At 38.5% G+C, this 71,160-nt stretch overlaps 6 protein-coding genes across 8 annotated transcripts in view; 1 reads left to right on the top strand and 5 right to left on the bottom strand.

The window, feature by feature from the left end:
- The window catches only part of foxf2a (forkhead box F2a), a 2,950-nt gene extending 189 nt beyond the window's left edge, over window positions 1-2,761 (bottom strand). Inside the window, exons 1-2 of the mRNA XM_031737790.2 lie at window positions 1,540-2,761; window positions 1-364 (exon numbers count right to left, since the gene is read on the bottom strand). The exon at window positions 1-364 is cut by the window's left edge and continues 189 nt beyond it. Coding sequence (XP_031593650.1) covers window positions 210-364; window positions 1,540-2,530 — 1,146 coding nt within the window. The 5' untranslated portion in view covers window positions 2,531-2,761 and the 3' untranslated portion in view covers window positions 1-209. The remainder of the gene's footprint in view (window positions 365-1,539) is intronic.
- Window positions 2,762-3,959: 1,198 nt separating this feature from the next.
- Window positions 3,960-5,293, bottom strand: foxq1a (forkhead box Q1a). The gene has a single exon (XM_031737780.2). It carries the CDS (start codon window positions 5,137-5,139, stop codon window positions 4,318-4,320), a length of 822 nt encoding a protein of 273 aa, XP_031593640.1. The 5' UTR covers window positions 5,140-5,293; the 3' UTR covers window positions 3,960-4,317.
- A 31,843-nt stretch (window positions 5,294-37,136) lies between these two features.
- On the bottom strand, window positions 37,137-45,557 carry irf4a (interferon regulatory factor 4a). 2 transcript variants are annotated; one of them, XM_031737791.2, is made up of 9 exons: window positions 45,440-45,557; window positions 44,559-44,765; window positions 44,170-44,356; window positions 43,294-43,379; window positions 43,024-43,195; window positions 42,392-42,472; window positions 41,641-42,033; window positions 40,201-40,313; window positions 37,137-39,269 (listed from the first exon to the last, which is right to left on the bottom strand). In XM_031737791.2, the coding sequence occupies exons 2-9, from the start codon at window positions 44,754-44,756 to the stop codon at window positions 39,117-39,119; spliced, it is 1,383 nt and encodes a 460-aa protein (XP_031593651.1). In that variant the 5' UTR covers window positions 44,757-44,765; window positions 45,440-45,557; the 3' UTR covers window positions 37,137-39,116. The 2 variants fall into 2 exon arrangements, with proteins under 2 accessions (XP_031593651.1, XP_031593653.1); XM_031737793.2 differs by having other exon boundaries at window positions 42,392-42,439.
- Window positions 45,558-46,210: 653 nt separating this feature from the next.
- Window positions 46,211-51,216, bottom strand: dusp22b (dual specificity phosphatase 22b). The gene is made up of 7 exons (XM_031737847.2): window positions 51,016-51,216; window positions 50,564-50,597; window positions 50,345-50,427; window positions 49,409-49,458; window positions 47,889-47,963; window positions 46,767-46,938; window positions 46,211-46,618 (listed from the first exon to the last, which is right to left on the bottom strand). Exons 1-7 carry the CDS (start codon window positions 51,034-51,036, stop codon window positions 46,478-46,480), a joined length of 576 nt encoding a protein of 191 aa, XP_031593707.1. The 5' UTR covers window positions 51,037-51,216; the 3' UTR covers window positions 46,211-46,477.
- Window positions 51,217-53,694: 2,478 nt separating this feature from the next.
- On the top strand, window positions 53,695-60,524 carry ripk1l (receptor (TNFRSF)-interacting serine-threonine kinase 1, like). 2 transcript variants are annotated; one of them, XM_031737783.2, is made up of 11 exons: window positions 53,695-53,813; window positions 54,093-54,255; window positions 55,228-55,384; window positions 55,529-55,666; window positions 55,748-55,979; window positions 56,092-56,241; window positions 57,012-57,088; window positions 57,252-57,327; window positions 57,482-58,078; window positions 58,210-58,275; window positions 59,902-60,524. In XM_031737783.2, the coding sequence occupies exons 2-11, from the start codon at window positions 54,095-54,097 to the stop codon at window positions 60,198-60,200; spliced, it is 1,953 nt and encodes a 650-aa protein (XP_031593643.1). In that variant the 5' UTR covers window positions 53,695-53,813; window positions 54,093-54,094; the 3' UTR covers window positions 60,201-60,524. The 2 variants fall into 2 exon arrangements, with proteins under 2 accessions (XP_031593643.1, XP_031593641.1); XM_031737781.2 differs by having other exon boundaries at window positions 58,210-58,359.
- Window positions 60,525-65,597: 5,073 nt separating this feature from the next.
- opn7a (opsin 7, group member a) lies at window positions 65,598-70,944 on the bottom strand. The gene is made up of 4 exons (XM_031737734.2): window positions 70,784-70,944; window positions 70,555-70,682; window positions 68,970-69,304; window positions 65,598-66,469 (listed from the first exon to the last, which is right to left on the bottom strand). Exons 1-4 carry the CDS (start codon window positions 70,942-70,944, stop codon window positions 65,828-65,830), a joined length of 1,266 nt encoding a protein of 421 aa, XP_031593594.2. The 3' UTR covers window positions 65,598-65,827.
- Between the last annotated feature and the right edge of the window lie 216 nt (window positions 70,945-71,160).

Below are 71,160 nucleotides of genomic sequence, written 5' to 3'. Positions count from 1 at the left end.
GAAAACGTGAAGTGCTAAAACAAGTCCCCACAACAAAATGATTACTAAAGAAATTGAAAGGTCAAAGTTCACTGGAAAGAAAGATGTGCTTCATAAGCTGCCGTATAAGGAAATGTTATGTTAGAATCACTCCGCCGAGGATTTAACTTAAATGAAGTGGATTTGGGGGTTTTATTTTAGGAACCTTTAGGAAACTTTGCCTCTTCTTGTCACATTACACATGGCTTTACGTCCTGATAGACGCTTTGATGATGATGATGGAGCTGATGATAATAAGATCCACTGGTGTTGGGATGAAGGTTTAAAACGAATTCCTTCCTGTCACACACGGGAGCTGAGTGGCTGGAATATCGAGACAATCCCACTGTAAACAAACAGGATACAAGAGGTCAAGTAGTCATTTCTTTGGTCAAGCTGTAGATTTATACAAGCACGTAACCGAAAAAGAAAGAAAAAAGAAGAAAAGAAAAAGTGCCACAACTTCAGAGCGTTTCCTTTTAGACAATTTTAGACCTAAAAATGGTTGGCGCTACTTTTGAACAACATTTCTTTCTTTCTGTCTTTTTTTCTTTTAAATTAAAGTGGTCATAAGTTCCATAGCTGCCTTTATCCTTTGACAAAGGATATAAGCGCAGTTTATGTTTACACTGTTAGGCAGTTGATGATGCAAATTCTAGTGGATTCCTCACTCTAACATCCTGAAACAACAGATTTTTCCCACTGCTAAAAATAAGGGAATCAGTGCATTTTGAGACAGATTCGTACAAGCAAGTCTGCTGATTTTCCTAATTTTATATTTCTAAAAAGAACTACTTGAAAATATATATATATTTTTAATGATTTTTTTTCATTGTATACAAATGTGCCTTTTAGCGTTTGTTAACAAAAACATGTTTACAGACTAATCGATAATACAATAAAAGCAGGTTTGACATTTTTAGTGAAAGTTATGAATCAGCCTTAAAATAAAAAAAAAGTTTTGTTTTCATAATTAACAGTTTTAATGATCTGCTGTTATTGTGTATTTCGACCTACATTTGTATTGCACGGGGACCTCTGAAAAGGCTTCTATGCAGACGCCATGACATGAAAATAAAATGTGAAATAACAATAATAGTAGTAAATAAATCAAATTAAACACAAGCCACAATTGAACACCAATATTTTTAAGCGTGATGGAAAAAAAATCAAAAAATATTTTATAGCCTTAAAAACTACTTTTCTGTTCATCTTGCTGCTTTTAAATTTTAATTTTAAATATATTACAAATTGATATGTTTTATGTATAGATTTTTAAATAAACCTGTTCACATAAAAATACATTGTTAAATCCTGATTTCTCTCTCTATTTTTTTATGTATGTGAAACATGGAAATCTATTAAATATGTAGCCTGTTTTTTTTTAAGAAAAAAAAAAAAAAAAAGCCTTGACTTTTTCTGTGTTTGATAAATTATCAGTTACTCAAGGCCTCAAGTGACTCTAGTGACTCACTGTGGTAAGTAGAGAATATAAAACAGTGTAAGTAATAAAATGCTTACCTGAAATGTCAGAATCTCGTGCATTATGGTGCAAATAGCCCTGATCCAGAGCGTAAGACGTCATTCCCGCGTGTACCGCTGAGGAGTTTGGACTGCTTGATCTCACCGACTGCTGTTTGATGTACGATGACACACCAGGTGTACTCCAATGTGAAGCTGCATTTGCATATGGAGACTGACAGTCCAAAGTGCCTATCATCGCTGGGGAAGACTGCAGGGGGCTGCTGCTGCTGTCGGGGCAATAGTCTGAGTTAGAGGCTACCTGACATGCGGCCATATATGACGACCCGGAGCTTGACGACATGTGCGGGATGTGATGTCCTCCTCCGAGTCCATCGAAGCCACCTGGAACTGCATTACCCATTAAATCTAAGTTGTAGCTGTTATGACATGCTAATGAGCCTGCGGGTGATTGGAAATCAAAGTTCTGGGACAGCATGGATGCACCAAACCCGATACCATTCATCATCCTGTACATTGGTTTTAAAGCTTGGCATTTCCTCCGGAACCCCCGGGGTCTGCGACGAAACGAGCCCTCCTCAAACATAAACTCACTGCCAGGGTCGATGGTCCAGTAGTGCCCTTTGCCAGGTCTGCCTAGACCTTTGGGTAGTTTTATAAAGCACTCGTTTAGAGACAGGTTATGTCTGACGGAATTTTTCCATCCCTGGTATGATCCCCTGAAGAAAGGGAATCTGGCCTGGAGAAACTGATATATTTCGCTTAAAGTAAGCCTTTTAGTTGGCGAGCTTTGAATAGCCATCACAATTAAGGCAATGTATGAGTAGGGAGGCTTTTCGGGGCGCCTCAAGCCGGAGTTTCCCTTTTTCCCTTTAGCTGATTCATTATGCGGGCTCTCCATCACTGGCTGTGCGCTCAGCAGAGATGCACTTAGAGCACCAGCCGCTGGACTTGCGCGCAGAGGATTGGATAAATCCAGATGTTGCTGGGAATTCTCAGTCGTCATAGCCGTGCCTCTTTCTGGTTTCATACAACATGCAACTCTTTTCTTGTATTTTAAGAACCGTTAAAGGCTTTCTAAAGCAGAATTCACGGAGGTCAGTGTCCCGTTGCGATGCTCGGTAAGATTATAACCGTGAAAATCAAGAAACGCAGGCGCTGACCCTCCTTCCTCTCTCTGCCCATCGCTGGCAATAATCCCATCAGAGAGGGGAAATAAAGCTCCTAGACTTTGCTTGCGCATATCCACCCGGCCAAACACAACTCGACCACCTATCAGTACTTAAATCTCTCTCTGCCCCTCTATTCCCCCAAATCCCTCCAAGAAATCGCCAGGAACTACTCCCTCCCCATCTGGCAAGTATCCAGCCTAGAAGCCGGACACAGCACACTGGAGTAAGACAAATCTCCTCCCACGACTCACTTTCCAAAACACTTCTGTCCACATTTGACAAACCGGTATTTGTCACGACATCATGATGAATGAAGTCTCAGAGTTCGATTAAGATCAAATTATTTCCTTTTACCTCCCTTCACCGCAAACACTGAAGGTGCCCAATTGCAGCTTTAGACTGTAAAGCTGTGCGGGAGAAGCACCGACTCCTGATTTGGTTGGGATCTGTTCAGGGTTAAGGGCTCTGACATGAGAGGCCAGAGCATGTTTTTTCCATCAGAGCGTGCCAACATACCACACACAGCGCCCAAGTGTCAGTTTACCTCTCGGAGCCTGGATTACATCCCCGGAGAAATGAAAGTAGCCAATCTAACAAAAGTCTTTGGAAGGATTCAGATGATAAAATATGAACATGTCGCTATGCAAAGTTCATTTCTTCTGTGCAATGTTTAGAGCAAGTCGAGTGGCTTAAGACATGAAATAATGTCACCATCAGTGAAGTTAAAAGCACAATCTGCTCAGGCTGTTACCAACACGAAACTCGTGCGTCCAGGATGCACAGCTGCTTTTGAGGAAATTTACTTTCTAGTGTCAGATGAATAGCATGAACTGGAATACCCTTCTTTCTGCACTGAATTTGAGTTGAGCTCGCAATTGTATAAACCCTTTCCTGAGTATGTGTGGTGACTGAGGCGACAGCTATTTGCAGCGCCAGACAGAAAACATAAATATTGGATGCCCCTATCCGGCAGCAGCGAGCTTCATGAACATGAAAAAGTAAATACTACTATATGATATTTCTTTTGGCAGCATGAAGCAGAAAGAAAGAGAAAAAAAAGAACAATTCCAAGTTTATTATCATTATTATTATTATTATTATTATTATTATTATTATTATTATAAAAATATTGCTCAATGCAAGATTCCGAAAATAGTTTCGAGGAGGCGTCAGATGAATACGCCCTCGTGAATAGTGCAATCTATAATTGCACTGGCAGTTAACTATGCTTTTATGAGGGATCTATAATTCCATTTATAGGTAGGCCATAACAACAGGAAACAGATATCAGCACAACTTTTTTATTATTAATTTCATATTTCTCAAAATAAAAAGACATAAAAACAGTCAAAGTGCATATTTTAACAGGTTTGTTAAAGAAATAAAGTTAAAGCTCTGCTCGGTAACATTTCAGAGTGTGAAATTTCAAGTTTGAAAACGCTTTAAGGATAAACAACTACAAAAATAAAAGGGAACCACCATCCCGCCACAGTTATGTCAGATTAAATCAAGTACACAGATGAAAGTGGTTTCTGTCTGTCTTTGGTGTTTGGCCGTCTTCATCCTCAGTCTTCACGATTAGCTCAAGCTGATTTGGAGTCACCGAACAGCAAGTCCACATTTCTTTGTGATATTGCAAGACTGTCTATGAAAGAAACCCACCACCATAGGGGGCTGATACATGCTGGACACTGGAGTCCATATGACAGGGTGACTTTACGTATAGATATGAGGCAGGTGTGTTTGAATGATAAGTCATTAGTTCAGAGTAGTAAGGCCAGGGGAAGGCAGGAAAGGGAGGCAAATGTTCGTTTTTTAAGTCTCTCTTGAACGGCTTACTGAGGATGCTGTCAATAGCGAATGAACTGGTAAACTTGGGACAGGAATCAGTCTTGGTGCTCGGGGCAGACTGGTGAATGCGCTGCGGCTCCTCTGTGTGCTCGGGCTCCTCTTGTTCCCTGCTGAATTTTTTGTTAATGCGCTTTCTTCTACGCCGGAACACCCCGTCAGCAAATGTGTATTCGCTGTGAGGATTGAGCATCCAGTAATTGTCCTTTCCCCAGGGCCTGGAAGGGTCCCGGAGCACTTTGAGAAAACAATCATTAAGAGACAGATTATGACGAACCGAGTTCCTCCAGCCGGTGTAAGTGCCTCTGAAGAACGGAAACTTTTTCATCAGATAGTCGTTTATCTCCGCCAAAGTCAGACGTCCACTGGGTGAGTCCCGGATGGCCATAGCGATTAGAGCGATGTATGAAAACGGGGGTTTGGGTCTCCGTGTGTACGGCTTGGACTTGCCGCTGCCGCCGCACGGGGTAACAGGTGGAGGACTGTGGGCCACGCAGTCCCCATCCGACCCCAGCTCCTCTTCAGGAGGGAAAGGAGATCGCTCATGACCCTCAGCATCACTGGACATCTCGAAATGCTTCATGTCATAGTGACTACCACACAGCACCTCCAGCTTCATGGTTAGTGTGCTGCTCTGTAGAATCTGTCCAGCAATAAACCTCGGAGAGCTCTTTGCGTAAAGTCCGAAGCCTTGTGTGAGTCAAGATGCGGAGAGTCTTGGGCTGTATCCAAAGGAGTGTGTCTTCTCAATCATACCTGCCAGAGCGCTGAAGCCCGTCTCACCTTGGGTCCGCGTTAGCGGCATTTTATAGGCGGCTTACCTCAGACCCACCCCAAGGGGGCGGGGCATGTGAGTTTAAAATATTGAGAACATCACAAAATACCTTCACGCTGCGTTCCAGTGTCTTTATTAGAAGTTTCACAGTGACCATTTAATATAATATTTCGAACATTCCAACCTACACATCATTCAAAGCCGGTTTAAAAGTCTCACCTGTGAAATGTTAAGGCACACACCTTGAGACTATTTTACCTGAGACAACCAGGGGGCGTATATTTCCTTTGCATTTAAGGTGCGGTGCCTCCAGGTAGTTTTATTTGTCCCATTCAGGAAGCACCGTAATCACAGCAAGGGCTATCCATATTTGTGTGTGTGTGTGTGTGTGTGTGTGTGTGTGTGTGTGTGTGTGTGTGTGTGTGTGTGTGTGTGTGTGTGTGTGTGTGTGTGTGTGTTTGTGGAATGATTTACTTCATCTTATTTTTTTTAAACAACCCTTTTATGATGAAAACAATCAACTGCACAATCTTTCCATGCTGGTGTGTAATATTTAAACAACACTCGGGTCTCTTTGCCAGCACTCGTCACACATTCACCTGCTTTCGAGATGTCTCATATCAAAGCTCAGTGCTTAGGTGTGAACTTTTAATGTCATGCCAATTTACCAGCCCACATGGAAACTTGTGTTATTGTGTTTCTGTCACTTAAACAGTGCATCCTGTCCTTCCTGTTGCTCAGAATTCCCCTAACAAATGATCATTAATTTTCTCTTTTTGGTAATTGCGTTGAGGTTTCGGAAGGCTTTAGAAATGTCTAAGAGTCTTGCAATGTCAGCCCGAGGAAATTGTAGTACAATTACACCAGGTGTATCAATTCGTGGAGACAAATTGTTGATTTCTATGTGATCTGTATATTGTACTCTTATTGGATGATGCCAGTCATCTTCTCTCAGCTACTCCCCCAGGTCCAACTCTGACTATTGCTGAACAACCCATCTTTGTGTAACATACCTCCGGGAAATAGATGCAACCAATTGCCACGACAGGCTGTGCATCCACAGTGTCATCAGATAAACGGAAAAAAATATATATCCTTGTAAAACCACCTGGAACTCAGTGTTGACATTACCCTCATGCTGTCACTGTGCCAAGTGCAAAATTATTCAACTGCTGTTTATGCAAACTGTGCGTTCAGTAAGTGTTTGTAGAAGGTAGGCCGAGCATGTTTGTGCTGGTGTGAATGTTTTGATTTTCAGGTAATAATCTGTTTGTGTTGAGTGTGACACAGAACCTGTAGTGAAGTCACTACTTTGAATGGTGGCATGTCAAGGATGGAATTCTGTAAGCTAACCACACAATGACAGCAGCTCACATACCATGTATTCACTCTGCTCAGTGCATGTAGTAGCTTGTGACGCCATGTCTCTATTTGTATATACATGGTGATATGTGTATAAAGCTTTAAATCATTTATTATGGCTTTATAATAAGATATTTGAAAAAAATATGCAATATCACAAGTGGAGTAATTAAAAGTTACATACAAAATCATAGATACATATGTATGTGTGTAACTGTTTCTTATGAAGGAAAGACTGTAAATATTCATTTGATAGTATGGTGTACTTAAAGCCAGTATACTAATGAGCAGTTATAGTAATTCTATGCTACTCCAATATTTCTAAAGGCATGTGTGTGCAGTGTGCATACTTAAACAACATATAATTTTGTAATAATACACAATAATGTAATATTTTAAAATGGTCTATTTTAAGATGGTTAGATAATACAGATGTTTTATAAGCTTCTTGTTTGTGTGTTTGTGAGTTTAGAATATAAAATTAAATGCATATAATGTGAAATATAAATCAATTGCATGAAATATTATTTATGTTTTAAAGCCCTTAAACCTGCAAAGCTATAAAATTGAAAAACCTCCAAAGAATTAGGAATGCTTTCCTCTGAACAGCACAGTAATGATAACATTGTTCGCAAGCATGTTCGTTGAGCAACGGAGACACATTGGCCGCGAAAGCACCATCTTCCTTTGTCAGAACGTCAACATTTACTGCCAGCGTGGCCCTGATGTTGTTGTTGAAACATAACCTGTTGATATGCTGGAATGAGGAACACGGTAAAGTACATAGCCAGACACTTAGTGACTAATGCCCTGATGGTTGTGAATACTGTGCAGTGATTCACTGGCACCATTTTCAGTTCCAAAACATTCAAGAATCCCAAACTTATGCCAAAATAATAAAAATGCATGCCAAGATTTTTCAATTCAGTACAATAAAGTCACACCTGTTCACAAGCGTCTAGTAGTTTCATGAGAACCCATTTAAGGTAGAGCATACCTGTGTAGCACATTCTGCGGTCACTCACAGACTTCATGTGGCCAAATTTTGTAAAGTTTAACTTTCATTCAATCAAAGTGTTGGCTTTGACTCACAAAACAGTCACAACCCAGTGATTTTCCAAAGAATCGTTTGTTTAATCGTTTGTCAAGGAAAATAGTTTCCCACTCATTTGTCAGAGAGCACACGGAAGAAGTTAAATAGCTTTAGTTGACTGCACGATTAAAAGACAAAACAGCACATGAAGGGCAACAAATGTGTTGTGACAGTAGATTTAACAGCCATGTCGAGCGCTGCTCATTTCTCAGCGATACACCTGCTTCATTTTGCTAAAGTTGCAGAGTCACTAAGAGCTTTTGATGTTAAACTAAAAAATAATGCACCCTAGTATAAACAAAACACGAGACAATGAAATAACATTATACATACTGCTGAAATGTGCTTACCTTTGTATGTGCATCAAGCAAATATGGCTTCCAATCAAAAATATGATTGCTTACAGACAGAGTTTTCATGGTTTTCTTTAACTAATATTTATCAGTAGATTATTGTCTCATATGTCCAGGACAGATAATGACTCATCGTTAAAACATATAAGAGAAAAACATTTAAACCCTTCTTAGAATTTCAGTAATGTAAACTGTTGTGCCAGATTCCAGTCTAAACATAGTTGAAGATTTCAAACTGATGGCAATTTTGTTTGCCACTAAAGGTGTGTGTCTTTTTGTGTGTGTTTTTTTTTTTATCCAAACACATGTTAGCGTTTCAGTGGGAAGCTGCAGATCATTTGTGATGCGTTTGGTAAACGATTAAAAATGTAAGAGTAAAGATCTAAAGGTAAAGGCATCTTCAGAGGCGGAATTAAATTTAAGTGGTTCAAACAGAAATATAATTTCATATCTATTCCGGGCATGTTTTCATTTTTTTTAGTGCTATTTATGGAAACTATGTTTTAATTATCATTGTAGAAAAGTCTGACCTCAAAATATTTCACAGTTACTAATTGCTTTATTTTGACAGCTCAGTTTTGAAACCAGCTTGCCAGTGTCTCAGCACTTAACTGGAGCATTATGGTTTTGCACAAACATTCTTAGTCAGACTCAGACAGCTTATAGGCATTGCTTCTTCATGTACATTTTGCTCCACATGTTGGGTCATGTATATCTCGCCCCGGCCTCTGAATCCACACATTCTGTCTCTCGTGTAAGAAGTTTAGCCATTTTCTTTGCCTTTCAATAAGTAATTTGTGTGACACATATTTAAATATGTCAGGAAACAAATTTCAAGTTCTTTCATGTCTCTCAACAGTCAAAGCATGGGAGAAGGAATGAAAGCAGGCCATTGCCTGTTGCTGGTTTGGGAAGTTTCTATTTCTGAGCTGTGCCTTGGAAGGCAAAGGGTAATGAGGTGCTGCAAAAATGAAAATAAAAAGTATTGGAGACACAATGAAAATGTAAGAGACGCTTTCTGCAGGGAAATAAAGATATGTATTTATGTATAATATTACTATTAAACAAGGCAATTCAAGCATAGTGAATTATATTACTGACTAAATTAATACTATTTAAAGGAGAATTGCAATACTGCTAACAGAAGACATGTGCAGAATGTATTTAAAAGTTTGCATCAGATTTAAGTTAAGATTATTACATCCAGCCTGGAACAAGGTTTGGCAGCTATATATTAGGTGCAGGGTCTTGGTGTAAATCAAAGGATATGGATCTTCAAATAATCAGCGTGAGTATATCATGTTTAAAAAAAGGGGATGAATGGGGTAAACATTGCCAAAACAGCAGCAAGATGGAGTCAAGCTTGCAAATAAGGAATAAATTTCCACACTAAATGTGGTTATTATGTCAACAGTTTGAGCGATGATTGTAAAAACCGTTGAGAAAAGGGGTCAGTCCTTTATTTATTCTCTCTAGGGTTCTGTGTGGTGAGATCTGCATTGAGGCCTCGTGCATCAGCACACAGAGTGTTGTAAGCTGTTACTGACAAGCAGCACGGCTACAAAACTGTTACCACCATTATTCTAGAGTAGAGAGAAATGCCACGTCAACACTGAATGGCACTGAATGGTGGCTCGTCATCACTTCTACAGCATACAATGAATTTGTCACGCATATGTTGCAAGTAAATATAGTTATGTGTGTGTGTGTGTGTGTGTGTGTGTGTGTGTGTGTGTGTGTGTGTGTGTGTGTGTGTGTGTGTGTGTGTGTGTGTGTGTACAATAAACTCTTTTGCACCTTTGTCGACGTTATAGTTTACAGTTTACCACAAAAGTAAAATGTTCAGTAAACACTTTCCACACATAAATCCAGCAAATGTTGAACATTTATCAGCTCTCTTTATCTCACAGTTTATAAACTCAGCATCCAAGAGAGAAACTTAAAATGAAATATGCGCAACGATATGATTAAAGGCCAGGGTTAATCATTCGCGATTCACAGAGTTTTACAGTTTACCATTTATTCTACCTGGTGCTTTAGTACCCAGGACATGTTGTAAATCTATATGACAAGATAGCGTTTATTTATGCTTTGTTCTGTGTGTTTTTTTGTCACTCGAAACAGCTACCAGTCTGATTAGTGTTAAACCTGTAGCATATAGAAATTTTTTTTTAAAGTAAGGGTAAATTAAAATCAAAGGCAGATTTGTAAAAAACACAAAAGTCCTGACTATAATGTTAGATTTTCAGTGTTTCTGGATATATATTGTGCTGTTTCTATTCAGGAAATCATCATCTTACTCTCTCTCTGTCTACAGTGCAACCCTCAAATGTCTTTAGTTTTTAGTTACCATCTGTTTTTGTGCCTAAGGCTTTGAAACATGGCTTCACTAAAAAGAAATCATTTAAACATGTAAACAAGCGCTCATTTTCTTCCTGTGCCTGTACTTATGATGCCATAGCAACCGGTAAATTCAGTCAGATTCAATCACATGAAATACAAAGACCCAACAAGGAAGCTGTGCCATCGGCAACCACAAAGATCAAAGGCAGACGGCAAGAAAATTTAATTAAATCATTAAATTAATGTATCAAGGCAACCAGCTGATCCTACATTTATAAATATGTTTTGTCAAATTAAACATAATTGTATTGATATTAGGCTGCTCCCTGTATTATTTAAGACAGGAACTTTCTGGCTCATCTGGTTGTTTCCTCTCTGTTTGCATGTTTCTGCTGCATGTAACACATGCCATGTTTGCAGTTATTTGAAAGCTAGCACGAAGCTGTGCCAAACTTTACGTTGCAATAAACAATTATTGTAACTTGTATAAAACATGCTACATTCATACCACTATTATGATAAATCTCCCCGTCTTTCATTTCTTTACTTCACTTTCACATACTTTCATCTTGATTAGTGTCAAAATCTTTGCAAGAATCGCTAATGTTTGTAAATATTTGAAGGTTATGCTTGGATTTTTTTGTACGTTGTGTTAATTTTTGGTTAATTTTGCATTTGGAAAAATCATCTCTGACCACCTTTCTTGTGCACACAGCAAACATTAAATATGAAAAATGTTATTTGAATTAATATACTAATTATCCAAAAGTAATTTGCTAAACAAAATAATTTGGGTAAAACAAAAAACTGGAACAGTCTCCGGTCATTACCAGAGTGCCTTATCTCTGCAAAGAAGGAATGTCAGGTTAAATAGAAACTGTATGTATTTCCATGCTGGTTAGTTTGTTTTTTTCTTTCTTTTTCTTTTAACAAACAAGTGAATATACCAGTATGACTACTGACCAGAAATCTAGGGCCTTTATCTACAGGGACAACAGTTGCGTGAGGCCACGGTCTGCTGCCCTGTGCCTAAACATTTAAGGCATCTTTTGTAAATCTACATGTGGGATCTTTATGGGAGTCAACATACTATCAATGGTTTAAACATGCCTCATTTGAAGTCTTAGTTTTTCAAGTGTTACACATAGAAGTACATACATACATAAAGGCAGACATGGATATTTGTGTCTTTAGATATATATAGATTTTCTCCTGGGCTCCAGGAAAGGAGAGGTGTTTGTATACATATATACATATATATCTATATCATTGCAGGACATACGTGTTCATAAAGCCCCCATAACATTTATCATGTTAACTGCCATTTATCTGATCTGCACTAAACAAAAGTTTTGGACACTTTGCGTCTATAAATCAAGTGAACTTTGTATTTACAGCAACCTGTTAAAAATATTCTAAAAGCTGTTAGGAGCGCTTCGCCTGCCCCAACTCCACTCAACTTGTTTTGGCTGCCTTCAGGCCTCCCCAGTCTCATTCATGCAAGCAGGAAACCAACAAAAAAAAAATCTCAGTGTTGGGATCCCCTTCAAAAAAAGTATGCTTAGATAATATCAGAGTTACTACGCCAACAGGACTTGTTTGGGTTATGTACAAATGAGAGAAAAGAAGACAGGAGAAAAAAAAGCGCTGGCAGCACAGACAACAAAGAGCCCTGCGTGCCAATAGGAGGAGGAACTCCCTTTAGGTGAGTGTCTTTAAAATGTTAGCTTTGCACGAAACCAACACAGATCTACGAGCACACACCTTATTTACACCCACTCAGATAGGAGTCAGTCAGAGGGCAAATGCCATCCTGTCAAGAAGATTTAATGCAATATGAATCTAGGGTGATCATGATCTTTATTACAGTGTTTATTTTTAGTGTTTGGTTGCTATATCATATATTTGTTGGTTTTGTTACCAGGGTTTTCTTTTTTAATTCAATTGCCTGGTCTCATAAGAGATGCAAACATTATATGCTATATACCTAAAGCTCTGCCTCATACCCATGTTTGTAAGCTTCTTAATATCAGCAAAACCTTGTCAGTGATCACAGCATAACTTACCCATTATCCCTAAAGATAAAACTATTTTGGATGTAAATAAATGAGGCTATTTGGAACTTTAGTGGATAAAGTGAAATAAAAGTGACATCTGTTTCTCGTGCGGCCTTTGCCGGGATACATAAACAGATCTCCCAGGTGGTCTGTGTGTGCGTGTCTGTGTGTGGATTTCTCTGTGCATGTGCTCACATCCATTTCTTTGTGAGCAGCGCTTGTAGCATGTCAGAATGCATGTGTGTGTTTCTGAGAAGAATCTGAGTAAAACCTTAAGTGGAAGGCAGCCAAGTCCCTATGAATGGTGACACATTAAGCAGAGTCAAATGCAGTCTGACAGTTAAGTTTAATGATATTTGTATCCAAGCAACACGTTTCCAGACCTGCACTGGATCTGTTCTCTCGACAGGACCTGAGCTCAATACAATGCCTCAAGCCTGGTGTGAGTTTGCTCACAACTTGTGTGAGAGAGGGAATGTTTATAACATATTTGATGAGACTGTGCATGAACTGCATGTGTGTGGGGGCGCACCGCCAACACTGCATTTACCGACTCTTCGTACTGTCTCAAAGAGTGTTATTGCACACATGCTGACACCAGTTGTGAATCTTTTATGACATTTTACATACAGATACAAACCTGGATGTGTATTTACCTCCCATCCCCAGAAGAAGATTTAACATCTCTTCTGCAGTCCACACACCTCCTTTGGGCCCACCACAGAGCTGCATCAAGCCTGCGCTCTCCTTTCTGTAGCTCAAAATCTGCAATCGCAGGCAAAAAATACAGCACCACCCCCCAGGATGGCAGTGTTGGTCAGCTGCACCACAACATAAACGATTTATGGGATTGTGAACCAATAAAATGTGAACCAGTGTTTGAGATACTCTTTAGTTGGTAACATCAATGACATTTTCTGTGAAGTGATTAGTAAAATAACTTTATTTTATATCTAAATATGACTATTGGAATAACTGGCCCACTGAAAAAAAATTCCCAATGTGAGATATGTGCTACCATGTACACATGGGCAATTACCTACTGGTCTTAAAAGATTTTATGATTTTGACTTCTAGTCACTGGTTAAATAACCGTTAACCGTCACTGAAACAATCACACTAAAAGTTGGTGCATATAAAACAAGAATCTGTGGGTGTGTAGGTGTTTTCAACCAATCCGATGTTGCTGTAAAAGAAAAATTTTTAGGGTTAGGGTTAGCCGGGCGTATTTGATTTTTACAAGGACACACTGTTAGCTGTTTCATAGCTTGTAGGTCAAGTAAGTGATCCGTTATGTCATTGACCCATTATGTAATTTTGTGGCTAACAGCCATTCAAAAAAATCCTAATTTTTCTTTCATTTTGTTGTTTTGTATTCCTTAAACATGTTTTCCTTATTTCAACAGAGAGAGAGAGAGAGAGAAATACACAGATAAGAAATAAAGTTTTTTTGGTGATCAACCAATAGGAAAAAAGACAATAATTTAAATGTTTGTGGTGGTGGAGAGCGTAGCACATGGAGATTTGACAGTCTTCGACAGTCCAGGATGAGGTGGAGATGAAAATGCTGCTGCATGAATGGCTATCTGGAAAGTATTTTATCTGGAGGTTTCTTGGAAAAGGCAGGCATTTGTGGCATCTTCTTTGATTTTTGGATCAAAGAAATGACAATAGTCTTAAAATGAGGAAATCCGGACAGTTTGGGGAAAGCAGAATTGACAAAAATAATAGAACAGCAGGAAAAACATAAGCACCCAAGAATGCAGGAAGATGGGAAAACAAAGTTGTTTTTTTATAGCACTTATGCAAAGGCTTCAGTTAGCACGTAAAGATGACTCATTTACATGAAGAGATTGGAGTCTGTTAGATAGATATGACTTAAGCCACTGCAGCACAGTACCTCTAATACCTACAGCATGCTCTAATCTCTGTAATAAAGTATTATGGTCAATAGTATCGACCGCTGCACTAGGGTCTAATAGGACAAGCACAGAGATGAGTCCAATGTCAGAGTCCATAAGGAGATCATTTGTAACCTTCACTTAAGCTGTTTCTGTGCTGTCATGAGCTCTGAAACCTGACTGAAGCTCTTCAAATAAACAATTCCTCTGCAGACAGTCAGTTAGCTGTTTTGAAGAATTTTTTAGATAAAAGGACAGTTAAAGATTAGCCTATAATTACTTACTTCGGTCAAGTGATGGCTTTTTAAGTAACGGTTTAATTACTGCCAGCATGAAGGCCGGTAGTACATACCCCATATCCCTAAAGACAACTCACAATAAGCTAAACAACAACTGGTTATAAGCTAACGTCATGCAAGCTAATGTTAGGTTTGAGTGTCCTTAAAATCACACTTTCCCTCTGACAACCAGTTTAATTAGTGTTTACTAAGTTTATTCACTAAGTGTCCAAGTGCAGCAGTGCTAAATCGACTTTAAAAAAAGTTTCATTGATGTGGGCTAAAAGCAGGAAAAACAGCAACTGTTAGCTGTTAGCTGTTAGCGACTAAGGATAGTCTCAGTATTGCTGTCACTGGATAGAGGCAAGCTTTACTGGATCATTGGCTTGAATCTGACTTTTTTTCAAGCTTTACAGCCTCCTCCAGAATAAAGAGACATGGACATCCAGCATATTGATAGCTGAGGTAAACAGCAGACTGACGACCTACCCTGACCAGAGTTGCTTTTCCTTTCTCGACTACCATGGCCAGAATTATACACTTTAATTGGGAGGGGTAAAAAACCAGAATTCAGCCAACTGCAATCTGCAATCTACTGACATCTACTGTAACCTTTACCTTTAAACATCGCACACTTAATGATAAAAGTTACACAAGTAGCAATATTGTCAGCAAATCTCTTGGTTGTCATGTGTGCAGTAATAATATGAACGTGGCACCAATAAAGCAATCTTTACTTATCCCAGCAAGCCAAAAGAGTCTGACAGTGATGCAACATGTATGTATATATGATCGTGACAGGAAGAATAAAACGAGAGAAGATTTGGTTCTAAATTTACCTTTTGTACCACAGTTTTTAGGTAAATGACAAATGGTTGAGACATGTCTTGCTCTCTCTGTATCTCTATAGAGATTTACTAGTTTGCAAAACAAGTGTATATTTTTGGAGGGTGGAAACGCCTTGGAGGAGCTTCTTTAGCGTCCGTGTAGCCTTTTGAAAGTCATGTTCGATTGTCAGGCACCTGATGTCATTGTAAATGACATTTAAAAGAATGCCACTGGTCTAGATGTCTCACCCATTTTAACTATGGATTTGCGTAATAACATCTGACAGATAAAAATAAGTTAGAAACATATTTCGAGAGTTTTAAGTGGAAGTTTCCATTCTCACTAAGCAGTAGCTTGATCTAAATAAAAATAACATGTGCCCAGTGCTGATTTGAAGCAGTCTGCTTATTTCACCAAGTTTTATGTCTCATTCTCTTTTTTTAAGAGTGTCTACTACATTCAATCAAAATATGCAGAAAAACGTTATGCCAGAAAGTGTGGTCACAGCTCAATAGAGGGCTTTGGTCTTTAAAACCCAAATGCGATGAACTCAGAACCCAATGTTGACGAAGGATAAAATATCTTTTATAACTAAAACTGGGTGAAAATTGCAATGTGTTTTTGTTTAATGCTGGTGTGTCAATTTATAACGTCTATCTAACTGATAAAAGGCCATATAACAATAAAAAGAAGAAAACGAAGAAGAAAAAGAAGAGGCAGAAAAAGAAGAAGAAGAAAAGAATAAAAAGACATTCATTCTTTTAGAATGACTTACTTTTACTTACTTCTCACTCACGAAGTAAGTAAAGTATGTGTCTTGGTGTGTGGTATGTCTACAATGAGGAGAATGTAAACTGTGGTGAAATGTGATCTTTGGCCTCTCATAGCTTTCCCAGGTTTGGAGATCAGAGCGATTAATGCCCCCACACAGTTTTTCAAGTTTCTTAGTGATCATGCAAAAGCTGGCTTCACTGCAATTATAATTTCTAATTAATGAGTCCTAGGAGGTGTGTGAATCTCTGTTTGTTTGTGTTTTTCTGTTTGTTTGTTTGCTTGCTTGCTTGCTTGCTTTTTGTTTGTTTGTTTCTTGGTTGGCTGACTGTTGAGCTGACAAGGTCAAACCATCTGGCCAGCATGGGTTTCATAAAATTTTCAAGGACAAAATTTCACAACCACCTCATCACCCATCAACGAGCGTCAGTCAAGGTGCGTGAGAGACTCTACTCCACCCCTTTTATGAATCATTTCTCAACTAAATGATCAGTAACATCAGATAAAGCAACACAAATCAGTTGTCTATATAAACATTCCTGATTGTGACGGGTGTATATGAGTGTTTGAAAATGAGCCAAGTTTGTGCATGATTCATGCAGGCAAGGCTCAAACTAGAGTCATATGAATTCATCTGCTAAACTGGAATCCAACAGTTATAAATGGAAAAATCAAGTCTCATGTGATCTTGTTAGAGCCACTATTGCTGTGACAGATTAAGAGAATCCAGATGTGTACTGTTGAATTTGAATTACAAAGTAGTCTTAAAAGCACTAGAACAGTTCATTGTTATCTATCTAAACACTAACATATATTTTAGGTTAAGGCTAATTAGGGAAGTGGATGGAGACCAAAGAAAGATCTGGGCTGCATGACAAAAGCACAAGATCTAATGCTGAAGTGCGAACTGCCCAAATATGTTATATGTCAGATGTATGTTCGATAAGAACTATGTGTTGTTTTTAATATGTTTATATGTAAACATGCATTATAATGATGGGATACAAAACATACCACAAGTCCTCTGTGCAAAGTTTAACACCAAGAATATCCAGAATATTTCTTCCGCTAATTTCTTATAAGTCTGAAATTGCATTCTTTCTTATGACCACCAGGGGGCAACTTCTCTGGTTCAAAGAAGGAATCTGGTTGCATTGCAATCTATGGGAAAATGACCCTGTGGCTTACGTGAACTATGATCTCTAGAAACACTTTCTCAGTGAGTTAATTGTCCCAGTCATTAGTTTTAATTCTTATTTAGTTTGACAACTTGTTTATACAGTAAATTATGGTCCCCATTATGGTGAAAAGGGAGGAAAGCAAGGTGTGCTTTAGTGAGCCTTACCTTGGACAGTGAGTACAATGCCATGTGCTGGCACGCTAGGGTGTTTGGTATTATCTCACCAGCTACCAGGAAGTTACCAACTACTATAGCAAATATACTTCATCAAGTTTTTATCACCACCTATTTCACAAGGAAGCATTTTTTTTTGTTTACTTTTTGGGCTGCACCAGTTTGTGATGTGATCAGGCAACCAGAAGACATTATGTAAATAATAAGTGCTGCGTAAACATTTGCGGTTCAAACTAACTCAGTCAGTGGTTAATTTCCAGTGAGGATCACATGCAATGACTCACCAGCTGTTGCTGCTAAACTGGGAAGTTCAAGTTCTGAGACACTCTGCATAAGACTGTGTACGTCTTTCCCAGGAAACTGGAAGTGGAACAGCTCGTGAAAGGATGTTTTCTTTGCTACACCCAGTGTTTGTTAGGTTTGAGGAGGGAAGGTGGGTTGTGATGAGGTCAAAGGAGAATTTGGGTGAATTGTCATTTCTATTTTGGTTTCACTGACAGACAGCAACTCCTGTCCTTTGAGGGTTTAGAGTCTGTTGCTTACCTTTGACCCAGACTTATGGGTCAAAAGAAGAGTGAGAGACCCGTGAGGCTTGGAACATCCAAACAGGACAGGCGGAGGAAGACAAACAGCACATCTTTGTGATGTCGATGTTGTTCTTTACCTTAAATCTGGTAATATATTTACAAAGAAGTAGTAAAATGTGCCTGTTCAACCTTAAAACAGGTAATCAGCGTTTTATAGTATTTATCAAAACAAGACATTAATATCATACCTTAAATTTGTAATAAATATTCAATGATACTGTGCTTTGTACCTTATGATGATCTGGGAACTCCATCAGAAAGTGTGAAGCCCATAAACACAATGGAGGCCTAAAGTCAAAGAGGCACACACACGATGAAAGCATTTCCTGTCCATTGACCTCTTCTCATTCCCAGACTGCCGTGTTATGTAGGGAGATCAAAACAAACTTTGAAATCTGATCCTCATTTAGCATCAAAAAGCCACTACCAACAAAGAAACAAATGATGAAGTAAAAGGGTTCAAAAAATAGCTGGAGAAAGGGCCATAGCACAATGCTATTGTAAGTAGTTTAAAAAAAGAGCGAGAGAGGGAGAGAGAGAGAGACTGGCATTTTGTTTGCTTTGCAGTCAGACACACCTTTGTTTTTTCACAAACACTGTTTTGATCATTTGGCAAACACTGAAGTAGAAATTGAAATAACGCAGTCAAATATTCCCAACAGTGCAAAAATTTTAATCTGTAAAATAACCCAGAGATCGAGTTACAAAGAAGCTAAGAAGCAATACTTGGAATAGCCGAAATTCCTTAAACCACAGATGTAACGTTAGTGTGAAAAAAATCTACTCCTTCCTTAAATCATCCTTTGACATATTCAAAATGCAATTTAAAAAGTATCATAAGTCTGTGAAGTATGTCTGGAGATTTATAACCCATGTGATCCATGACTCTTATTGCTTTCTCTATAGCTAAACTTTGTAGCTTATACTCCTGACAGGTCTAAAGATTTCGTCTTTAATGATTGCAAAGGCCAGTGTTTACTTCAGGGCCAAACGAGTCCAGCTCCACCTCTCTGTGGTTTGCTTTAGGGTGGGGGTGTGACTGGAGTGAGAGACGGAGCCTGACTTGGCCGGTGCCTCAATCACAGTTTAAAAATCAGCAAGCACTCCCTGAAAATATCAGATGATGATGTACATTTGGAAAAAAAAAACAAGAACACCGTATGAGTCATCATGACGCATGAGGTAACAGTAGAAAAACATTTTTCAGTTGCTTCCATTTGCTAGCAAGCCATTCAGATATAATCAGGAAGACCACTGTTTTGAGACATGCTGTATAGAGAAAAAAACAAGAGCAACGCGAGTAGCATGTTAAAAGCAGCGAAATATCAAGTCCTGATTATGCAAAGTGGGTGTATACAGATTGTAATTGTTAAGGTAACATAAAAGAAGTAACAGGCAGATAATACTACCTAGAAGAATCACAGCTACGAGATAAGCCCAGTGTCAAAGTGTAGGCCAAAAGCGGACATGTTATACATGTCACATACGTTACATGGTGATATGAACCTGGAAAAATGCACTTTTTGAAGTTTTCTTTAGTGCCTGTTTGTGTTTCTCTATATTAGTGATGGCAAACTAATATAAACTGGACTGGTGAAAATCCCCCTTTTGTCAGTGTAAAGAAGTTTAACTTTAATACTCGATAAAGAAGTGCTGCGGTAGTAATGAAGGAAATGTATATGTATGTGTCTTTGAGCTTAAATTGTTAGAAATGAATGTGTAAAATCACAGGGAAATTTATGAAAATACAGTCCAAATTTATGCTCTCCTTTACATTTTCCAAAAACATCTAGTGAGCAACATTGGTATCTTTGCTGGGCCGATTCTGACCCCTGTTCTAGACTTTAAATCATTTACTTTGGCTATTGAAACTATGACCTCGCTCATGATATTTACATTCAGGTTTAGTCATTAAAAATAATTCCCAACAAAGACAAGATTTTGGCTCAGATTGTGACACGTGCAGTGATAATATGCTGAACTAAAAAGTGACAAATTTAGACCCACACTTATTTTAAGGGCCTTCATATTGTGACCTTAAAATTTTGCATGGCTTCATTAAATATACTTCAGTTTAATTTAGCAGTTTCTCAATTTGTTAAATGGTATTTGGCGCTTCTTTGCAAAGTTGTTGTTGTTTTGTTTTGAGGTTTTATGTGCGGCGACAACAGAAAGGTTTGCTGTGATAGCATCACAGCTACTGATTAGCAGAGGCAGTTTACGTCCCAGGGGTATCATATAAATGCCGGTCATAGGACAGCAATCTCTCTGGCATACACCACAGGGTGCTTTCAGCTGTTATCACATAAAGTAACAGGTTATATTGTCTGCCTGTTATTTCTGCTGTGTCACCATATGATCTTTGTAAGGGTTTATGGTGACAAGACACTGTGTCAGAGGATACCATATTAACATATGAATATTAATAAATGTTGTTTTTTAACTGAACTTTTTTGGACTTAAGAAAGACAATATTAGGGGTCATTCTAAGCTCTATCTCCTTTATTACTCCTGTTATCGCTTTATTACTCCTGTTTTTAACACAGTTTTGTTTGTTTTTAAGGTGATATGTTCACAGTGACCCAGAATCATGAGGTGCATAAAATGTAATAAGTCTGACTCCTACTACTCCAACACTTTGCTTCATGCATCCCAACCTTTTCTTATTCATTTCCTAGTTCTCTCAACTGTAATTATTTAAGTAAATAAAGCAGAGAAAATCTTTAAAAAAAACCAAACAAACAAACAAACAGCTGCATTAACTAGAAGAGGAGGACCATAAAGATGAACATTTGTTTCAATGTTTTTATGTCATTAATTAGTTTTCTTTGTGTAGGACTTTACAGACATTTTGTGTGCACTTACTTTTTAAATAAACTGCCCAACTGGTTCATTTTTACAGCCCCATTAGATTCATCTGTAATAACTGAGTCATGTTTGAAGGTCTTAGATCTGAGAGAGACACATCAAACCAATAAGATCACTTTATAAACAAACTTTAAAAAGAAACCACAAAAGTATCATCAATGTCATATTTAATAAATGAAAAAAAAAGTCTTATTTGGTATCCAGATTTGTCAGATGTTCATGATAGCGTCAAAATAATTTGTAAAATTGAACCTCCAAAAATCCAAAAGCTTTGTGCTATTTTTTCTCAGGAGGTAGAGCAGGTCATATACTAACCAGAAGGCTGGTGGTTTAATCCCTGGCATGCACTATGCCAAAGCATCCTTGGGTAAGATACTGAACCCCAAGTTGCTCCCGATGCATTGACCTGAATGTAAATGTTACAGAAGGTAGAAAGCGTAGAAGACGCAGAAAAAAGTCTTGATGCATGCTCAATCATCCTGGTAAGTAAATCTCAAAGGTTGATTCTGTTCATCTGGCTAGTCCAGCTCCTTGTAGTCTTGATATAAATATATAGATCTGATTGTATGAAAAAAATCAATGGAATCAGTTTTCCCAGTGTGTATGAGATGCAGCATTTAATCACCATATGGTCCTCATTTGCAGTGATGGGAATAACGGCGTTACAAGTAACGGCGTTACTAACGGCGTTACTTTTTTCAGTAACGAGTAATCTAACTAATTAATATTCCTATCGTTACAACGGCGTTACAGTTACTAACAAGGAAACGCGGTCCGTTACTATTTTTCAACAAACAGACGGTTGAAGCTGTGTTCAGCTTACCGCATCTTATATCGGCTGCACGGAAGTAGCTGTAAGTAATCTGGACGCTACAGCTTTAAGCAGCTGCGCGCTCCCGCGGACGGTAATCACGATCACTGTCTAGCACAACACCTGGAGCTAAGGAGGCAAAACAATCGCATGAGTGCTGCTGTTTGACTGAGGAAGAATAAAGTAGTCGTGGTAAGTCAATCACATGACCACTTAAAGACAAAGCAACAAGGTGCCAGTTTTTAAATTGTGTTGATAGGCCACGTAAAACCAGAGTCATGATAAACAATATATACACGGCGTTTTTTCCTCAATAGTTTCGCCACGTTAGCGCTAGCAAGCACTCTCTGCTTATGAGCAAAAAAACAAAACAAAAAAAAGTTTTAGGAGTGACGTCGAGAGAGAGAGAGAGCGAAAGAGAGAGGGAGAGAGAGAGAAAGAGAGAGAGAGAAAGAGAGAGAGAGAGAGAGCAGGAAAAGAGAGAGAGTGAGTTTTGAGATGTGAGATTTGTGACGTTTAGCGTGTTTGGAGTGTGTAGTTAGTGTGTAGTGTTGTGGATAGTTTTGTGTTGTGCGTCAGAACAATGAGGCGACTGCTGTCTCCAGGTAGAAACAGAGGTGATACCTGCTGCTGTCAGACCTGCAGGTATCAGGCTGTGATGTTCTCCTTTGTAGTGGACAGAAATTATTTTTTTGGAGTAGCACAAATAATTTGTGTGGCATCTTATTGAAGAACAGCTGATTGTTCTTTAAATAGTTTGAAATGGTTATTTAAAAAAAGGGTAAAAGGTAAATGGATGCAAATAACTTTGTTGTTTGCAAAACTTGTGCATAGGATTTTAAAATTGACAATTAATATTTGCATTTGAAGTTATGAAATATGATTCATTAAACATGTTTACGGTTGTTACAGTAAAAATATAACTTTTTCTACTCTGATTTTATGTTTTTTGTCTGATTTTAGATCAATTCTGGTTATACAGTATGACAAAATGAGAACATAACTGTAAATTCAGGCACATGAGGTTGCGCTAAAAAGAATGATACCAAACAAGGCAAAGTAAATAGTTTTTAAAGGTAAAATGTGGAGAGAAAATCAAGAGTAGTAAAAAAATAGCCAATTATACCCTGGACCCCAGAGGGTTAAATGTTCTTTGTTTATAACGCAATAGTTACTTTTCCAAGTAATTAATTACTTTTAGAATATTGTAACTCAGTTACTAACTCAGTTACTTTTTTGAAGAAGTAACTAGTAACTATAATTGAATTACTATTTCAAAGTAACTTGCCCAACACTGCTCATTTGTAGAGCGATTATTAAAGAGTAAAATCTGGGATTTTTTTTTTCAGTAAAATGTGTGTATCCTTGGTTATATAATCACTGAGTATCAACTTCATATATGCATATCTGTTTTAAAGGTTATATTATGTCTACTGCCCAGGGACAAAACAAAACATGTAAAACATTATTGCAAAACAGATGGATATGATAGCCAAGACTATGCAATGAGACCAAAGTTATAATAAACTGGAATTTTCCTTAAAAATAAAGAAACATGCAGTGCCACAATCACTGAATGTTTGATCAGTAATGCATGTTTATTTGGGAGAGTTAGAGTATGAGTATTTGAAAGAGAGAGTATTTATGAGTACTATACAAAGCATTTATAGTATCAGGGTGGATGTTTTTTCTTTCCCGCACAGTAATGTGATGATTGTAATTGTACAACATCAGTGTCAGCATAATAACGGCTCTTTGGAAACTTAAATCACTGCTATGTCTGAACAACAAATGATGTTTTATCACTGTTTTTAAAGACATACAAAGTTAAACACGAGCTACCAAGAGACAATGCTAAGTTGAACTTAAAAGACATTAGGTTAACTATAGTTATGAAAAACATCTTATTAACATTTTGGCAAAGGCTGACTGTAATAAACACACCCTTTCAGCATGCAAGGCTATATTTGGTGTGCCATGGTTACTAGGTTTATCTTTATAGACTATAAAAAAGTAAAATTATTGTCCAATAAAATCCCTCAGGTGCAGATTTCAGCGGTAGAAGTTTGAAGTTTGCATGACAGTCAGGAAAAATAAACCTGTGTTACACTTGAGCACTGACATGTCTGGTGACAGAGAAACACTTCAACAACAAAAGCAGCATTGCTTGAATGAGGGCTGTCAGTTGGGGTGAGGCCCAAATCTAAGCAATCTGATGAGAAGCAGTGAGGAACACATTTACAAACAGCCCTAAAATTCCTCAGTGTTATTCTTCTAGGGATTTTAAAGCTTACTTAATAAGCTAACTGATGACTAAGACACAAAGTAATGACACAAGCAGTGCCTATAGTAAACAGTAATGACTAATGTCTCTATGGAAGGGAATTCTATGCTTTGGGTTTGGTGTTGACATGGATGACTGCTGTCTGGCACGCGATGTGGGATTAAGGACATAAACAAAGTGTTGTCTGACTCTGCCCAGGACTCATAAGCCCAACTCTCCGGCAGGAATGATCTGCCAGGTCCACACAGAGACTGGTTCTGTGTACAGTCCACCTGACACCTCACTAGTCCAAATGCTTTACTTTTATGGCCTTATCGTCGTAGTTTCAGTTCACTGACCCTTCACTTCTCAGCTGCCTTTAGCTAAAAAATCTTGCTGTTTATCTGTTTAGTGACTCGCTTGTTAACATAATAAATCTTTTAATAGCAAAAGAGACAGATAGCATCCACAGATACTTACAGAGCACAGCTTACATGTATAAATATTGGATTTACACACTCCAGGTGATGCAATAGTCATGGCATACAATATTATAATACATCAGTGTTTTGGTCAAATAATCAAATAATATATTAATGATAATTAGCATATTTAAATAGCATGACAGTGTGGTGGTCAGCACCATCGTCCAACAGTTTTCCTCTCGTGTTTATGTGGGCTTTCTTCGGATGCCCCAGCTCCCTCCCACAGTCCAATGACATGCACATACGGTAAACTGGTGACTCTATTGGCCATAGAACTGAATGTGAGTGTGAATAGTTGTAGTTGTTTCTCTGGGGGGATGTATAATATAAAAAATATATACAAAACATGTATACTTTTTGTTGTAACCCAAAACCCACAAGGGATCACATATTTTTTATTTTAATGATACCTGATATATAGTCATTTTTTCCACTACTTCTTCCTTCCCTTCACATTTTATCATAATGTCAGGTAATGCTATCTTATCAAGCTGTTGAACTAAAATGGGCAGTGCCTTGGTTGAACTTTAAGCACATTCACTTTATACTGGAAAGTAATTAGGGCGTTATTGCACACTATGGTACAGCAGTTGGGAAACAATATTTCTTTTGTTGCCATGTGTGGAATTTTAACAAGACGTGTCCTGGTTAAACTTTGGCTATTATGTAAAGTGTTTCATTTATTCCCTTACATACAAGAGGTGACCCTACATAAGCAAAGAGTATTCATGTATTCAAACAGAGCCTTCACTGTTTTTTCCTTATTGCTGAATCCTAATCCTTTTTATCTGCTGATTGAGGAATAAGTCCACCAGTTTTGCATATTACACTGTGAACTTCTGTGTCATTCTATGCTTGCTGTTATCTTCTTTCTTATTCTTATGAAAGTAGCAAATTTTTTGCTTGGATGCGTGTGATCATTCTGTTTTTAAACACGATAGCGCAAATATTTTTTAATTGCTCTGCTAAAACCTTGTAGAGGTTCAGAGTGTGGTCATGTTAACAGTCAATTAAAATTTGGCTTACATCCATGAGGACTTTGAGGTCAATCTGAGAGTTTATTGGTCACACACTGACAAAAAGAAAAAACAAAACCAAACTTATAACGTAGAATCTCTGATTCTCACGGGTGTGGTGCATATTCTGAACATACAGAAAGGACAAGGTGTAAAGATTTAAAATATTGTGTCACAGTTGACCTTTGACCTCCCCCTTAAGGTCAATAGATTAATCTGAAGGTCAGTTTTTGGGGGGCAACACTTTTTCCGCGTCAACAAATGTACTAAACAGTGAATGAATGCTACACATGCACCGTATCCACATAAAAAATATATATATCTCTATATATTTTTCTCAAAAGTATGTCAAGTGTGTAAAACTGGGTTTCAACAAAGCAGATAACAAAAGCCTGCACTTTGCACTTAATTTTACTGTACAAACTTTTTAAAGTTAAATGAAAAAGAACAAAGAAAACAAGATGAATATGTAGAAAATGCAATGCTAAAAGCAAATACTGCCCGGAGAGCGTGCTGCCTTGGTGGAGGTTTGTGGTTTTGAAGTACTTCGTGTTTTATTAAGCAAATGCAATAAGCTAGCTGTTGTCAATGTATATGTTAAGCAGATAGAAATAATAGTAATGATATTTAAGTTCTATTCAATACAACTTTTTACAGCAACCTGTTACATGATCAGGACTTATTCACTGACAGACAGAAGTCCCAAGATAGAATATAGAAACGACTCTTTGTGTGTCGGCGATTGTTTGTGTGGATCTGTGTGTGTGTGTCTGTGTGTGTGCATTAGTGTGTTTGTGTGCAGCCTCTTGCTAACTGTTTTTGCAGCTGAGGACAGCAGAGAGACCTTTCCACACATCTTGACAGCTGTGTTGTGCTCAGTCACGCTATAGAAGCACTGCAGTGGGCTGCACTTCTGACTACAAAGCCCTCTAGAGTTGGACATATAAATTAAGAGTCCCAGAATCTTGAACTAAATCCTGCAGACAGGCTATTAAATGAAACCACAACAAGGTAAGGTGTAAACCTCATCTCTAACTTTGTTCTTTCATTTCATTTACAATTAAAACACTGACAAGAAGCCAAACAGGACTGTTGGGATAATTAATGCATGCCTTAGATTGACATTTTAACAGGGAGGAGAGAACAATTTCCCCATTGTTATCAAGTCAAAACACTTAATGAATTAATGATCCACCTATGGCATCTGATAACCCGATTAAAATATACTTCCTAGTTAAACCCAAGGCCACTCCTTTTGTTCTTACTATACTATAAATACAATAGTATAGTTCTAGTACTATGAGACCTTTACATTAACAATGATTAATAATAAATGAATAATCAGTCTGCTTTAATCAACACAGAAAAGTAAGACCAATGGTCAAAAACCAAACAAACAAATCAGACACAAGAAAACGAACAGGAAATTGAGTCATAAGTCACGTGAGTTCATGATTTTATTAACCATTGTTCCAGTTTTTGTTATTAAAAGGGTGTGAGTTATTTAAACGTTTATAGTACAATTGATGTGGACAAAGGCAATTTAGTGACTAGGTAGTGCAGTATGAAGGTGAGGCTCTGAGATGCGTCATGGAGGATTGGGTGCACATGTGGTTAAATGTTTTTGAATTGATGTTGCATAATGACTTGACATCAGGTGACAATAGCAGCTCCTATTATTAGACCAATCACTGTAGTCAGTTTGGTATAAATGGCTGTTTGCTCATTAGTTGTTCCGTTGTGATCAGTATTCATCAGTCAGTTTATTTGTAGCTTGTTTAATTTGTTGTGAACCAGAGTGAAATCAATCAGTCAACCAATAAATCAATCAATTTCTGCCTCCAACCACAGCACCTGAGGTTACATTTTTTCCAGTGCCAGTATCCCTAGAAACCGTCCATAGATCATACTCTATGGATGAACCTGGTTACACTGTTACATTTCTATATTTTATATAGAAAATATAGAAATATTTTACAAAGTAAAACATAGAAATTCCGGTTTTGTTTTGTTTTTTTGTTTTTAATCTTATTGTACATTATACGAAGTTAACATGTGCACTAGTACAGCAACTAAACCCCAAAATGGATTGTCGCTGTGGAGATTTGTATTACTTAACAAGATGAACACTTCACATAAAACTTGTAATGTCACGTTGAACACAAGATTTGTTATAAAACTTTTGTGCTCTAAAGACAGAGTTTCTTTCATTGCTTGTTTAAAAAGGGTTTTGTTGAGCTTGCACAGGGGGATTTTTAAATGGACAACAACCAGGAGGCATTTGGAAAAACGAGAAACAGTGCAAGAGCTTTCACGGTAAATTCTGGAGTTTAGCCGACGTTAGTGTGAGGTTAGGGGGAGAGTGTGTCCCTAGTAGTGTACAGATAAGCTTTGTTTGTGCCACAGCAAGGCAGGCAGGGACACAGTGGGAAGATCAAAGGTCCAGTGTTGTGTCCAAACTGAAGTGGCATACTGACTCTGTCACACCCACACGTACACTTGCACTCCCACCACTATGGAAAATTCTTATGCTCTTTCGGCTCCATTTGTTTGTATGGGCAGGACAAACATCCCATATTTTGTGGTGTAGTGAATGTCATTTATTGTGTACATCTAATTAACGTCTGATATTCCATTGCCTGCTGTACCCAGAAATGAAAACAACCGTATGTCCATCCTTTTCAAGTAATTCTCTGAATGCCATTCAGGGAATAAGAGAAAGAAAGTGTATGCCTATTTTTCATGATTTAAAACCAAAAGTGTGCATTATGTTAAATTCCATGTTTAAATAGTTTAAAATAATGTGTTAAAACATGCCCCCTGCTGGGTACAATGAAAGCCTTGGAAACTGCATACAGTTGGTTTGTCTAGTTTAAGATCAAAAGTGTCCCTTGTTGTAGCTACCCTTACACTGCCTTATCTCACAAAGAGCCAAGAAGAGCAAAAAGTAGTTTTTCAAAATTTACTGTAACTCAAATGATAGCTGATCTTGAAACAATCAAGTCAGATAGCATTAAAATGTTGCCATTGTGCACATTATATATTAAAACAATAATAAACTGTTAATGAAAGTGCATTATTTACCCTTTTTTTAAAACAAAACAAAAAACAAAAAAAAAGGAAAAATGTTATTTTGTCAAGTTTAAGATAAGATAAGATAAGATAACCTTTATTAGTCCCACACGTGGGAAATTTGTTTTGTCACAGCAGGAAGTGGACACTGCAAAAGTTATATAGCAAAATTAGAATACAATAAGAATAGAATAGAATAGAAATAAGAATACTGTACACAACTGTAAAGAATAGAATAAAATAAAATACTATATACAGTAGAATAAATAGAATAAAATATACAATAGGATAAAAATAGAATGCAAATGCTTTATACAACTGAGTAAAAAATACAACTTTTTCAGAAAAAGAGTATTGCACTTAGTGTTATTGCACATGTGTGTGTTAGATCAGTTGAAGTCTTTGTTGTGGAGTCTGACAGCAGTGGGGAGGAAAGACCTGCGAAGTCTCTCCGTCCCACACCGTGGGTGCCGCAGCCTGCCACTGAAGGAGCTGCTCAGGGCTGTCAGAGTGTCCTGCATGGGGTGGGAGATGTTGTCCATCAGGGATGACAGCTTAGCCACCATTCTCCTGTCACTCACCACCTCCACTGGGTCCAGAGGGCATCCTTGAACAGAGCTGGCCCTTCTGATCAGCCTGTTTGTTATACTTATGACTTGGAAAATTGTAAAATTTGGAAAAGTCTGACCACATAGCAGTTATTAGGATTATATAGTATAAACAGTAAAAACCTCAAGTTATGAACAGCCCAGAAGTAAAAACAAGTTGCAAAGTTCACCTGTTATTACAGTAAATGTCTCTTTTACTTTACTGAATTAAAACAATAAACTGCCTTAATGCATTATACAAAAATAAACATATATATATAATGCTTCTATTCCAAATCTTACAAGTTAAAAATATATTAAAACTGCTATTGTTACCAGTAAGCAATCAAACCTGTATTTAGTCATGCAGGGTGAAAAAACAAACAAATTCTAAGTACTGAGGAAAAACTGTGAGTGTGTTTCATGGCAGACGTGTCAGTAAAGTATTTCTGCTTCTCTGGACTCTAAGTTGGCTGCAAGATAATTATTAATTTTTTTTTCTCTTTTAAATTGTAACTGAACCATTATAGGTAACTTTGATTGCATTAAATTGAATCAAGTAGAAACATTTTAATGAGAATCAATCCTCGTGCTCACAGCTACCATGACCCAGGTGACTAAGAACCTGCAAAGACATTGAATAAGAGGAAACATGTTTATTTATATTTATAGTGGGAATTTTTTTGTGTGTTTGTTTTTGTGAAGGTTTTTTTTTTTTCAAATCTGAAATATAATAAAACACATTAACCCCAAACAGCAATAAAACATTTTTCATATCAGTTGCTTTATAATATTTTAACTTTCAGTTATTAAGCTTTTTTTTCTTCTGCCAGGCAACCTAATAATAATTAATAGATAAATGTATAAGTGGTATTAACAGTAAAACATGTATTACAGACTCAGATTTAATCATTTCTATTTCTAAAATAGTTCTAAAGTTCTTGGCAGAATTGGTTACATTGTACACTGGAAAAACAAGTTTTATTTTTGCATATATGACCACAACACATTGCATGTCTTTAATATTCCTAAAGTTTTGCACTTGCAGTGCACAAGAAGCTGCATTATGTCCAAAAATCCCATTAAAATTACTGTATGCTGCTATAAACTAGAGCACAAGAGCTCCGTTCATATTACACTGACAAACCAGCTTAACAATAATCTTTATCATCACACAGCAAATGAATATTGTCTAGCTAAATACATCGCAATGTTGTTGCTGCTGATGTTGAGCAGGCCGTTTAATCCAGCACCAGGGTGTTTCCCTGCTTTACCAATCTGCTGCGTGTTGTTCTGACCGAGGTTGTTAAAACCACCACAGTGCTGCTAAAAATACATCCCCCAAAGGGCTTGCAGAGGTCTTAATGTTAAAGTGGGCCAAAAAGCTGTAAGTATCATTTAATAAAAAATCAGTAACAGTGCAAAGATTTCAGCCCATCCTTTTCATTTTTACACCTTGAAGAACATAACTGCAACAGTGCAGTTCTTCTTTAATAAAACAGCACTATTACAAGACATAACATAGAGCGTGATAAGCCGGATAGACTGTCTATTTAAGGAAATAATTATGTTCTATAAACCTTTGACCTATAGTTTACATTATGGGATTTATAAATATATATACAGTTCACTTCTTACTTTTCTCTATTTTTAATATCTATTTATGACACGGCTAAAATACCTCAACAACTATTAATTTATACACTTACAGTAATTTGAGAATTAATTGAAATGGCAATAGTTATCCCCTTGATTTTCCCTCTATCAGCAAGAGCAGGCCAGAAATTTTGGTTTTACAAATAAACATCTCAAAAGATTTTTCCTTATGGTTCCCAGAAAATGAGCACCTCCTTCCTTTAGCATTCATTTTTACCACCACTGGTTTTTAGCTAGTTACCCACAAAATTGACATTTCAATTAAACTTAACTGTACTTTGTTTTTACTACTAATCATTAAATAATCATATACTTGCATATTAGTTGCTGAATATGGTACAGTTATAAACATCACCCTCAAAAGAGCTTAACATTAGAATGTGTTCTCATTGTCAGAAAATAACTTTTAGGTGTTCATGCTTTCAATTTATGCTTTGAGTCCTGAAATTGAGTAGAAAGGCACAATATAAGCACCAGTCCATTTTTCATTTAGCATTTGGCTTAGTGCATGGAAGTATAGCCACACAGAACACGAGTACTTCAGTGGTTTTAGTCTTTTGTTCTGCCTCATTAGAAAATACAAGAGAAATCAGTCAAATCCACGGCACGCTGTTTCGGAGAAGTGCCTGCTGCATTTCACTGACACAAAAAGAAGAAACACTGTCTCCGGATAATTTTCTGAAATCTGTTACTCTCACGAGGCACTGGTAAAACTTCTGCTTGAGTGATGGCTCCTAGTTTTACAGACATTTTCAAAATGACTAGCCAGTGTCTCCATGTGTTTACATTGTGGTTCTGCAGCTCGGAGTCAAGGCAAGAGAGGATCTGCTGAGCACCGTGTTTATACTGCCTGTTTCCTGTGTGGCTGTTTGGGAGCCTGTGAGGGAAGAGACACTGCAGTCACAGACCAATCAAACATAAACACCGAACAATGGATGATGGACGCTGAAGGATCTGCTCCAACGACTGACTTTTAGAGTGTCTCTGTTGATGCCATCCAAGCGAGACTGAGTATTTTTTACTCCTTTGCATGGATACAGAAAAATTTGAAACCTCGGCACAATTTTCTCAGACTCCCTAATTGAGCTCTGCCCATTCCGACTGAATTATAGTCATTAAGAAACAATGTGATGTGCTTTACAACCTGTGGAGATTCAGAAATTCTTTTATTGCTGCCATATAACCTGCATTATTATAATTGCATTAATAACATATTTTACAACATTATTCTATTAGCAATATTTTTTACAGGGTTCATATTGTATTGAAGATGTTTGTCATCACATTGACCTTTTCTATTTACAGGTTTAGTTATGATCAATCTATACACATTGCATATTTGTGCTTATTTGGAGTTGATGTTCTATCCAAAAGGGTATCTGGAGTGAAAGTGACTTTCATGACACAGCTCTTTGACTCTCTGGGGTAATTACACTAACATGTGCTTATGTTAGCTAATAGGCCCCATGATGTTTGCTGACTGATAATTTGAGTTATCAAGCAGATCTCCACACTACCAAAGGACTATCCCTCCTTAGAAAAGGCCTGATTTTCTTATCACAATAAGGACCCTGCATCTGCCTTTCACAAGTGGACCACATCTCCTGGGTGGTCTTGGGGCTCAGCTGCGTAATAACTGTGCCTTGCTCTTCCAAGAAGCTGTAGAAAACAGTGAGAATGCCTCATTTAAGCCAGATAGGAATCACCTCATAACCATGATGGGATTGATAAGGTAAGCGGGCGCAAAGTTTGGCTGTTCAATATGAAGTTCATCAAATGTTTGCAAGGTGAAGACATGTGAACCAAGTAATCTTCCGTATTACCAAAATTAAGGCAATTTTACAGGCATGAGTGTCAAATCCCATCCCATATCTGAATTTTGTGGATGCTTAAGTGAGTCCCACCCTTAAGCGATAATGGGAAAAGGAGTACAACAGAGGGTGAGGAGGATGTGAAAAAAACAGACTTAAGTGGAAGGTTGAATTTTGTGTTTCCAGAGGCGTCCATTCTGCCACTGCCCCGTGTCTCTGACCTGGACCTGGACCTGGATTCATATCGGGAGTGGAGGCTAGAAAAAGGAGGTGTGGTCTCCTCTTGTCTACCCCATTTCCTGCCTTCAACACAAGCACTAATTGGAAATTTGGGTGGCCTTGTTTATTTACATGGGTGAAATGCGGCGAGGTTGTATTTATATTTTCATGGCGCGTTCTCAGTGGTGCTGCATTACAAAGCGTTCCCCTGAGATCTCTGTGGGAGAGGCGCATAGAGCTGTAGAGTAGCCCAGTGGTTGACTACGCTATGTGCATGTGTGTGTAGAGGTTTTACAATGCCTACGAAATTCCATCTCGTGATCAATAAAATCAGACTTATTTGTTTTGTCCTCTACATTTAAAAATAACATTCATGAGAAGAAAAGCATGACAGCATTGATTTGTTTTTATTAAAAACAAAGCGGGATCCTATACTTCTCTGAATGTTAAAAACAGGGAACAAATAGAGGAAAAAAGGCAGTTTTAATGACTTTTCTTGTAAATACCACATGTAAAATCAACCCTCATGCTCGGAAACTGATGTCGTACTTCTACAGGCTGAGCATAAATGAGAGCAAGCATGTGGGCATCACTTATAAGTGCGTATGTTGTTCTGAAAAATGCATGCATGTATACTACAGACCTGCTAACTTAAAGGTTTCTTAGGCCCCATAAGTATACACACAGAAAAAAAAATCCTTAGATGAGCCATGTCAAAGTGGTGGCAGTGTGTGTTTATCTTTCAGACCAGGACTTCGAAGTGGTGGAAGGCCCAGCTTTCTACTCAATCCATGGCTACAGAGAGGCTGGTCCTGACTCTGGATAGTGTAAACATATGAGCGCACACACACAAATGCACACAGATAGAAACTCTACAGGGCTCTCCCGTCCTGCTCCCTGCCTGTCAGCTGGAGACCACACACCCAGACCACACAGAGTCTGAGAACAGCCTGGCTCACTCTCACGCAATAAGGCCTACAGGAGCTGTCACTCTGACCACCTCTGTCTCTCTGTCAGCAGTGGACCTGTTTGTCACTTGACACATAAAACAAAGAGTCTCTGCTCAGAGAGCAAGAAAATATAAGTGCCTGAACATCAGTAGTTTGTTTTACAAGTTGGCATCAAATCCAGACAGCAGGATTCATTAATTAATCTAAATATAGTGAGGCATTAGACACTTTTGAAAACGTGTACAGAAAATTAATAATCCTGCATACAAATGCATGCGCATTATAACAGTCTCAGGTCCTATAGCTCTATGCAGACAGCAATTAGACAACCAATGATATATCACTCCCTGCTGGTCATGTATTTTACTACATCATCTTCAGTGCCCAATCATTTTGGAAGCCCCTGCTTTGTTTCAGCTTGAAAACCTTCAGCTTTTCTGTTTATTCTGTGCCTCCGGAGATTACGTTGAAACTGCAGCATTTCCTACTTTGTCTAGTGACATTTTAGTATGACATCCTTTGTATCCAAAGCCTTTGTAAGTTGCCAGCCAAACTAAATAGACAGCACAGTCTTTGCATCACCGCCAGATGCGCCACATTGTTCTGCTTATCCACACTTATCTGTCTGAAGTCATCAGATGATTGTTTTCCATTACTTTGCTGCTCCTTATCCGACAACTGTTATTGCTTTCCTGCCATCATAATATATTGGGTCAAGTGCGTTGTCTGAAGCGACTCACATAAACACAGGCATCTGAAAACAATTCAAACTGATTAATTGCACTGATACAGATTTTATTGAGTGCCAATTCCCATGCCCTCTGTAGCTCAGATGCAAAAATTATTTTAACTATAATATGCTATAATAATCATAACACAAAGAAAAATAAATGGCATGGTAATAGTAACTAATAGCTATATAATGCTCCCCTAACACAGCTTTTCTTTCTTGAGTTGTTCCATGATAAAAAGTGTAATAATCTGTCAACAATTTATCAAAGTATTTGCTGCCAACATCACCTGGTTGTCGGCTTGCAACGGCTGTTTAACCCTTACACGCTTATATCTCACGACTTCACAGTATCACCCCAAGAATGACCTCATAATAGTATTTGTTTTTGGAGAAAAACATCCGCCCTGTTTTACCTGATATAAATATATAACAGACATAATGATTTAAATAGATTTGACTGAACATTCTGGGTCTGGAACTGGGGTTTATTATACAACCGATGTCTCACCACTAACCACCGGGTTAAACACTGCTATATCATAAAAAAAAACCAATATATTATTAATTACTATAATTATCAATATTAATTCACAAATTAATTAACAGACCACAAAACTTGCTTATTCCAAACTAGTCTGTACTTTTAAAGCAGTGGTGGTGGGACTGTGTGGGATTTGTGGGACTGTGTGGGGCTTGTACATGTGTTTCCCACACTGACTGAAATGGCAGTTAAGGCACATTTACAGTCTTACAACCACTCTTCTGATTTTGTCTGGATCTGATTCTGAATTTGAGCTGAATTTTAGGTTACTTGATTAACATGATTGCATTCATAAAGCACATTTCTAGATCTTCTGTCCACTCAAAATGTTTTTAACTAAAAGTCAAGCTTCAGCTGTACATTTCAAGCACTTTATCTACCTCATATCGATAGGCAGTGTACAATCCCCCACTGTGATTAACCTACCTGCTGCACAAAGCCAGAAAAACTGAAACACATGCAGGCCCAGGGAGAATATGCTTGCTCTACATGGGGGGGCCCTGAGATTTGAAGCGGGGACTTTCTTGCTGTGAGGTAAGAACAATAACCACTGAACCAACATATTTCAACACTGTCTGTGTCAAGGCACCACGTCTCTAGACACCCTCTGATTTCTGAATATTCTCTTTTCCTTACGTTCCCCATATATGATGATTGTTATTATTTCACTGTTTTGAGATTCGCCCGCAATCCTTCAAACAGCCAAACGGTGTCAATATCTGTCACCACTGTTCCATAAAAAATACAATTTTACATTTTATAATTTTCCTTGATTTGACCCACATGTAGCTGATCTAAAATCAGTCTTAATATATAAAGGTAAAAATTGACCTAGAACAGTTTTGAGAGTTTAAAAAAATTGTAGCATGTTTACAAAAGTAAATACATTTTTTAAAATATGTATTTTTGAAAAAAATCTCAGAATTTCAGACTAAAGAAAATTTTTTTAGCCAAAACACACACAGACACACACACACACACACAGATAGATAGATAGATAGATAGATAGAGCATGTGTGTGTGTGTGTGTGTGTTCTGACTACAGCAACTGAGTAGCCTCATGTCTGCAGTTTGACAGGTGTTGAAAAGTTACATAGTAATGGAGTGAGATCAAATTTTATTCTTACAGTTTATTTGCTGATGTTATCTTTTGACTATTCTGACACTAGTTAATGAGAATAAACCAATAGCTTTTTTTTTAACTGAACCTGCACCAACCAGCAGATGTCAGCAAAACATTGTTAACTTTTAATGGGAGCTGACCTATTTATTTGTCTTGACTAAATCATGTCTTTTTTCACATAAATTAATAAATAAACCCCAGACGTTGAGACGCAGCCAAAATTCTGTCAATCTGAATAACAGAATCAATGGATTTCAGATACACACATGTATCACGGATAAATTCACAACAGTGTTACAGTGATTGCTGTGATGTATTTTGCAATGTAATTTTTGAGGTTAAAATATCAAGTATTAGTTTGTGTATATCGTGCTCATATTGCATTATTAGCACAGTCAGATTCGTCTAGTCACTGAGTCAAGACGGAACAAACAGAATCACTCTCTTTTGGAGAAAGTGTTGCAGCTGATGTGCAGCATGTGGTTTCATTTTCCTCTATAAAGTCTTTTAAACAATGTCTTGTGCATTAGCTGACTAAACTGTCAGCTCCAGAGCTTCAAGCTGCGAGTTTAGACAATGTCACTTGGAGTAACGGCTCATAAAGGCGGAAAAACTGAAGCCTGACTACAAATTATGTGGCTTCCTGCAAAGGGGGAAACACCATGGCAAATGTGTGAATGTGTTTTTCTTTTCTTTCTTTTTTTGTTTTTCTAACCAAATGTGACTTTTATTCATCCACCCTTTTTCTGCAAATGTGGGGAGCTCAAACATGAAACAAGCACAGTACACATGAGTAGTTAAAAAGTTTATTCCAAAATAAATTTGTTCTCATGGCAGTTTTATATTAAAATAATCTCCATGTTAATATCTGATTCTTATCCTTTTTTAATAAAAAAAAATGTTTACAATAATAATTAAAGAAAATCGTGTGGTTTTATCTGTAGTTTGCTTTTACTGTAACTGTAACCTGTGACGCGAAAAGGGTGTGTGTCTGTGTTTGAGTCACTGATGCTGTAGGTGGGGGAGTCACATGTTTTATCCTGAGTCCATAAATGTCACTTCCAGATAAGAGTAATTCTGCAACTGTGTGACACACACGTACCCACCTACACACATGGACACATGTGCTTCTTCACACACACAACGGCACGTTGTACATTAGGCCGTCTGATTCTGATTATGTGACATTTCTGACTGTGAAGTAATGTGAAACAAAATTTCATGCAGTGGACAATCGGGCAGTTTCAGGAGATCGATCTTTAAGAGGGAAAATTATTCAAGATTCTTGAAAAAAACAAAAACATTTTGGTCAGACGTTTGAAGCCGTTGTGAAAGTAATGTGGTTTAAGTGTGAAGGAACTAAATGCAGAGATTGAAACTCTGGATCGCAGAAGAAAAACATAACAAAAACTTTCTCCCTCATCCTTCAGCATGAACCTCTAGGGCTTCAGCAGCATGAGGAATTCCACTCGACTCATTTTGGCATTATTCATCTTATGCTGCCCAGCGATTCACAAAGTGCCATCTCGTGTCATGAATATCACTCGTTGGCTACCTTGTGTGTCAGAATCTACCCTCAGGCATGGGAAACAGAGAACTCCTCTCTGTGTAAACCGGCACTTGGACCACAAAGGTAGTTTTCCTTCCTACTTATTAGGCCACTAGTTTCAGGTCAAGAGGAACAGGTATAGTTTCCCTACAACTTACGGGATGAGTGTGATTTTCCAGTCAGCTTCCGTCAGTTCACTTAGTTCAGCGCTAATCATGACCAGCAGTAGAACAGCATATGGACAACAGCATGGTTTGTAAGCCCCGTAATACAGAATGCTGTATCTCTCTACGTTTCAATAGAGCGTTCAAGCGTTCAAGTGATGTTTTGATAGCTTGAAAAAGAAGACAGCGTCCATTGTTACAAAAAGGCTGTTTTGAAACTTAAAAAAAAATAATTATATAGAAACTCTAATATCAGTAATGAGCTTTTGACCCCTTAGATTATCTTGCAACATCTTGCAGGGGGGTTGCGTGAGAACCAGATTGAGATTGAGAACCAGTGTTCAAAGCTTTTTGTGCATCTGTATTATAATTTTCTCTCACTTTCTTCCAGCTCTATCAATAAAACTACGAATTTGGGAAATACATTGGACTACACTATCTTATGATTCACTTCCCTATCTAGCAACTGTTATTTACTATGTCAAGTATTGTAGTCGAGTGTAGAAATACGTTGCACTAAGAAGTAGAGTTGGCTATTGTCTTCAGTGCCACTTAACTGCATAAGACCAAGAATGACATTTTCAGCTGTTACCTGTAAATAACTAACTAAATGACTATTCATTCATGTTGTTTTATCGCTTAAACATATCAGTGTTTGTCTTAGGGGCCATTCTTCCTGTGCACCTGTGCTAGTACTTCCTGTCTCAGTTGCCCTCCGCTCTCCTCATCCCCCCACCCACAAACCGCATCCTTCACACTGTCACAATAATATTTGTTGAAAAAAAAAAACCTTACTCCACAGTCACAGACACAAAGACTACGATGCATAGGTGTGCAAGTCAAAACAGGGTCTTCCCCATCTCTACCCCTAGCTAACGTGACAGTTTCTACCGCTTACTGTACACAGGACTGCAGTCACAAGCGATGATAAAAAGTTGAAGCATTACATTCACAGTCCTGTACATTTGTGTGCATGTGTATCTATGTATATATGTCTGTGTGTGTGTGTGTGTGTGTGTTTGTGTGTGTTTGTTTTTGTATGCATGTCACTCCTGAATATGCTGCAGAGGTCTCTGGGAAGGGGGATAGTCAATTGTAGGAGAGGTGTTTTGTTCCTGGATGTGTTCATAGCTCCGTAGGTAGTGACCATTGTTCTGCTGGTAATAGTACACGAGTTTCCTGGCAAACAAAGGCTCCACCTAAAAGGAGAACATGACGGTGTATGAAACATGTATGTTAACGTACCTATACAAGCAAAGACTGTTGCTAAAACAACCAGTGGAAAAAGGAGACTTCATGGCTTTTATTTCTGATTTTTCCCTCCCAAAAATCATGACTATAAACCCTAATTAATATTAAAAATGCCGAAACAATATATCAGTCTGGTTAGCTAACTAGCTAGCTAGCTTGAAAGAAAATGACATTTTTTCTTTTTTAAAAAAACAAATAATGGGAAATTGGGCCCATTTGTTGTAAAACAAAATTAATGACTTATGAAATTGTTAAATTTTTTTTATATATTAATTTTTAAATGGAATATCGCCTTTTCATCATCCATCCCTCTCTCCAGTGGCCGTTATGAATGTACATCTCTCATGTAAAAACATGCTAATCAATCACCAGTAAAAGCCATTTTCTGTTATTTTACGAATGACGAATGAAAGCTGCTGACCTTAGTTATACATCTAATGGTATAACTAACATGCAACTTCCAAGAAACAGACAGTTTTCAGTTACAAATAAAATCTAAGAAAGCAAGCGAAATTTAGCTTTAGCTCCAGTATCATAAATGGCACACTCACAGTAGAGGCTCTTATTTAACTACATTGATGCCATTAAATGATTTTCATGCTTTCATTTTTAAGCTGTTTGCACATTTCTGTGGAATAAAAAAGATTTGAGGAAGTCAGACGTGTAATGTCAGTACGTTTTTGACCAAATATGTAGCGATACTGCTAGGATGGTATTCAGATCTCTTGTTTTCTGAAAACATGCATTTTCTAATATTAATACAGACTACTTTGATTGATAATTTAAAATCTGTTTTTATCACCTACAGTTATTGTTCTTTTTGATTTGTTTTTTGTTTTATTGGGTAACGTTTTACAGTTTTAAGCAAGTTTTATGTACCTGTGCTGTGATCATCTTCCTAGGGCGTTGTGGGTCAGGATATTCGTCTCCAAAACATAGCACCACCTGGTGTCTTGGTACATGACGACCATTATGGGCAAAATCTTGAAGTTCTGTTAGAAAAAAGAACAGGGTAAGAAAGTATAACAAAAAAAAGAGGTGTAATAAACACAAAACCCAGTATGTGCTCGGCCATGTCATGTTTAGATTTCAGGCTACTAAAAAAGACATTAAAACCCCCTTTTTACTAACGTGACATTTTCCTTAATCATGATGACTTTTCTGGAAACTACTGATGAGGATGACGCAAATTTAACGTAAAATGGCACACCAAGCATTATCTTGCAGTGTGGTGGACCACAGGAGGTGGGTGGGGACTCCACATACTTCGGCCCCCTGCTGAGAATGTGAGTGGCTTCTTTATGCTACCTCAAGACTTAAGAGGGACTTACCCAGACACACCACCTGCAGCTATCTCCACCTTCTTCATTGTTATCTCTATTATCAAAACCATTATCAATATGATCAAAAGCCATCGACATGCTTTAAGTAAATGAAGCTGTTTATATTCACAATGTTAATTATTCAAACGGAGCAGAAGATATATTGGCTTAAATAGACACAAATGTCTATTGAAAACAAGTGTGTGTGTAATCTGTATGATCTGAATTGCTAATTGAATGGAAACTCATGAAATCATTTTGTCCTGCAAGAAATATTGTAAAAGCTTGCAATACAGTTCAGCATAATGGAATAAAAACACCTCAAACTATGAGTTTTAAATAAGAAAAATGACCAGTTCTCAAAAATAACACATTTTACTAATATACTTTGGTACATATTTATAGCACTTATATTTTAATGGCTGTCAGTTAGTGCTATACGTTACGTCTAAATTGCCAACAGTTATGGGGAAATTCTACAGTATAAGGCAGGTTTAGTTACTTATTACTTTGACAATTCAGATTTTAGAACCGTAATATTGCTTCATTATAGATCAAACTCCTAAACTATAGAGAAACCTAGGATTTTACATGGTAACCCTTTTACTTAACCTTACCTATTTGGCATTTAAAAGCAGCTGTACAGCCCAGATCTGGGCATATGTTTGTTAAATGGATTTGTCAGTGGGCAACCAGTGTATAAGTATAGAAAATGTTTTTTCATCATGAAACTCAAGGTTAACGTATTCTGTGCAAATTCTAAAGACTTTTTTTTCCTATTTAAAAAAAAAAGACATTAATCAGTGAAAAGATTTTCTGACCTAAGTTAAATAAAAGCCCTGAAGAGCACTTTCACCATTGTGGTCCACAAACAGAACAGAAAGTTAACATTTACAGTTTCACAAAAGCAGAAATATTGCATTGGACTGCATCACTTTTCATGGGCGTTTTTGTGTACTATAGATGGAAACACTGTAGCACAGCAGATATTACTTACCAATAAGGAATTGATGGGTGTCAAACAGTTTGCATGACTGCTCCTTCTCCAACTTGTTGGGTTTATCCATATATGGAGCCAGAGGTCCTTCCCAATATACTCTGCCTTGGCACAGGCGCTTAGCATACAGCCCATCGGCTGCCATCCACAGAAGCACTCCCTTGTCTAGTATGTTAGGAAGCATCTCAGCACCCTGTCTCTGAGATTCAGGGTATGGGAATGGGAAAAGAATGACTTCTGCCCCACTGTGAAACTTGTCCTCTGGGCATGGAGAAGAAGGAGAGGAAGAGGAGGGAGAGGAGGAAGAAGTGATCCGGCATCCTTGCTGGCTGGTGGTGGTAACTTCCTTTACCAAAGTCTCTCTGTAGAATAGGGACACGTGCAGGCTAAAATCTGAAGGAAAGAGGAAAGCATACATCAGGAACATAAAAATTTGAGCCTTACTGTTTGATAAAATGTGGCCCCCGAAAATTGTTAAGCTTAAATAAAACCTTTATTTTCGCAATCTTCGCATATAGAGTATTGCTCATTTCCTTCTAACCTTTCCCCAAATATTCTCAACCCTGAGTTTTTGTCTATTTAAATAGACATGTTTCATGCTCTGAGATTTAGAAAATGGAAATACTAAATGCGTAATGTGTTTGTAGTTTCTTACCTAGCCACACAAATAGTGTATATTAGTGAATATTTAGAAACAAGCATATGAGTTAGTAAGAGTATCTATTTAAATGGGCCTGAAACAGTTCTTTACCTGTTATGGCATTGTTATGGTCCACTGCATACATGGGCGGTTGAGACTCTGAAAAGTAGGTGTGGAATGAGAGCTGAATACCTGCATGGAATTAATGAAATAAAATAAATGCATGCAATGATTAGAAGGGGAGCATGCAAAAATTTAAAAGGGCAGGAAGCTTAATTTTGAACTCTGATTTGTAACAAAGGAAGTATGAAGAATGTATCTCATCTAGCGCACCGTAGCATGAGTGTGGAACTGTGGATAATCACTCTTAAAGCCAGGTTTGCCTACAGGTGGTAACATCAAATATATATCTTAATTTGTAAGGAAGATACTGCAGCTAAATAGTTGTTTACATGTTATTTAAGATTTGCTTTTGATTAATGGTATATCAATACACTTAAAATATAAGTGAAAGTAATTAAACTACTACAACTACGACTGGATAAAAGCATTACATTACAAAATAAAAAGACATGATTGGAAGTTCCCTTCATACTTTATCTTTTACATCATTCAGTCTTGAACAGAAATCACTGAAACTTGTGAAAAATGCAATACGTTTTAAATAAACATGCAGTTTTAGAGTCTACCCCATTCTGAATGTCATATCTGCAAAGCGTAACATGTATAGATGAACATCGTACCGTTTTCTGAGTGTGACCCAGGCCAGGCCCGACTGATTGATGATGGATAGTGGCACTGACTATACTGCAGCTCTGGAAGTGGCCCGTGGTGATGTGGAAGAGGCTGTTGTTCTGGAGGTGCGTGGTAATCTCTCCAGTCCCTTCTCTCCTGAGAAACCATAAAACCAGGTACCTGAAAGATCAAACGAGTGGTCACTCAGAAAGTATGTCATTAAACCGAAACATTTCGTTCCTGTGTATGTGCTAGGCTCAGCCACAAAATCTGCTGACCTGATTGTGCAGGGATGTATATGGAGCAATATAGCTAACGGTATTTGCATGTGTTGGGATCTCCTCCACACTGGTCATCTTCATTCCTGTAAAAAAACAAAAAAAACAAAAATGGTTTCCCAAATAACCAATAAAAATAAAGGAGAAATAATGTTAAAAGAAAGATTCAGAACAACAATGCTTTATTGCACAGTTGTAAAAAACTGCGAAATATGTGAGGTGCAATATGTCACAAACCACACTAATCAAATTTATTTTGGCAGGGCTGAACTGTGAATACGTTTTGCACACTTGTGAAGCTGTGCTATTTTAATTTGAGTGACAGGGTTATTTTCAAACTTAGTGCAACAGATGATTGAGTTCATCTGAACCTTGTTTATTTGGAGAATTAAGTGTTAGTACAGATAGCAAGAATTGCTCTGGTGTGACAAAAAGCGTTGTATGATGGCAGAGACTTAGTTATGCAAGGCTGGAGGTCGTCTGGTTGTGTTATGTGCACCCTGCACTTAGTAACCGAAGCCCTCTAAAAAAAGCACTACGGCCTTTTTGGTACATGCTTTGGCTTCCTTTGTGCTTCCTGCCTCATCACAACTGCAGTGGTGCATATGTATGTAAAAAAAAAAAATGCCATTGACTATAAACAATATAAGTTGCTGTGTGAAATGTGGCAGTATTCTGTATGTGCAAGTGAATCAATGGTATGGCTATGGCATGCTTGTAGCCTGTACTATTTGCACAGGAATCCAAATGCAATTATTTTACTCCAAGCTACATGTAACATGTCCTACATGGGTAGCTAAAAGTGGTGCTTCATGTAATTCTATACAGCTTTAGAGTATTTTGCATGAACAATATGTAACCATATGTAATACTTACCTTTTTTGGCTCCCTCTGGAATGATTCTGTACACTTTGTATGGCTCAGAGATGTCCAGTTGGCTTCTTTCAACTATTTCATCAAAGTCATTGCTTTTATTAAGGGCACAGCGTAGTCTGGTTTTCCATGTAGGGGGGTCTGGTTTATCTACACCTTCCTTATATTTTCCCTTGAACATCGCCCATGCCTGCATTAATCAGTGAAGAGATTTTTCTTTAAACTTCCTCTTTAGTCATGCCAAAGCAAGTCAGGAGTTTGGAATGAAATAGCACATGTTTAGTAGCTTACATTTCTCATACTTTTTGCTGCAATAATTCATGCAAAGCATTCAAATTGCAATTGTCAGATGTTTTAGGTGCACTGTGAGGAGAAAGATGGGATGGTCTGACCTTAAAGAGTGCAGCATCCTCCTCTCTGTTATAGTCTTGTTTTCCTGCATGCTTCCACGGAATCCTAAAGATGGTTTTTTCATCGTTCTCCCAAACCAGGCCAGGATATCTCCCGCTGTCAATCTGATCGATGAGCCACTGTCTCAGTTTGCCATTGCCGCAACTGACTGAGTGGCCACTGTCTTCATCCAGGTTCATCTGTGCAAACTGAGAAAAAATGAGATCAAACTCGACACATATAAGACCTGTGGGCGCAGTAAACGTTCTAGCTTATTTATTATTTTTGATTCCAAGTTTTAGTCCTCGCCCCAAATCTGATATTATTAACTTGCCGATTCGACCACTTACAACATTTTTTGTTGCAATTTTAAACCGAAAAGTTATCTTTTTTTTTTATTAATGAAAGATTTCCCCTGTTAGTGAGCTCAAGCTCGCAGATAATTTCCTCATGCAGTCACGTCGTAAGTAAAGGACGTGATCTGGCTCAAGTGAGTAAATATAACAATCACGTTTGGCACAATTTCCTTTTTCTGTCAGAGAAGTGTGACTTATATGAGACGCGTGCATAAATTAAAAAGAAAGAAAGTGTTATGATTCATCTGCAAGAGTTTAATCCTAGGTTTACAGAGGTGTGTAGCGGGGTGTTTTTTAAATGCTGTATTGTTTAGGAGCTATAACTCTAATTTAATGCCAAAATTACACAAACTAGTTCATGTTTTTGCCCATGTAGTTAAATGCTGACATTTTCACCTGACTGAAACTTGTGGGGTCTCATCTGAATATTAAATATTTTCATGTATTTTTATGGTGAAAAAATATATAAAGAGCGAGACAGAGAGATTGTGTGAATTTTCTTTATGAAATGCGCTGATCTGGCTTACCTTTGAATATGTCAGGTCCACCGTTGAAATCTGTTTTGAAGCTTTCGGGTTCCAATTCTTCAACGTTATCACATCTTAATTTGTTAAAAGGGAGGAGCCTATCGGGCTCTGAGAAGTTCAAGAGGAGATGTTAAGCGCTCGGGCGTTCATTTCTGTGAAACTCGGCGCCCACACAGCGCTGCGGTGGGGAATCCCTTTAGAGACACCCTGAGCAGACACCGGGACGGAATGGAACAATTACCTGTAAGCTACGCTCACAAAAATATTTCCCCACCAATTTATTCTTGCAAAAGTCCGCACGTCCAACCTATTTTCCACAAATAAAACTGCTGATGGAAACGCCTTTAAAGTCTTTCATGTGCTATTTGTTAACAGAGGTAGATGATGACAGGGTTTAATTAATTATCGTCAAAAGAAATGTGGTTGAATTCAAAATACGTCTCATTATAAGAGGGCTTTGTTAGTAATACCGCCATCAAGTGGCTGCCCATGCTCCTCCCCAGCTATCTGAAGTGTGTAGGAGACTGCTGCATATCTCATAATGGTAAAAGAAAGTGATGTATTTTAGTTTCTTGTATAGTCTCTACGACACCTGCAAAAAAGATCGATTAAAAGAACTCTATCTTGGTGTTTTTGATGCCACCATGCATGACCTCCCCCAAACACAGACAAACAGGAAGACAACCAGGAAACAGAGCTGTAAACTGAGTACAGAGTGTGTCTTATCACCTTCAGCATGACAGCCCACTGACCAAAAACCTCACAAAACACTTAAATTCATTACTTTTATTTGACAATATGAAATCATAACAGCACACAGTTCAGAACATTTATAAGTTAAGAAAACAGTACCAGGAACATCAAGTAATCAACACTAAAAATGACTGTGGACTGTACACAATAATGAATAGTCTTTTGCGGTATTTTATGTCCATGATATTTAAAGAATCCTTCCATCTGCGATACAAACACAGACTTCCAGATGGGTCTGTAACTTGTCTTTCCATAATCCTCCAAAGACCTCATCAAAACAGCTTATCAGATACCTCCAGGTGGGGTGTTTGCAAGTTCTTCTATTGCTTCAGCCTTGACTTTAGATGCCTGATCAAGCAAGTCACGTATATCAGCTTCATCATTAAAAGGATTCTCCTTGTACTCCGTCCGTAGCCACTCTCTGAACTATAGGAAGAAAAGGTTAAGTCTGTTAAAAGCAACGTAGGCAATTTTACTACATATAAAACAACAATGATGTCAGTTTGAATTGCAAGGGTATACTTCCTGTCTTTTCATGCTTCATTTTCAATATGCTCGCTTTGTTACCACCGACCTGTTCGGCTTGAGTTTTTTCAAATTCCTGGAGCTGCCGCTGGAAGCCCAGGTTTGGGCCAGCGCACGGCCGGACCACCTTCACCGCAGCCAGGGCTTCCTGCCAGCCCAATCCTGTCACCGTCATTATGTAAGCTACAACCAGCGTGACACTACGGGACACACCAGCCAAACTGTATGAAGAGCGGGATGGAAAACAAACACTACAAGATTTAGCAATTATGAATACATCATTGTCAGTATTCACCCATGACACATTTACTGTAGACAGCAAATGACTTTCTGTCTAAACTGGCTCGTGTTACATTTGTACAAGCAAGCGCAATGTCCTGGTTTGAGCGATTTGTCCTCATTTAGAAAAATGTAGATGAATATTCAGTGTGCAGTTGTTTATTAATAACACAAGCAAATAAAACTATCATGCAAAGAAGTAGTGGTGGTAATAAGGTGGAATGAAAGTCCAATTCTGACAGTAGTCACTGCATTTAACACGGCGCATCTTGTTTAAAAAGGAAGATAAGTTCGGGAAGTCCAGTCCAGCAACTGGAAAAAAAGATCTGTTACCAGGAATTTTTATAATTCTGTATTCTGTGCACACAATTTATTGCACAATTATACTGCAAGCAAAGGTAAAGGTGAGATACATAAAATAAATGAATAAGTTTTGGCCTTTGCAATGAACAAGGGGCTAAGAATTCATAATTAGAGAAGACATTGTAAAAGCAGCTCTTAAAAATAGCCACTTGTATTTCTGAGAAGACCCTCTGTCTAGCTAAATATAACTTTACCCTGTGAACACTTGGTCAGCTACCCTAGTACACGAACACAATGCAGTCAGACTTGTTACTGTACTCTGTTTTAGGAAGTTCAAGAATAGGTTTTTATCACTTAATCTTTTCTGCAAAGCAGTCACACATGAGTTCATTTGTGCACTTGTTTGTTGTGATATGGGTTTTTTTTTTTCCAGCTTTAGATGAACTACATTTAAACTTCACCATGTCTGCAACTGTATGAGACAGACGGAGTGAATCTATGTAGGTCCGTTATTCAAATTTCACCTCTCAAGCTTGAGTGAATCTAAATTCTAGCTTGCAGGTAAAGATACAAGTAATCTTGGTCTCACCAGTGAACTAGGCAGCCTTCTCCTTTTAGGCGGGACTCGTGCATGAAAACAATACTTTGTTTGAAGTACTGAGATCTGTGGGGTACAAAAAAAGGAATGTAAAAATGGCTCCTGACTACCTAAAAACTGCTATGCCAACACAAAATCGCAGACTATATGCTGTTATTTTATCTTTGCCATGTTTTTGTGCAAGGCGAGGGAATGTTTTTGTAACTGGCATGTGAAACTATTGCTCATTCTCTCCCCATGAGGATCGGGGTGTGTTCACCTCAAGTAGCTGGTGTCATATTTCATGCAACAGGTCTCGAACAGCGAATGTCATGTTCTCAAAACCTTAGAGGTATGAGACATATGGGGGTGTTAAAGATGGCAGGTGCGCATGTGTGCATATTTGTAGCATATCACATGTACAGCTCTGTGAAAAGATTTCCTCCCTTCCTGAGTTCTTTTGTGTGTTTTTGTCATACTTGTGTGTTTCAGATTTTTTGAATTTCACTGGCCACATCTAGCCTGGATTACTGCCAGACATGTTAAATTTGTTACATCTGGTGTAAAATTAACAAAAGCATCTCATAAAAAGAATATCATAGCAACCGTCAAACATGGTGGTGGTAGTGTGATGGTCTGGGGCTGCTTTGGTGCTTCAGGACCTGAACAACTAGTCATAATTGACAGAACCATGAATTCTGCTCTCTGACAAAAAGTCATGAAGGAGAATCTCTGGCTGTCAGTTCTAGAAGTTTAAGCATTTTTGGGTTATGCACACACCAGCAAGTCCACCTCTGAATGGGTCAAAATGAAGGGTTTGGAGTGGCCTAGTCAAATCAGACTGAGATGCTTTGGTATGACCTTAAACAGGCCTTTCATGCTGGAAAACCCGCCAATATGGCTGAATTAAAAGAATTCTGCAACATTTCTCCACAGTGATGCTAAAGGGTGGCAACACCAGTGATTAGTTTTAGGGGCAATTATTTTTTCAATAGGGCGAGGTCAGTTTGGATAACTTTTTCCCTTAATAAATGAAACTATCATTTATAAAAATAAGAAATCAGGAAGCAGGCAAACACTTTTTCACAGCACTGAACATGTCTAGGTGTGTTTGTGTATATCTATGCCAGCTAGCCCGCATAGCACTTGCCAACAATCGTGCTATAATTCAAGGACTGAGCTGCAAGACATTCGTCATTGCTTTTAATGTGAATTTAATTAAAGACAATTGTAACACATGCACCACCCTTGGCCGTCTTCTCTAGTTTCACATAAAAATAACTGCGTGTATTTGAACGTCACACATACCTACCAAAATAAGTGCCAAGAGCTCAGTCCATTTGTGTTACTGTGCTCTTGTCAGAAAATAAATGTTTAGCTTGGGAAAGCATATCATTTACACTTTATCTTGGAGAAAATGAACCTCAGACACCCACACAAAGAAGCCTCAAATGGATGTAGTACTCTCTCACTCTGCCTCAGCTTTTCATTGTTCTGTGCCGCGCTGCTGTGCTGCACAATTTGGTACTTACAGGTTTTGTGTGGGAAGGTCAGCTGCTGAAATGCAGAGATAGGTCATCTCCTGGTGGACAGAGTATACTAGTCAAATGTCACGTTCTCCTAAATATTTAACACAGATCAGCTAACAGAATGAAGAATATAATAAATGTCACCATCACACCAACACACTCAGTGATTCACGATGTGTGTTGCTTATGGTGAGGGCATGCTGTGTAACTAAAGCTGATTAGCCACTATACTAAAAACGCCAGCCTAATTGTTCTGTTGTCCCATTAAATTAGCTCTGAGCTGTCAGGTCATGGACGGGGGACCTCTTTGGTGTCCTGCGGCAACCTCAGCCTATCAGGTTTGTTCCAACTTATCCCTATCTTGGAAGTTTAGAAACCAGGACAAGACCGACCGCAGGCTCTCTGTTGCATTTCTCTCTTTGTAAATGGTTTGTGCTCTCTATCCCTGCTGTTCAGGAGGTACCATTGGCAGGGTGGGGGGTGTCTCTACATGTTAAAGCGTCAAAATTAATAATCCAGAAAAAAATAATAATGAAGAGAGACTGCATATTCCGAGCTGGTTGAGACAAGAACAACCGCCTACTCTGAAACCCACGCAGGCACACAACTCAGCACACTGATAAACCAACTGCTGTTGACTGGCATTTTACATGATACTCTAAAGAATCACATGAGTAAAAGAAAGTCCCCTGTGTATGTTTTACTCGCACGGAAATGAGAGCTGTTTGCTCAAGGAAAAGAGCTACTGATACACAGTGCTTCCTGAACAACCTGACAGACCGGGTCGACTGTGGAGGGTGTCTGACTGCTCTCAGCCAATCAATCTGCTCAGCTTGTTTGCTTGATGACTCTACTTAAAAATTTATTAGAAATTCAATATGTGTACCTCTATGATTCACCTGGGTGCTGAGACATTATAAGACAAAGAGAGCTTCTCACCTGGAGGATAGGAGCTGCACTGTCATGAATGGACAGGATGTGTGTAATGTTGTTTCTGGCTAACTGTTCTCTGTCCCTTGCATCTGACAGAAACACATAACAGCACAGTCGAACAGCGTTATTATATCTGCACACATATAAGAAGTCAATCAATAATAATAATAATAACAATAACAATAACAACAATAATAATAATAATAAAGAGAAAATGAGACACACCTTTGAAATTTCCCAGGTATAAATCAGGAAGGACCTACAGGGAAAAAGAATACTGATTGCTATATCAAAAGTAATCATTGATACTGAGGTGGTGCAAACTGATTAAAGACCAATCAGCTATAAAGATAAATGAAACCCTGGCAATATGAAGGTATAATTACAAACGGTGTCCTTTGACGATCTGAATAGATACATATTCAGCCACTAAATGATAATAACTAAAAAAAAAAATAATAACTATGCCAAAATAATTCAAGTTTGATCACTGAACTAGGCAATGATTAAGTATTCTAACAGCGATACTACATTTCCTAATACTGCAAAGTTAACGAGCAACCAAACTTTTTATTCTATGAAATATCCTAAAATGATAAACACATTTCCTTAAAACACTAAGGACCACTCACACAACAACTCCAACCTGAGGAGCACGGAAGAGAGGATAATCGTACCTTATTGATGCCATTACCCATGCTGAAAGACCCGCCTCACTGGAGAAGAGTTGAAAGAAATGCCCCACGCCGCAGCCTCGGTGCTGGAAAACGCGTATCCGGCGTCTCGATGCTTTCCCAAACCCGCTGAAGGGGAGCAAACGCAGTAGGTCTGCGTGCGAGCGAGCCGAGCACTGCTGCCCGAGGTTCCCGAGGTGGATGCTGGGAGCTGTAGTTTCCTAACGCAAAGGGCGTTGCAGACCTGTAGTAGATGTGTGTGGAGGAGTTAAACAGCCCCACATAAAAAAATATAATTAAAGAAATCAACGAAAGGCTCAGTAATTTAATCAATATCGATCATGTTGCATGAAAAAAAATGACATTAAAAAGTAATTTGGTTTTGTCTCTCTTGTTAATAATAAAGGCAGTCACAATGTATACACAACAATAACAACACAGCCTTTTTGATGCTTTGCAGCCAGGACAAACAGGAAACAAGGCTATGAGTCAAGTACAGAATGGATCTTCTCACCTTCAACCAAAACCTCACAAAATACCTGACTTTATTTCCTTTGATGTCATAATAATAACACAGTGCAATAACACTGAAGATAGCTGTTTCTAAAAAAGCAAATCACAAAGTATTCACAGGTTTGTTTGTTCTGTTCCATACAGACGACCCAGTCTGGATGCCATCACCACCACCAGCAAAATGATGGCACCTGTGGAAAGGCTTTTCAAGCAGGAGAAAACAGGAAACAGATCTGCAAGCTGAATGTGTCTTATCACCCTCAACCAAGAGAACCTTGACTTTATTCCTTTTATCTAACAGGTTGAAATAACTAAAATAGATTGAAAACACAGCAAAAACCACTGTTTGCAACAAAGTGAGTTATAAAATATTTACTGATTTATTTATGTACTGTTTCCCCTCCTACAGACCAGCCAGTGTGGATGCCCTCTCCACCAACAACACAACTTTTATTGTGACACCTCTGGAAAGGCTCTTTCCAGAGGCTTATCCAAATGATTTTCCAAACAACATATGAAGGCACGTTTTGTTAGAAAAAAAAAACAACTTTAATCTATGCTGCAGACATAATCAACTAGATGCATTCTGGCAGTTAACCAGTCTGAACAGAAATAGAGTGTGACTGCTAAAGGAGGCACTGAGAAACCAACAACAAGTACGGGACTCTACAGTGCTGCTATTACAGAGAAATGATGGCATATGTCAGATCTCTACTGATAATTACTGTGATAAAGACATCAACAGGAAGTGCTGCTACCCACTGCCCAACATTGACAGCACATTTACACCGCAGACACCAGTTCACTTAACTTCCTGGTAATGCGTTGTTTTGCTATGTGGGGCAGCTTGTGACCGCCAGCCTCTACTCTACAGCTTGAATGGGAGGAAAGCATCTGCGACAGAGATGTGATGCACTTACTACACAGAGTAATGCAAGCTGGTTATCAGGCCACCCATCCGGTTTATGCATGAGGGTATGTATACTTTTCCCCTAGTTTTATTGCTTTTAAGAGCTCTGCACACTGGTGAATGTACTCTAATAGTAATCAATCAATCTAAAATGTTACTTGGATTCACAAGAAAACTGGGCAAGAGACAACATTAGATATTTGTATCACTTCTTGTAGTTTTGCCATAAAGTAACTTGAGTTTATACAGATAGTCAACACACTAATGGACTTAGACCCATTTGTAAACTGCCAAAACTGAATGAGGACGCTGCCCCGATACTGTGCCACTAAACAAGGTCATCTATGTGAATCTCCAAGCAGTCATAAGTAGGTGGAATTTAAGCTTGAATTCAGTAATTTCACTCACCAGTTTGTTTTTTGTCTTTTAATTGTTGGTAAGAGCACTCCATTTCTCATCAACTGCTATATAACCTGAAGGTTACCACCAATAAATGTAATTAACAGAAAAAAAGTAGAAGAAAAAAACTTGCAAGCCAATAAAATGGAGACAATATGAGCCAGGTAAATATGATACTGCTTTGATGTGGCTTTGGTGTGCAAAAGGAGGAATTTATAGTGTGGGCGTTCACAGATAGGCTGCCCAAAATGTAGGCCTACTTGTAGTACATCGCCCACATTGTCAGTGGCTACAATTCAGGTGGTTTCCCGCTCTAGTTTCGCATAAATGTTCAATTTATCAATGAACTTGGTTTTTTTTTCAGTCAGTGCGTCATTTTAATTACTCCATCATATTAACTTGTTTTTTGGGTTTTTTTGTTATTACTTTAAAAAACAGAAGCAAACAAACAAAAGAAAACGTCAAAGTCCTCATCTTAACTTAGCTTAGCTTACATCTTAATTTTTTAATTCGATGAGAACGTTTTTTTCCCTCTTATGACAGCTGCCGTTTAGATCCAGCTAGAACGATTCAACTGTGTCACCATCATGAAATATGAACAGGCCTCCCCTGCTAACAGTTTCACCACTAGGTGGCGCCAACGTCACACTCAATGATTTACAGCCATTGGCAGAAATTGCAGAATGTTGCTCAAAAAACAAAACAAAAAAACAATGTGAACACAATAGATAAGACAAGTAAACGCACAAAGATTTATAATTTTTTTATCCCGTATTTCTGCTTTGTGTTAAAGGCATCTCCGACAGTACATACCTGAATCTACTAGCAGCCCTGGATTGTTTCTGTCATCGATTTATAAGCCTGTTTGTAGTTTTTTTTTTCTTTTTATCTTGCGCGTTTCACTTTTGAAGTAGGTCGTCGAGGAAATCCCGGAAATAGAAATAAACTGCTTTACTTGGACTTTTCCAGCACATTTTCGGTAACTGTTTTGTTTGATACTGGAAGTGAATGGGGGTGTTCCCCCTACACTTTTGTTTCCCGAGTAATTAATTTAGTTATGGAAGTGAAGTCAGTTAAAGATGCCGACACTTTGGGATAGCCTGTGCTGTTAGCTGACCTCTGTGACAGTGTTGTGATTGTTACGGATGGTTGATTAGCCGATTCAGTCATTAACCTGTGTCCTGTGCGCTTTGTTACGGCTTTGTTTGAGCTGTAGGTTTTTTGGTTTTTCCGATGTGACACTGTGAATTCTTCCCAGGGATGGCCACCGCGCCTGAGTACTCACTTCACATGAGGTCGACGGATCTCATTATAAAAGAACCCCTGGATTACGGAGGTTTTGGAGAAGTTTACTTATGTTATCATGTGACGCTGGGACAGGTGGTGTTAAAGACTATGTACACTGGACGTCTACGCAACGAGTAAGTTGTTGTTGTAGTTGTTGTAATGTGTTACTGCATGTGCTACCCAAGGGTATTCCCCTTCGTCGAATGATAACTTGAATCATGTGTCCCGCGAAGTTTTCCACGCAACCAAGCGAGACACTTTTAGAGCGTGCAGAAAGTATAATAACACAAATGAATACACACGTATGTAAATGAATGTACTCGTTATTACGGTTGTCTATACCAAGGTAGTGTGCTGTGAAAAGGGACACTACCTTGGTATTAAGTCCAACCACTTCCTTTTTGCACAAGGAAATAGAGACAGGTTGATTCAGCTCAATGCCGATGAAGTCCAGCATCCGTTTTTTATATCCGCATATATGAATTAATTATTCTATTAATTATTGACTATTTAGTTGTTTAAAAGTTGTGAAGAATATCTGTTCACTTTTTATTTTTTGAAACAACATTTCAAATGTAGTGCGTTGTCCCCTTAACAGTCTGAATATAAATAAATACAAAATGTATTTATAATTGTATTTATGTATTTATAAATACAAAATATTAACAGTGATTATAAAAAAAATGTTGCTGATACTTTTACTTTGTTTGACCTGTCAGCTTATTGTTTGTATCTCAGATGCGCTGTGAGGCACATGCCAATCCAAAGTCTTGCCTCAGTACTTTCAATCAGCTCCACCAAATACCCATTTATTTTTTTTTACACATTTTTTAAAAATGTTGTCTTTATCTTAATCCTTATCAGTATAAAATGATATATTGTTTTTTGTAGCACTAGAAACAGAATCACTGCTCTGGCTTGTCTGTATGATTATAAATGGTAACAGAAAGACAGAATTAAAGACTATATTTCTTACTTATCTGTTACTGCACGCCCACACATGCATAAATATCAGAATTGGGTTATTGAAGTCGGTAAGAATATGCTCACATTGTCCCTTTTCCTATGCAAAAGCTTTCTCTTATTACATTTAACAAACTTTCCAGGGAGAGTAAAAAATCACTACTGGAGGAGGGAAAGATCATGGCGAGCCTGAACCACGAGCGAGTGGTCAAGTTGCTGGGTGTGATTATGGAGGATCGAGATTGCTCTCTTGTCATGGAACTCATCCCCAGAGGCAACCTACTGGACATGCTGGAGACTGTTAGTAGGCTTAAATCAATAAATACCTGTAATAAACACAGCTTTTGTGGTTTTCATCTATAGCGTGTAGCCTTAAAGAGTTCCACTTTTGTCAGTTTATCATGAACTGAAGCATTATTACACTATAATCTCTCTGTTCTTCAGGTCAGTGTGCCGATATCTATCAAGGGAAGAATCATCTTAGAGATTTTGGAGGGCATGATGTACCTCACAGAAAAGAATGTCATACACAAGGACATCAAGCCGGAAAACATCTTAGTGGACAAGGATTTTCACATCAAGGTACATTACACTCTCTGGGTCATGACACATGTAGGATTCTGTCTGCTGGCATTCACAGTCATGGTGAAGGATTTCTTGTAGATTGCAGATCTTGGTCTGGCCACCTGCCAAACGTGGAGTAAACTCACCAAGGAGGAATCTCGAAGGAAGAGCCGTATGAGGCAATCGACTGGTGTGAGAGGAGCTGGCACACTGAGCTACATGGCCCCGGAGCACCTGGAGAGTATTCATAATCCCTCCACTGAGAAGTCTGACGTGTACAGTTTTGCCATCGTGGTGTGGGTCATTCTCACAGGGGAAGAGCCATATGCAAGTGAGCTGTGATGTCATGACATGCCAAAGTTTGCCAAAGATTACCAGATGCAGCATATCCACTTACAGCATGTCATTGCAGCCATTTAAAGAAAGCATCTTTTTATGCCCAGATGCCAGGAGTGAAGACCAAATCAGCCAGTGTGTTCGTAACGGTGACCGACCGGCAGAGGATCTTATTCCAGGGGACACGCCTTCTGAAATAATTCAGCTCATGAAAAGATGCTGGGATCGCAATCCTCAGGAACGACCGACTTTTAAAGGTTTCCTTTTTGTGTATTTTAAGCAAAATAGCACTCATTGATGGAACCACGTACACTCATCAGCCATTTCATTAGGTACATTTCCCAGAAATTTTGGTCCATATCAACACGATAGGATCACACAGTTGCTGCAGATCTGTCAGCAGCACATCCAAGATGCAAATCTCCTGTTCCACCACATCCAACAAATGCTCTGTCTGACTGAGATCTGGCAGTTTGAGTGCAGTGAACTGTGTCTGTGGTCTTATGCTGCTCTAACACATCTGCCACAAGACTCGACTTGTTGCGCATTCAGATGAGATGCTCTTCTGTAATGAGTGGTTATGTGAATTACTCTTGCTGTTGAGTAATTGTTGCCTTCCTGTCAGCTCAAAGCAGTCTGCCCATTGTCCTCTGAGGTCTAGTATCAATAGTATACAATACAATAACAATATTTTCTCTTTTTTAGATCATGTTCTTATGTAAATCTTTGAGTTGGGCGGGTATGAAAATTCCCGTAGATCAGCAGTTTCTGAAATAAACAGACCAGCCGCTTTGGCACCACCAAACACACTAGATTTAAAGTCACTTAAATCATCCTGAGTCTGAACTTCAGCAGGTCATTTTGACCATGTCTACACATCTAAATGCATCGAGTTGCTTGTTGGTGTTCACGAGCAGTTGAATAGATGTAACTAATAAAATGGCCAGTGAGTGTATAAAGTGAATTTAACACTTTTGTTTAAGTTTTATTGAATCGCTTTTCTTTCCTCCTATTTAATGTCTCGCAGAGGCCTACAACATCTTCCGTCCTTTCTACATGGAAAACCTTGAACCACTTGTAGAGAAAGATTTACTTCACCTGAAGGTTGAATTAATGTTTTCTATATGTGATCATTTTTTTAAAATAATCACAGACATTAAGCAGTATTTTAATAAAAACAAATATTATAAATACAGTATAACATATTTTCCTAATGACAGTGTTATTAAAATGTAAGTTTTTTTAATTCTTTTATTTATTCTTGCAGAATTCATACGAAGGCCCAGAGGATCTTGTTGAAAAGATGAAGTCTTTATCAGTGACCCCTGAAAGTTTTTCAGGAGGTGAGTGTGCTCCGTAAACCCGGTCGTCAGAATAAACCACACTGTATATTTTCTGATGCCCTCCTTTGCATTCTGTGCTCCATTTAATGCTGTTTAGAAATCCTGAAAACATTTGAGCAGCTTTATTGTTTTACTGTCTCTCCTCAACTTGTAGATTGCCCCGCTCCGTTGATAAGTTCAGACAGAAGCGTGTCCGTGCCAGTTGAAGCCAGTATCGAGGATCTGCACGGCAACCAATATGAACAATGTGCAGGGCATCTTCAGACAGATGCTAAGGCAAGTAACAGCCCTTCAGAGTTGCAGGAGAAGCTCGATCGGGAGCTTCAGTACCACAAACACGGCAGTTATAACTGTGAGAACCACTCCGATGCTGGCAACTCCTTCCATACCGCAAATCCTTTCCTGCAAAGCAACGTCAGCATTTCGGATTACTCTGCACGGCAACCAGAGCAAGAAAAATCTTCTGTACTTTCCTGGACAAAAGCTGAGCCGTTGCAGCCCACAAACCAGGAAGAGCCTTGGTATCGTCTCCCTGCAGGTGCCTTTGAGACCTCTTCCACATCTACTCCATTCCACTTACCTATGTCTTCGAGCACACCCTCTCTGTCAGCGTTTAACCAGCAACATCCCCACTCCCACTTGGACCGGCAGCAGTCCTGGCCAACTTACCCAGTGTCTGATACGTCTGCCCCTGACCTCACCTCTGGACATCTTTTGACCACTTCAAAGAGTTGCCAGATGCACGATCAGGGTACTATTAAAACATAAGTGTTTGAAGAAATTCTAAATCTAATCCCTGAGGGGTGTTCGCAGCTTTTTGTGTTATCTCCTTGTTTTTGGATCAGTTTTGTTTATGTGTGTTTGTTTTTGTTTTCTGACCAGGATCCCTTTACATTCAGAACGCCAGCGGGATTCAGATTGGAAGCAACAACACAATGAGCATCAGAGGTTATGACCCCTCTCTTAGCTTGTCATCTGTATCTGCTAACAGCTCAACTAACTCTCCCATCAAAGAAGGCATTCAGAAATATGGTAAACCATAACATTTCTGTCTGTTTATGAACTTTTCATGGACTGAAGATCACAAATGCACTTTTAATTTACTAGAGCTGTAGTTGAACACATTGTTGTTGTGATTTTGATTTTTATTGGATCATCTTCCCAAACCCCAGAGATATGTAGTTTTCGGTCACATATGACCATTAGAAACCCATAAGCTTTAATTTGCCCTTCTAAGTTTTTCTGTGGGCAAAGAAATATTTTTGCATATAGTATTACAGTGTTGTGCAAAAGTCTTCAACCAGTCTTCATTTCTTTATGGTTTGCTAGAGAAAAATGGTAAATAGGTGCAGAAATGTATTGAAACGTGCAAACATCAAAGGAAATACAGTATATAAGGTACAGTACAAGGTCAGTATTTGGTATTACCATCTTTATTCTTCTGACTGAGCTCTTTTAGGGAAACTTTCTTTCAGTAGTCTTCAGGAGTAGTTCTCCAGGGTTCTCGAAGGACATTCAAAGCTCTTCTTTGGATGTTTACTGCCTTTTCTTCTGTTCTCAAGATGATCCTACACTGCCTTAGTCCATGACAGTGTTTTTCTATCCAGGTAGGCCTATGCTGCAGTAATGCAGTGTTTGGGGTCATTGTCATGCTGAAAAATCAGGCTGTTGCAAATTAAGCTGTTGCTTTCCAGATGGTGTTGAATGGCAGATCAAAATCTGATGGTACTTGTTCTAAAACTTTCACATTTTAATTCATCACTCCATTAGAGTGTTGCCATTGGTTTTCAGTCAGTTCTTGTGTAATTTGGAATACCTCGGCCTCATCTTCTGGTTTCCCTTCATTGAGAATGGCTCTAATATATCTCCCAGGTCCTGTGTCAGGCCTCTACTTCAGGTCTATTTCTTAAGATACTGTTCAGACACTTTTTAAGGTGTACCACTTCATATTTTGGCCTCCACTTGCCCGGTGTCCTCAAATTACACTGAACATAACGCCAAGATATGCCAAAGTTTTAGAGAATAGGTCTTTAGGAAACATCTTTTTGTGCAAAAATACTGTTTGTTGGCATTTTTCATCAATTCAACTAGAAAAAATTTGAAAAAATAAGTTTTTGGAACAGACTGCTAGTAACAAAGAGCCTAGAGATAAAATTTGAAATAAGCTATGTGGAGACACAACACTGGTTCATTCCTTGAGTTATGCATTTAAAGAAAAAAGATTCCTCTGAAAACGGTCAGGTACAAGGAATGCACTGAAAATCTGAAAAAGCAGCCAGTATCCAAAGAAAAACTTTGAAAGACTGCCAGAAAGCCTGGAAAACTATTGATCAAGACCACTTTTTAAAAATTACAGGAAAGTCTGGCTCCTTGGAAGCAAAATACAAATAAAAGAGTGGTGGCTCAAGACTTTTGCACAGTACTGTATTCACCAAAATGCATTTTGTGTGTCCTTGAGTTCTAACAAACATATTGCATTTCCTTCCTCATGAAACTTTTCTTTCTTTTCCTGGATGCAGCATATCCTGTTGCTGCTGGCACCTCTGTAATATATCTATCTTGTGTTTCCGTTAGAGGACCATGCTGTGACGGAGGAGCACCTGGACGTGCTGAGAGAAAACATCGGGACCAAGTGGAAGCGCTGTGCGCGACGTTTGGGTCTGACCAATGTGGATATAGAGACCATAGAGCATGACTGCTATCGTGATGGTCTGCCAGAAATGGTGCACCAGATGCTGGAACGCTGGAAAATGAAGGAGGGCTGTATTGGGTGTACAGTTGGGAAGCTTTGCCGAGCTCTAGACGGAAACATAAAGGTAGATGTCATCCAGAAAATACTGGACATCTGCAATTCGTCTTCCTCACTGGGATAAAACTTACAGCAACTGACGTGTCTCATTCTCTCTGAATGATTTATCATCTACGGTGGCCACAATTATAAACTCTGCTAATGGCTCTGAGCCTGAAGGATCACTTTAGTAGAGGTGGACACACTGAAAACTTATCACCTCATCTGAAATACATTTTTCTGCTTTTCAAAAATGATAAACATAGAGCTTAATGTCAGTCGTTACTAGGGATGGGTACCGGTGTGTTCTGACATAAACGGTAGTAACCAGACCGAAAAGCAGCGCACATTTCGGTGCTTTATTTCGGTGCTTTTTTTTCCTGAGCCAATTCTAGCCAATCATTTTACGTTTCCGAGGATAGTAGGCGGGGCCAGGTACGTACGTTCTTTTAAAGCAGAGCTACAGATTAAAAATGCCCAAGGTGAAGCGGTCAAAAGTCTGGCTGTACTTCACAGCAAAAGATGCAAACCCAGCAGCCTGCAACAAGTGCTTTAAGCTGATACTGTGATACTGTCAAAGGAGGTAACACCTCAAATCTGATGAAACACCTGGCGGCGCATAGCGTTTTTTTTTTTAAAGCCGAGAAATGCGCCGTGTTTGATAGCTTGCTGCGAGACCTCACACCGTGCACATCCACTGCGGGTGTGGTGCCTGTTATCGGACCCGGAGTTAGCAACATCCCCCAAAAACCCGAAGAGTAGAGTCCTGGCCCCTAGCCCTGCCAGTGTAGCAGAAATGATGACGGATGATGATGGCAGCAGCAGCCGTTCTCCTCTGCGTGAGTAGCTTCATGTTGTTCGTGTGTAATTAACGTTGAGTAGGCTAACCACATTATTACATTAATGCATGTAAGGTGAACTAGCAAACACCGTCGGAGTTACATGCAGCTGTCTTGTTTGATGGCAGATACTCCCTTCACCCTGGCCAAAAAGGCTAAAATGACCAAAGAAAAAGTGGAAAACAGTTAAACATGAGAGGTTTTTGGACAAAGTTTGTGTTTTTTCCATTGTTTAAGCACTGCTTCCAGCCAAGAGTGATACCATATATGCCCTATAGCTGCAGAAAAGGCTAACATTGTTATCTTTTTACAAAAAAACAGCTAAACATGAGAGGTTTTTGGACCAATTTTGTGTTCTCCATTCTTTAAGCACCGGTTTGAGCACCGTTTAAGCACCCGCACCGTTTCAAAAGTACCAGTTTGGCACCGGTATCGGATAAAACCTAAACGATACCCATCCCTAGTCGTTACATTAGGAAATAGTCTTTGACAAGTTACTAAACACTGTTTCGATGAAACTGAATGCCTTTGTGATGGTGATAAGATCCAATTGCATTTTTAAATGGCTATAGCTTCACCTGCCAAGAAGATATTAACTTGGTCGGGTTCATGAAATTTCAATATTGTGGATTTTTGCATTGCTCTATATGTTGACAAGGCTCTAAATATTCATTTCAGGCTAAGGTTTAAATTTGAATATGAACTGTTTTGAGGTTGTTGGGTTTTGGTTGGTATGAAGAAGCCAGTCGGTTTGTGCACATTAACAGAATAATGAATTCATGTACAGGGACTGTCAAATGGTGTGTGGTAAACATTTATTCCAGTCCAACACAAACATAATGACTACAATCACAGAACAGGTAAGGTCAATGAGCCTGTGACAAGCTGAAAACATCAGCAGTCATAAGGAACAATGAAATGCAATTGAAAACGCGTGCTGTCACGAGTAAGCCAAACTGCTACCATTAATCTAATGACGGTAAAGCAAAAGTATGTGTGGGTTGGTGATTAAATTCTTTTAATATTAATGAAGTGATTCATTCAACCATAATAAGCATTGTGGATTGAAACGTTATTTTCCCTCCGTCAGAATTATAGCATCTTTGCCAAAGACAGAGAGAAGTGTGTCTGCCTAGTTAGAGACAGTATTGAGGGTTTGCATGTCAAATCTCTTTCTTCATCTTCATACAAACTACATTTCAGCATTACAAAAGAACTTCGTGCATGTATGAAAAGTCCTTATATTCACACGTTTCCAAAGCGTAATGTAGTTTTACTTCCAGAATAAACTGTGTATGTGTGTTTCAACGCGACAGTGTGACCTTCAAAAAATCTTGGTTTTTTACATTTTGCACTAATCAATTAAAAACCTCCTTTTTTTTCAAACTTTGAATAATGTTTTAGTTTAGCAGATTCTTCATCATATTCATTACAGCTGTTATCCTCTGACAAATATGTTGATGAAGTTAGTTACTGATAACTAGTCCCGAGCGGTCACTATATCATATGTTTAAAAACAGCAACAGGCTTTAATTTTTAAGTGTGTCATTCTCCAGTGCAGTACTGTGCAAAATTCTTGAGCCACTCTTCATATTGTGCGTCAAAAGAGCCAGACGTTCATGTAATTTTTTAAAATTTGTCCTGAGCTAAAGTTCTCTGGGCTTTCGGAAAGTCTTATTTTGTGTTTCTTTTGCCACGGGCTACTTTTCACTCATTTTCAGTCCAGTCATTGTACCTGACCACTTTCAGAGGAATGTTTTTCTTGTTTTTTAAGTCACCTGACGCTGCAGAATGAATAATTCAAGCATAAGAAATGCACCTAACACAAGGGACGAGCAAGTGTTGTGTCTACACATAACAGACACCCTAGGAAAGAAACTATTTTTAGTTGTATCTTTAGGCACATGTGTGTTTTTTACTAGCAGCAAAAACAAATTTTTGTTTTTCACATTTTATCTGGATCTGTGAAAAAGACCAAAGATAAAGCAGTTAGACAGGCATAAAATAGTTTTTTGCACCAACGAGGGGATTTCCAAAGAGCAGTTAGCTGAAAACTTATAATATCTCGGTATGATGTGGCATCTGTCCTTAAAAAAATATGAGCAAACTGGATAAATGGAGGATAAACACTGAAGTGGCACGCCTAAAAAATATACATTTACAGCAGATGAATGGGGACAAAAAGGCTGAGGTATGACAAAAATGCAAGAACTGGGTTGAAAATCAGTGGCTCCAAATTTAAAATTTGTGGCTCAAATCAATATGTACCAAGTGAGATGTTTTACAGATGTTTACAGCAATCTATCTCAGTCATGGTTTTAAGACCATTAGAATTGTATAAACTCTGTTTTTGCCTCCTATACTGTATTTCCATGTTTGCACATTTCAGTAAATCGCTCTACACTGTTCTCTTGTTTCTAGCAAAATGTAAAGAATTGAGGGGTGGCTTGAGACTTTTGCACAACACTTTATGTCACAGAAAAACACATTTTCCTTCCAAGTAAATGTTGTGTACCGCAGTGTGTGTTTATTTTTCCGTCAGCTTATGCTAAAACTACCCGGATACATGGTGAGATGTGAAACACATGTCACTTTCTTAACAATAAAAAATTGTGAGTCAAAGCATTGGACCTGAGTGATCTCTGAATGAACTGAGCAATCCAGACTATAAAAAGCTAAAAGAAATTCAAACTCATGTTTTGATGGACTTTCTAATGAATTACTGACATTGTGCTAGTGTACTTTTACGACATCAGTCCCTGAAGTCGATGGTTTAGTGATAACGCTCTGAGCTACAAATGCACATATACATACTTATATTACATATAAATGCAGGTTTAGTTTCAGATTTGAAGATGTTTAAATAGTACTCTCAGGGTCCGTAGACTATCTGATTATGTACTTATGTACACGGGTCATAAAAAAGAAACATATATGGGAGGGAGCAAAAAAAACCCAACAACAATATTTTATTTAGATGAAGTTGTTGTAGATTCTTTGGATGACCTCATGTAAAGGAACATCAGCTATGAATCTAAAAACGAAGCTTTATGTAAATGGTCTGTTTGGTCCTGGGTAACTGTCCAGATTCAGATTCATATTAATTTTACAGAACAGATTCAACCACATCCCAACGGTGCTCTACTGGATTGGGATCTGGTGATTATGGAGGTCATTTGAATACAGTGAATTCACTGTCATGTTCAAGAAACCAGCTTGAGATGATCTGGGCTTTTTAACATGGTGCATTATCCTGCTGGATGCAGCCATCAGGAGATGGGTTCACTCTGCTCATAGATGGATGCACAGGTTTCCATTTTTTAATTTAGGTAAGTGAATTGTAGCCTTTTTCCTGTTCTTAGCTGAAGTGACACACAGTATGATAAGCCCATCTGCTTCAGTGTTCAGAGATTCTCTTCTGCATACCTTGGTTGTAACAAGAGGTTATTTAAGTCACTGTTGCCATAATGTCAGCTCATAGCAGACTGGCTATTCTCCTCTGACAAGGCCTTTTTTCACCAGAGGACTGCGACTCACTGGATCTTTTCTCTTTTTCAGACCATTCTCTGTAAACCCTACAGATGGCACCCATCTCTACCATGACACAGTTAAATCACCTGTCTCTCCTATTCTCAAGCTCAGTTTAAACTTCAGCAGGTTATCTTGACCATGTATTGAATAGCTGCCATGTAACTGGCTTATTGGGTATTTGCATGACAAAGCAGTTGAATACATATACACCTAATGAAGTGGCTCATGAGTATATACAAGTAAAAAAAATATTGTTGCATAAAATATTTTGAGTATTGAGTATTCTCTACTCAGACTGATTTGAAGTTTGTGTTATTGAGATAGACTGTACAATAACTTAAAAACAGTATTCTGCACAAATATTTCATTTTCTAGATCACATACATAGATAGTTCACAAAGCACCATCCACTATTATAGTACCTGCAAGTGGTCAGTGTAAACACTGTTTGTAATGTTACAGTAAAGGAAGTGCTGACTCTCAGTTTCTATCTATACACAGGGGTGTGCTGCTGTGATAAATAATCAAAGGAAAAACAATTACCTTGCAAATCACAGAATACCTTTTATACACAAAGCCATGATTATAAATAGCTTAACTCAATATTGCTATGGGATAACGATATGTAATACATTCATAATAAATGCTTCCCAAACATACTAAAGTAGTATGTTGGACGTGTCATACATACTGAATTTCCAAAGGTCAAACTAAAGTTTTTCTTCTACCTGGAACAAATGACTAATATTTTAATAGTAAAAGGCTGACAGCTATTTGCATAGCACTTCTCTTAGAGTGCATAATTTCACCTTTAACTGGAGAGCACTGTTAGCCAGAGGAATAGTCAAATATGAACACCAAATTCTAGAGATGTAAAGCCTAGAAAATAGAAATGAATTAATGAGGATTTTAAACATTTACAGAGACATTCCACTTGTATTACCTAGCCAATGTGGAATCGAAATGTAGGTGTGTTTTTTCCATCAGTGCTTGGAGGAGTGTTTGAGGTGGAGGAATATTTTAATGCATTTTACATATTTAGCTGCACTGAAACCCAGAGCAACACCTAAAAAGTGCATCGCTATTGACCGAATACCTTCAAAGTATCTGAAACTAATACATTTCCCTGGGAAGTTATTTCAGTTGGTGGAAACCCCCCAAGTAAAGTCATCTGGGCCATGCAGCTTGGCACATTTTTCATGAATAGGAAGAGAAGTTAAAGAAGCATAAATAAATAAATAAATATATGACATGGTTGTTGCTCAAACACTTCAGGTATATATCATTAATGCCTGAAAATATTGATACAGTTTGTGAATATGCTCAGAAATATAAACAAATATCAGGGCCAGGCCACCTTTGCATGCCTCTGAACCATCTCCAAATTGATACAGAAATTATCCGTTTCTAAAGTTCTTTTCCCCCATGAGGTGGCTATAAGGGATTTCTCTTTTCGGCACTCACTTTTTGCGTCCTGCACATGCGTTAGAGGAACTGGAATGCCTCGATCCTGTGATAACTCTCCACTGGCAGCTGGCTTAGTGACACCAAATATTTGAGGGCTGTGTTTGAAGCACTCAAACACATCCTTGCCCTTCTCACAGCTCTGACCCTTTAATGTCACTATTGGTGGTTGAGCAGGGGAGTTGGATGAAGCAAAGTGAATGGTCTGTCTTTGGACTGCACGAAGTCTGACCCTGATCTTTGGCTTTAAGCAGCACTTTACTTGGCACTGGCTGCAGATGCAGCCCTTCATAGAGACCTGGCATAGTGCACCCAGATCGCTGCATACCATCCTGCGGAAGTTTGGTCTTAGCATCAGGTAGATGATCGGGTTGTAGATGGTAGAGGACTTTGCAAACATGGCTGGCATGGCAAATGCCATGGGAGGGATGTTTTCGACGTGTCCAAAGGCAGCCCACATGGATACCACAGCATATGGACTCCATGCCGCAAAGAAACCAATGCAGACAGCCACACTCAGCTAGCAGGAGAAAGAACAAGAACAGAAAGTGTAATTCAACATTTCTTTTCACCAAATCCCAATAAAAAAAACAAAAAAACAAACACGACTGTAACACTTGTCAACTTTCCCAACTATGTGAAAAACCTCACCTTATGTCAGACTACTGAATGAAGAAATCACTTAAATACAGGTTGTATCACTTAAATATAATATGTGGGACAAAGTGAAGCAGGCTCAAAGATCCTGAAAGGGTTACAAAGTTCATGATTTAACAATTAGAAAGAGACTGGGCAGAAATGGCATCAATGGGATAGTTCCAAGTTTAAAACCACTACTGACCAAAAGAACAGAAAGACTCGTCTCATATTTGCCAACAAACATCTCGTTGGTCCCCAAGACTTTAGGGAAAACTGGACTGTGGGTTGATGAGACAAAAGCTAAGCTTTCTTGAAGGTTTGAGTCTCATTACTGCATAAGAGTAACACAACATGTCAGAAAAGGAAGATAATAACAACAATAAAATTTGGTGGTGGTAGTGTGACGGTCTGTGGCTGTTTTCCTGGACCTGGATGACATGTTGAAATAGATGGAACCATGAATTCTACTCTATACCAGAAAATCATGAAGGAGAATGTCCAGCCATCTTAAGCAAACTTAGCTTGTGCAGCAGGACATTGATCCAAAACAGCAAGTCCACCTCTGAAGGTTTTGGAGTGGCCTAGTCAATGTCAGACTTGGACCCTTTAGCATGACCTTAAGCAGGCTGTTCATGCTTGAAATCCCTCCTGAATTAAAACAGTTTTGCAAAGAAGATTGCTTCACAGCGATGCCAAAAGGCTCATTGCTGACAAGGGTGGCACAGATACACATGACAAGGTACATTTGGATAGCTTTCTTCCTTTAATAAATGAAACCATTCATTTAAAAAACAGCATTTTGTATTTTTTCTGTATTAAAACCTGGTTGATGATCTAGAACATCTAAGTGTCATGGTCCTGGGTCTCTTGGCCCAGTGTTTTGAGTATTCGTACATTTTTGATAATTCTGTGTTATTTTTGAGTTCTCTTGTATCCTATGGTTCCTATGTTATTCTGTACAGTATGGTTTATTAGATTTCCCCTCGCGTATTTAGCCCCTGTGTCTCCCTCTGTGTATCTGAGTTCTTGTGCCTTGTTTCCCCTCCTTGTGTTTTATTCCATGTTTCCCCAGCCCGTCGTGTCTGCGCTCTCCCTCGTGCTCCTCAGTGTTCTCTCTCCCCCTCCAGTCTGCGTCTCTGTGTACTTCCTGTTTTACTTTGATAGTCTCCTGTCAGTGTACATCATGTTGTATTTGCTCTTGCCCTGTCTTGTTATGATTATCAGTGTCAGCTGTGTTCCCCGTGTTCGCCCTCGCCCCTCGTTATCCTTCTGTGTATGTCCGCGTCTCCCTCAGTTCCGTGTCGCATCCTCCCTCATGGTTGTGTGTAATTCTCTGTGTGTTTCCCGAGTGTTTAGCTAACTAGTTCTTCTCAGTTTAGTTTTGTATTGTTTATTTCCCCTTTCTGTAAATAAAGCAGTTTTTTGAGTTACATCCCATTTCCGTGAGTCTGCTTCTGGGTCCTCTCCTGCCTGCACACTAAGTATGACAAATATAATATTTTAAAAAACCCCTACAAAATCATGAAGAGAGCAAATACTATTTCACAGCACTGGAAACAAACAGCTATTTGTTGTAAAGACAAATCTGAATAATGGTGTCCTTGGAAGAAAATGAAGACACACTTTTACATTTTGAGATTTTCTCCAATGTGTTTTGTTAGCCTGTGCAATCACTTTGAAACTGCTGGCCCTCCCTGTATTTAATTTTGTGCTTTTGACACCCCCTGCCATTCTCTCCAGACTGACGGGAAAAAAAAATTTAAGAAAAAAGCTGGGTGAGGAGATCTATACCCCCACATGAACAGTTTGTATTTAAAAGAGAACATGCAGACGCCACAAAGATTTAAAAAGCATTCTCACTCCTCATGATGAGTTTTTTTTTTAATGAATCTCAGATGTTCTTACAGAGAAGAGAATATGATGGTTAATCAACAAAGGCAGCAGTATCCATCACAGTGAAACCAGAACTTCTCTCTTAATGAGAAACTGCATCATGAGGAGGATATATTGAGGTCACTGTCAATTTCTACAACAAATCGAGGCAAGGAACTCTAAACAGGACTCTTCTCTCTAAGGCAGTGGTTTTATAAACTACCCATAAACCCCGGCCTTTCCACCAATAACTGGGTGGTCACACTATGCAAGTTTTTTTGTCTTCCTGCACTTTAATTTAAAGCTGAAAGTGCAGGTGAAAAAAACTGCAGGTATGAATAAACTGACTAAAACTTTAATTTTTTACTTATTACTTAGTGATTGGCGAGTACTGTATAATTAATTCAATATAACATATTTAAACACATAAACACACATGTAGCATATTATGGGGACAACATGGTGAAGGAGTCCACAGAAGTGTTTAAGTGAAGTTTACCTTAACCCACCTTAACAATAACTATCTGGATGCTGCTCATGTGAGTCGGCCTCAACGCATGTTGCTCCATAGTTCTGCGAGATGCATGCACTGCGAGCAGGATTCCTGTGTAGGATGCTAAAATAGCACAGCATGGAAGGATGTAGCAGAAGATGAACAGTGCCACAGTGTAAGATCGTGCTGTGCTGAGTTGATTGGACAGGCGCCAGTCAATGCAACAGGCAGTGCCGTAAGGCTCTGGTCCATACTCCCCCCAGTGGGCCAGTGGGGAGCATGCAAACAGCAGGGCGTAGACCCAAGCGCAGGCAATAAGCAGACGGCCGTGAACAGAGTTAAACCTGTTTCCTGTAAAAACAGACTGTGTTAATATTTTATGATATGAAGGTGAATGTGAGTTATTATTTATTGCACTGACACACAACTGCATATATGCTTATATTCCATAATCTAGTTCATATACAGCATAGTGCTGAAGAACTGCATCTGAATTCACAAGTGTTTAGCTTTTCCCAATGGTGTTTTTATTATGTTGTATTCCTTTGCATTCTGCAACTGGCAGAAAGTGATGGGACTACTGTTAAAAGATAACATAAGGCAACCTGAAAGAGTTCAAATTTTTGCGATTTCTACACAGGCTTGTAAGCCAGTCTCCGTCCTTCATTATGAACAGAGATGGGGCAATCATGGCAAACAAAGAGCAGACTATTAAGTCAAAGAAATCCTGCATAAACTGAACCATGTAATAACCTTGTTAACTAAGGGACTCTACTCAAATCCATGCCTTCAAATCTTAGTAAACAAAGTCGCTGAAAGAGCACCTCACGGGAATGCCAGTTCTCCTTCAGGAGGCTAATTATGGCTATTCTCCTTCATTGGCAATGACTTGTTTCTTAAGAAGTGAAAATGGTTAAACATTTTTCAGAGAGAGCTCAGTCCCCAAAGAAGGCTCTGTGCATATCCACAGCATTTTACAGGTCTTTTTTTATTTTAGTTTGGTGATAAGTAGGCTGTACCAGTTTCACTGGAGTAGTAAAAGTACATTGGGTAATTATACAGACTGCTAATTTCCACACGAGCTCAGGTAGAACATAAAGAGGTTAGGCGACTCATTAAGCTGCAGCAGAAGACAAAAGATGAGCCCTCTAAAGCAATCTAAGTTCATTAAATGACGAGTGATGTTACGTCAGCCTTATATACTACACAGATATTATGTCCGTCAGGGACCGAAAATAAAATAAGCACTTATTTAAATATGCAAGGTTAGATATTACAAGTTTAAAGCAATTAATGTGAATATGTCCATTTGTAGGCTCATACTTTAAAATTACTTTTGTCCCAGCAACTAAATTGTCCTACTTTTTTTTAAGGCACTGAAAGAAATTCACTTTTCTGGGACGGGAACCAAATAGAAAACCCAGTTGCACAGTGTTAACCATCATCACAAGCAGTACTTATTGAGCGCAGCCCTTTGACTTGTCACTTAACAAAGAAAAGCTAATGTGCAGTGCTTTACAGAGGGCTCATTTCTTTCCACAGATAAATCAACAATCAGCCACTTGGGGATCTGAGCAAAAACAGCCTCTTTGAAGACTTACCGTAGAGCGGATAACATACTTTCACAAAGCACACCATGCTTAGCAGGGTGAGAGTGGTCAGACTGCAGATGCCAAACAACATGCCACAAAATGCGTATACGGAGCACACTGTTTTCCCATACAGCCACCTGTGTGGGAGGGCAAGGGGGCGTGAGAAAGAGGACAGCTCAAAGCAAAGACATAGCTCAAAGATCAATGATTGAGAAGGAGTAGGCGCCAAGTTTTGTACCTGTGATAGAAACTTGAAGTTATCGCCATGGGGTAGAGGGACAGAGTCAGGCCCAAGTCACTGACAGCAAGGTTGATAATGAAGTACTCAGCAGGTTTCAGGACGTTCTTTTTCTTGTAAGAGATGTACAACAGTGTGCTGTTGCCAAATAGTGAACACATTCCTGCAAAAATAAATCAGAACAAAAACCCTGAATGTGAATCAAATACTGATGGGATGGTGACAATGGGAGGGATTTTGTTTTGGCTTTTCAGAAATTGCCTCATCAAATTCTCTGTCCGTTTAAAACAAGACAAACATATTATAATAAACCTGGTGTGGTCTTCTGCTTCTGTAGCCTATCTGCTTCAAGGTTCAACATGCCGTGTATTCTCCAT

Source organism: Oreochromis aureus, linkage group 18 (assembly GCF_013358895.1).
Source record: "Oreochromis aureus strain Israel breed Guangdong linkage group 18, ZZ_aureus, whole genome shotgun sequence".
NCBI lineage: Eukaryota > Metazoa > Chordata > Actinopteri > Cichliformes > Cichlidae > Oreochromis > Oreochromis aureus.
This window is presented reverse-complemented; position numbering and strand designations above follow the sequence as displayed.

Bases quoted from the DNA above. Each gene is read 5' to 3' on its own strand.
- foxq1a (XM_031737780.2), bottom strand. From the start codon at position 5,139: ATGAAGCTGGAGGTGCTGTGTGGTAGTCACTATGACATGAAGCATTTC.
- irf4a (XM_031737791.2), bottom strand. From the start codon at position 44,756: ATGAACCTGGATGAAGACAGTGGCCACTCAGTCAGTTGCGGCAATGGC. The intron at 44,357-44,558 runs GTCAGACCATCC...TGATTAATGCAG, and splicing joins AGGATGCTGCACTCTTTAAG to GCATGGGCGATGTTCAAGGG. The intron at 42,034-42,391 runs GTAAAGAACTGT...TCTTTCCTTCAG, and splicing joins CCATAACAATGCCATAACAG to ATTTTAGCCTGCACGTGTCC.
- opn7a (XM_031737734.2), bottom strand. From the start codon at position 70,944: ATGTGTTCACTATTTGGCAACAGCACACTGTTGTACATCTCTTACAAG. The intron at 69,305-70,554 runs GTAAGTCTTCAA...CTGTTTTTACAG, and splicing joins AGTATGTTATCCGCTCTACG to GAAACAGGTTTAACTCTGTT. The intron at 66,470-68,969 runs GTGGGTTAAGGT...TTCTCCTGCTAG, and splicing joins TCCAGATAGTTATTGTTAAG to CTGAGTGTGGCTGTCTGCAT.
- ripk1l (XM_031737781.2), top strand. From the start codon at position 54,095: ATGGCCACCGCGCCTGAGTACTCACTTCACATGAGGTCGACGGATCTC. The intron at 55,980-56,091 runs GTGAGCTGTGAT...TTTTATGCCCAG, and splicing joins AGGGGAAGAGCCATATGCAA to ATGCCAGGAGTGAAGACCAA. The intron at 56,242-57,011 runs GTTTCCTTTTTG...AATGTCTCGCAG, and splicing joins GGAACGACCGACTTTTAAAG to AGGCCTACAACATCTTCCGT.
- dusp22b (XM_031737847.2), bottom strand. From the start codon at position 51,036: ATGGGTAATGGCATCAATAAG. The intron at 50,598-51,015 runs GTACGATTATCC...TTTTCCCTGTAG, and splicing joins TGGGTAATGGCATCAATAAG to GTCCTTCCTGATTTATACCT. The intron at 49,459-50,344 runs GTGAGAAGCTCT...TCTGTCCACCAG, and splicing joins GTGCAGCTCCTATCCTCCAG to GAGATGACCTATCTCTGCAT.